The sequence below is a fragment of the Lissotriton helveticus genome, chromosome 3_1 (genome assembly GCF_964261635.1).
Source record: "Lissotriton helveticus chromosome 3_1, aLisHel1.1, whole genome shotgun sequence".
Taxonomy (NCBI): Eukaryota; Metazoa; Chordata; class Amphibia; order Caudata; family Salamandridae; genus Lissotriton; species Lissotriton helveticus.
Genome location: NC_136061.1, coordinates 705,692,139 through 705,764,227, shown reverse-complemented (window position 1 = coordinate 705,764,227; position 72,089 = coordinate 705,692,139).

The window sequence follows — 72,089 nt, the reverse complement described above, 5'->3', positions numbered from 1 at the left end:
ATGATCATGATCTATTTATATGGTTACCGCACAGGGGAGAGGTTTGGCGCCGCGGCCAGGGCGACTGATGCTGGAATCTGGGGATCACAGTTTGATCCCATGCGCCGGCAGCAGATTAGCCCAGCACCGTGTGACTCTGGGCAATAGCTTTCTCAATCTTCCCGACGGCCCCCAGCGCCTGGAGACCCTTAAGGGTGATTGTTCATGCTTTACAAATGTGGTGTATTATTACAAATGTGGTTGTCCAGTCTGATATTTTGTTTACAGTTCATAGTCCTGAGCAGGAATGTTTGGTGAGAGAAGTGGTCAGGAAGTTCTTCTTGGTTGGATTTAGTTACTAGCAACTCATATCTGAGTGACATTGTGAGGTGTAAACCAGCATGCATAGAATATAGCAAATTGGGACCTGTAGTGCTATACTAGAGTGCAGTTCTCCAAGTGGTCAACCGTAGGAAACTGGGTTTCTGTTGCACTACCCCCCACCCGCACCCCCACATTTTGCCTGGCTTTTGATCCAGGTGTACTGGGTCCCTGCTGTCCAGGTTCCCAGTACCTGTGTTCTTTCCCTACAGTCATGGCTTAAGGTCAATAACAGCTATAAACGACCTTCCCTTTTTGTCCACAGTTGAACATAAATGTGTCCGCCTGCTCTATGTCACCACTCGATGAGTGCAGTCTATGGAAGTGCACAGTTGCTGTACAGCAACTGCACCCAGCTGCACATGTAGGCCCACCTTAAGAAGCACAGACATGACAATTTTAAGTTCTAAAACAGTCAACCTCTCTTGCCACACCCACACCACCTCTCACCTCAGGGAACTACAGTGGCTCTCAATCAATAAACGAATCAGATTCTAACTGCTAACACACATACACAAAGCACTACACAAAACCAGTCCTGCATACCTGAATATCAACATACACTTCTACACACCTCCCAGAAACCACCACTCAGCCAGACTCTCACTACAAAACTGTAGGCCTTGCATTCTCCCATGTAACCTCCAAAGCATGGAACAACGTTCCTTTCCACGCCGGAGCCTCCTCTTTAATTCTTGAGTTCGGCAAGAAGCTGAAAACCAGGCTCTTAATGTCTTTGCTGTTTTTCTTTACATCCTGGTATCTATAGTTCACCATTCATAATGGAAAATAAATCACAAATATCAGATTTAAATTAAAAAAGGTATAAATGGATTGTTCACTTGCCTGACCTGGTTTACCTTAAGTAGTCTCTTTGGCTTTCACTGTGGTTCTAAATCTAAATCTAGCCATATCAACAGGGCTGGACTGGGACGGAAAATAGGTCCAGGCATCAAGAATAAAAGTGGCTCCCATCTGCCAAGCAGATAGCCAAAAAACATTGGTCCATATTTACGAAGCGGGACAGTTTTGATCTTCTGAAGACACATCAGAAGAACAAAACGCCTACCAAACATTAAAACAGGTCCAAAAGCAGAGAAAAAACACTGACCTGTCAGGCCCGCCCTTCTCCACTGCCAGATTGCCCTAAAGCCAAATTGACCCTGCACACCAATGCCAGTCAGTCAGAATAGTTCAGCAAAAAGTGTGCAGCTAGGAGAGTGCTGACCTCGCCCACCCTGATTGAAATCAGCCAATAGAGAATTAGGGGCCGATTATGATGGCGGACGGACCTGAGTCCGTCCGCCACCATAGAGTAGGAAGGACCGTCCGCAGGGGCTGCGGCGGTCCCTCCATGCAGATTAGGATGTGACCGCCAGGGTGGCGGTCACATCCTCAATCTTTAACATTGCAGCGGGTGCAGCTTCAAGCTGCACCCGCCGCAATGTTAAAAATGCATACATTGCATTTGTATGCAGCAAGCGGCAGGCACCGCGCGGTGCCTGCCGATTACTGCATACAAATGCAGGGGGGTACCATAGGTACCCCCCATGTGCACCCCCCACACCCCCCTTCACCCATGGGGCCCGCAACGGGCCCCCGCAGTGAAGCTCCGTATGCTTTTCCACGGCAGAAAACCAGCCGTGGAAAAGCATTTCTTTTCGGGCATCCTAATTTGGCTGACGGTGTCTGAGAGACACCGTCACCATATTAGTGCTTTTCCACCGCGGTTGTAAGCCAACCGCGGCGGAAAAGCTGCGGACAGAAACCAGGACCCACCAGCCATCCTAATGTGGCGGTGGGTCTTTGGTGAGTCCGCAGAGGATTTTCCGCATCCTCCGGGCCGGCGGTGGCTTCCGCCGGCCCCGAGGATGCGGAAAATCCTCCATCATAATCGGGCCCAAAGTGTCTCTTCCTGCTTGCGAGTGTGGGGCGCCAGGGGGATGGCTCATGTGTCATTATTGCTGCACCTTTACTGTAGTAATAGTGAAACTCTTGAAATACACTTCTGTAGCGCTCACAATTATCAATACTGCTGCCTGCAGCAGTCCTTTCATGCAACATGTACGGCTGTATGGCCTTTCACAATCGGGGCAATCAAGAAGGTACATTTTTATTCTAAGAACAGGTTATCTATAAGAGCTTTGGTTTCGAACTGTGGGAAATGCTAAAATTCAGCATTGCAAAGAGGTCCATGAACTCTGAAAGTGGAGACGCTAAAGATTGTAGGAAATGAACTTCCAACACTCATCTTAATGCCTTTTTATGCTTTGTTTGACAAGCTGTATTGCTTTAACAAAGTTTAGTTTCGGAATTTGTACACTTATACAGCAGCATGCCAAGAAAAAAACTCCTTTCCGCTGGGCTGTTTTAAATCTGTCACTTGAAACAACCAGGAGGTTTGTGAAAAGCCGATTTGAAATTATTTTCACTAAACAAACTACCTTATTCTTCCCTCTTCGGCACGGATCAGGTGTATTAAGGGCATACTAATGTGCAAAACACAAGCAAGCAGTGTAATGATCCTAACAAACCTCTTACAACCGGCATGTGCCTGTTTATTCATTTCAAAATGCTTCTACAGCTCGCGCTGTTTCATAAATGTTGCTGAAATATTCCCCCTTTTTTTTAATTAATCTGTGTTTCACTTATTCACTTTGTTATTTTAAAATGTTTGTTTACCCATTTTCACCAGGATTTATAAATTATGGCTTTTTATTCAACTGGATGTTCAATTGACCCCAGCCACTAAACAAAAGCACTTTGCCATGCACTGCACTAAGCTGGGGCCCAGCAAATCTGGTCACTGCAAAGAGGCCCATTATCATTCTGTATGTGCTAATTAGGCCGACATACAGAATGATAATCGGCCAGATAGTAATCTGTGTCTGGTTGGTGAGGGGGCGCTGCTGGCCCTTAAGATCACAGCAGGGGCGTGAGTTGGCCCCTGTTATGAGTTACAGAACTCTCGGATGCTTGCAGGGGGGTAGCGCAGATCACTCTGATCCCCGAAATTACGGACAAAAGGCGTCCGTGAAAGAATCCTTAACGGACAAGAGGCCCAAATAACGGACTGATCGTGAAATTTACGGACGGTTGGTCACCCTACCTACATATCCCCCTGCCATCACCCCCCTTTGGTAGAGAATACACCGCACATTTCTTTTGGAACATTTTTGGGTAAGGGTTCGTGAAATCCCGGCCATATTTATTATACACAGAAAACACAAAAACGTGAAATATCATTTTTCAAACTTAATACGCAGAAAGACTAAATACACTCCAATACATTTAATGGAATCATTGAAGGTCTTAGGACTTGCAGATTTATGGGAGTCGGCAACTGACCTTGGCACCTTCAAAAAAGTGGTGTCAAAAGTCACCAAAATGGTCTCATCAATTGAGGACAAAGCCACCCTAGCTAAAAGAGCTCACGGATGGGTCGTGTTGAATGGCTACAGCGCTCTAAAACCACAAGAGTATCTAACGACGGGCCTCACACAGAAGACAAAAAACAAGTTCCTTAATATGCGCATGGGCAGGATTCCTATAGCTCCGCACCTGGCTCCATGGACAAGGGAGAATCCTGCTAATCAATGCCGCCTCTGTCTTTCTGCGAAAGAGGACCTCATACACATTATCTGCATTTGCACAAACCTACAGGACATAAGGCGCTCCTTGTTTCGGGCTCTATGGAATCAGAAGGGCATAAGGAGCTGCAGGCAGGCCGTGATGCTCTGTTTTAATCCTGATGAAACTCAGCTAAACTGCAGAACAACAAAATATTTTGATATAGTGGCCACAAGATTGAACGAAAAATCCAGAGGGTCTTCTCAAGCAGAAGAAAAACAATAATAGAGCAAACACCCCTGGCTATCACGGTCTTCGAATTTTGAAAACTAACAAGGCCACGAAAACCCCACTGATTCTTATGTAACCAAAGCTGAGACTTTTATACTTTTAACACTTGAGCTATTGCACCTTACTTGTTTTAAGAAAATATTGACCTTTTAAAATTTGTATTTTTCAAAATTGTGAGTTTTTATTAACTGTACAATAAAAGAAACCTTAAACCTTAAACCACTCCAATACAGTATAATTTACAAACTTTTATGGCTACCCTTAACAAAGACTCTACCTCAGGCACCCCCTACACCCAGACATGCACCGGGGCTGCACGGGAAACCGGCGACTGATGCAATCTTATCTAATAGACTTCCTTCCTGCGTCACAGGACAGGGAAACTGTGAGAAAACAAAAGACAAAAGTTATTGACCTCCGTATTAAGCATAGAGCATTTGCAACCTAACATAGTGCTTGTAGCATTCCAAGGACCATCTTCCAATCCTCTGCACCATCTGCCCTGGGAGTCCCTTAGCTGTCGCCTCCGTGGCCACTCCAATCCTGAATGAATGAGAGCTGAAATCCTTAGGGTCAATTCCTGCCAGCTTGTGCACCAGACCAAGCACCCTTGAGAACTGAAACCTCATCAAATGGGTGGCATCGGAGTGCACTAGCGGAGTGCACTGCAGTGGGCTTCCCACACCCTTTGGTCTATGTAACAAGAATACTTCTAGTTTGCTCATGGGACAGCAGGTGTTACCTGGTGCTCTGTGTATGTTGATTTGGTCCCCCCTGCCAACCTGGTCTGTCTTGGAGTGTGGTACCGCGTTATGCAGTGAATCCACAGAAATCTACATGGGAGCAATCTGCAACCCTTCCTGCCAATCTTTCTTGTTCTTGGGCACCAGTTCACCCACCCTGAATGCTCTGTAAATGGCCAACGTAAATGCTGACCTGCAGTGGTAAGCCTCTTTGAAATAAGTAGGACATTCAGTAGGACAGAAATTAAGTAGGACATTCAACACCGCTGCAAGCGTGCCTTAACCAATGGGGTGCTTGGCAAATGACTGTATCTTCTGCAAATGCTGCCTTCCCCACAAAGCCCTCTAATTTATTAAACATCATGGCTGGGTCTTGGTGGCCCTCATCTTAGAAAAGAAAGAAATTGCTGCCATGTGGTGTTGCTTGCATGCTGCAGAGCACCCCCTATTCCTTAATGCTCCTAAAAACGAAAAGATAGAGGAATATTCAGACCACACTCTCTCCTATCCATCCCCTAGGAAGCTACAATATGCACTGAATGCCCGCTCATAGGCCTGCCTCTTCTTGTGTCCTAAACTGGCTGCCATGAGATCCAGTAGGTTTGGGCACCAAGTTGCCACATTTGGTCTGAAAAAGGCTTTGTAACTTCTGCTGCTCATGGGTGGTGGGACCTGAAAACCTGCATCTTGATACGAGACAGAGCATCAACAGCATTATTCAGCAACCCCTGGCACAATGCTTGGCCCTAAACAACACATTCATTTTTCATGCATTGAGGCACTATCTACAACCTCAGTGTCATTCTACATCTAGCCGCTTGCTGGTTAATGCACTCAACCACAGTCATGTTGTCGGACCAGAATATGACTGACTGATTGCATAACTGGTCCGGCATTACGGATAATGCCACCATGATAGGAAAAACTCCAAGAAACCTGTCTTGGCAGTCAGGCCCGACTCCACCCAGGCAGAAGGCCAGCGCTGTGCACACCTTGCCGGACCCAAGATGGCACCAAACCCCTCGCTACCCATCTCCTCACAGGATTTGGCAGGCCTGGCCTACACCACTGTGCCATTGAAATCACGTAGAAATGCTTGAAAAATATGAATATCCTGACACACCTCACTTGACAACCTGGTTTGGCGGTGCTTGTTGGACCTTTCGGCCTTAGGGTGGTCTTCCCCTGAATTTTTGCCCTTTTCCCCTCCCATTTTTATCTTACATTTTGTTGGTGTAGAACCGTAAGTATCCAACTACCGGGCCTTGGTGGCGGGGGGACCGCCCAAGTCTACCATACCCTCCCTATGTAGCAAAAGGAGACACGGGGGCCTTCGTCTGCAGGAGGAACCAGGTTTATTTAATATAGCCCGGGCTATAGAACAGGGTCGCAAGGTCGTAAGCGACAAGACAGAGGAGACTGCTGCTTACAGGCCTTATATACATATTTTCTCACCCTAAGAAACCAATTCGGATGGGGCTGGGTGCCTCCGAGTCAGAACAAAGTTATGCCATTCTTTGTTCAGGCAGGACGGTGCTGCAACAGATGGTGCAATAGATTACGGACAGATCGTGCAAGACAGGAGATGTACGTGAAAAATAGAGAGACCTTACAAATCAGGATATGTATGAAAGAACAAGTTCTGGGACGGTGTCATAACCAAGTCTTTGTTCCCCTTTTCAGGAATCGGCTTAGCCTCAAGGAGAGGGGAGGGCGATGTGTATGTGACAAATAAAGACACCAGCAGAAAGTCAAGCCAGACTCTTTTGTCACGAGATGGCAACTCAAACATGGAGTCATGAAGAACAAATGGACGCCTGAAAAGGACACATTTCTTCAGACCCTCCTTTTGCCATTGAGTGGCAAAACCATTATGAAATGTCTATATTCATGAGATCATCTGTTTCTTGTTGGAGCATCATCTTCATATTGATGTCGTGAATTTTTGAAGGTGGAGGCTTAAGAGCTTGAACACACTTTGCACAGAGCATTGGCAGTCACTGAACACAAAAACAACAGGAGTCTAGGACAGCTACTCCCAAGGCAAGGAAGATGAGGACCCTCCATCCTCATTGGGAAAGAAGGCCCCAGATGCAGCCTGAGAGGGACCAGTTGCCTTCATCCTGATGAATTTCAGAGGAAAGGCGATGCAGATGTTGGATAGCATCGTAAACTGTAGGTGTGTTATCTGGAATATACACACAGCAGCTGGAGCCGATCAATTTACACACACCACCACGATCAGCGAGGATGATGTCAAGGACCATACGATTTTGAAGTGTTACAAGGCAGTTTGCCTGTAGCTCTGCAGCGATGTTGGAGAGGGCACCAGCTGTTTCTGTGATGGTGGCCTCAAGGACCCCGGTCAGTTCTCGTACAGCTCGACTGTTTGCCATGGGGCCCCAGAATGGAAGGAAACCCTTAAAGAAGTCTACGGCTTCCTGGCCTACTGTATCCTCAGCCGATATGACACCCCTACGTGAGCGGTGCAAAGCACCCTTCATCAACAGGTAGTAACCTCCATGGGTAGAATACGTTGGTGGAAGGAGGAAGGCCAGATAGCATGTACCAGACCAGTTACGGGGGAGCAAAGTGTAGGCTGCTGTGCCACAGATAAAATAAGCGTTGGGGGACGCCACCAACTTTGGAATAGACGTAGAGTTTAAAGTTTTAATAATATCACAAATACTAGTACCAACTTTCTTAGGTCCCAGGCCATGGATGCAAACACGGCCCGCACATCTATAACATTCAGAGTGTTTCATACATCAGACAGTAACCTTCTGGCGCTGAATTTGGTAAATGTTCGTCGAGAAGTTGAGTTGAATACCACCATCTCACCGAGTTCATCCGTTGGTAATAGCAATGTTGATGAGTTGGTTGGGCAAAAAGGGGTATTGGTATTGCCAGACCTGTTCCACCAGAAGTCATCCCAAAATGTTCCAAGTGCATAATTGGCAGTGCCATTGACAGTATATGCCTCCTGCATCAACATCCACCATGCAAGACAGGACCCAGAGACGGAAAAAGGATAAGGAAAGAATGGGACAAGTTGTATCATAGAATGCGACATCAGCCCAAATACCCAACTGTTGGAAGTATTTATGATCAGCTGATGATGATGTAACATTTGGACGAAGATGTTATTGAAAAATTATGCACAGCGGGGTAATTGGTGGGTTGGTAACGTGAAATACTGATGCTCCGCAGGAGTCGGGGTAAGAGTTCGTGGGGTAACAGGATAGTAGAACAGTAACATCCAACCAATGATAGACAAGATGAGGGCCATGAAGCACTTGCTATGTAGGAGACTGACATATTGTTTCTGGACTTGGGTGTATTGAACGGCTGCCATTGTACTAAGCCAGGGACCACTAGTGGCTGTCTGTGATTGGTGGTTGCTTCACTGGATGCAGGTGCCAGGAGCACTAGGGGCGTACCTTAGTCTGACACGCCAGCACGGTCTCAGCCGGGAGATCACAGCTCTACAGCCTACAGGTACCCAGGCGAAGTCAAGGACAAGCCTTCCTTCTGGAACGCAAGTTATATCGTGTAGAAGTAGGAACAGTATGGTCGGGGAATAATTGTTCCTGATGCTGAGCAGAGTTAGGGAAGTGTTCCACCTTTCCCTTCAGTATACTGTCGTTCTCTGCTTCCATAGATGTTAATTGCAATATTGCATCGCTGAATGGAACGAAGGTTGGGACTATTTCTGTCTCTGATTCTCCTCGTCCTTCTCTCACCCACTGATCATAGGGGAGAGGCAGAGGCACTTGTTAACAGTGTGTTGCATGTATCCAGTTCTTCCAACCTTCAACTTTCACGGCTGTGCGGGTGACCAGTAACACCTGACGGGGCTGTGTCCAGCGGGGCTCGAGGCTCTTAGTACATTGAAAGTTGCGAATCAGAACCCAGTTGCCAGGTTGGATAACGTGTCCTGGGCCCTTGCTTTTATCAGGTATGGCCTCATGCACCTGGTGGTAAAGAGTACGAAAGGTGTTAGTCAAACTGTACAGATAATCAGTCAACACAGGGTATTCAACATCACAGTTTCTGTGGCCGTGGAACACCCCACATATTGGCAGGTCTCCCGAACACAATCTCATGGGGAGATAGTCCTATCCTGGTATGGCCCGTTGTCCTGACTGACAGCAGAGCCAGGGGCAGAGCATCAACCCAAGTGACACCCGTCTCGGCTACAATTTTGGCCACTTTAGTCTTTAGGATGCCATTGTATACCTCCACAAGATCTGCTGACTGGGGGTGGTTAACTGCATGGAATTTTTGTTTCGTACCCAATGCTGAACAGACATACTCCATTATTTGAGCCGTAAAGTCTGTTCCATTGTCACTCCAGATCAAACGGGGCAAACCAAATTGTGGGAAGTATTCTTTCAATAGTATTTTGGCAGTAGTGATAGCTGTGCAGTCTTTGACAGGGTAGGCCACTACCCATCGGCTGAAGGTACAGACCACCACTAGGACATATTTCAAATTGTTACATCTGTCCATCTGGATGTAATCCATCTGGAGGGCTTCAAAAGAAAAGGTAGGAGGAGAGAATCCTCCTTCAGGAGTTACTGTACCTTTACACGGGTTGTACATAAGGCAAATCATGTATGTTTTGACCAAACTCTCAGCATACGCTTGTATCTTTGAGTTGTACCAGGTAGGTTCCAACAGTTTACATATACCTTTTGCACTAATGTGAGCAGGGCCATGGGCCATTGTAACTACTGGTAGAACATGACTGTCAGGCAACATCCATTGCCTTTCAATCGTAATGCGGACCCAGCAACCATCAATTCCCTTTTCCGCCAAATGCTCCTTCCACATCCTCAGCTCCTCAGGGGTAGCATGGGACTAAATATCAATCACACTTTGTACTGTGTCTTCAACCATGCCCCCTCCGTCACCCACCTAGCAGGACCTCCCACATACATTCCTTCCTTATTCTTAAGAGCTGTCTGTCTGGCTGTCTGGTCAGCCAGGGCATTGCCTTTTCCAACATCATCTGTCACTTTCTTATGCTCTTTACGTTTTATAATGGCCACCTTTCTGGGAAATGTCAGGGAGTCTAACAATCGGTGAATTAGGGGGCCATGATGAATCTTCTTCCCATGTGAAGTAAGGAAATTCCTTTCTTTCCACAGTCTTCCAAAATTGTGAGCTACCCCAAAGGCATACTGACTGTCAGTGTAGATGTTAACCGTTATTCCTTTGCTTAACTCACAGGCTCTAGTGAGGGCCACTAATTCTGCAGCCTGGGCAGAGCACTGCGGAATCTGAGCTGTTACCACTACTTGCTCTAATGTTGTTAGGGTGTAGGCGGCTGATGTGTTACCATCTAGCCCTCTGAGACATGATCCGTCCACATACGGTGTACCTTCTGGGTCTGCCATTGAGGTATCCTGTAAGTCAACCCGTCCCTTCGTCTCTTCCACTGTCCTCAATAAACAGTCAAGTGGATCTAAAGGGGCATCCTGAGTATCCAGTGGGAGTAATGTGGCGGGATTCAGTACAGTGCATCTCTTGATGTTAATGTGGCTGGAAAAGAGTGTCAATTCATATCCTGTGAGTCGTGCGCTAGTGAGGTACTGTGTCTTGGTGTTATTAAGGAGGGTATCCACAGAATGGGGAACCATCAGAGTCAAGGGGGAGTTCATGACGATCCCCGCACTCTGACGGACCAGGAGTGCGGCCGCAGCTGTCTCCCTTAGGCATCCTGGGAGAGCCCTCACAATATGATCTAAGGTAGCTGAAAAATAGGCTCATGACCGATGGTGACCTCCGAACATCTGGGTCGGTACAGCGCATGCACAACCGTCTGTCTCATGTACAAAAAGACAAAATTGTTTGTTATAATCAGGAGTACCGAGGACTGGAGCAGTACACAGAGCTCTTTTTAAATCCTGGAAGGTCTCTGTATGCTCTCTAGTCCATGGAAAGGAACTGTCCGATATGTCTTTGGTGCTAAGAGCAAGAAGAGGATTGAACATGGTCGAAATATTGGGGATCCACTGTCTACAGTATGAGGTTAGGCCTATGAAGGCGCGCACCTGCTTCTGTGTCCGCGGAGCCGCCATAGCATCGATAACGGCAACGCAATCAGCAGTAAGCTGCCTTTCCTCTTTCGAAAGGAGATGACCTAAATAGCTCACCTTCTCTTGACAAAACTGAAACTTATTCAAAGAAACCTTGTGATTATGCTGGGCAAGGTGGTGTAACAAACGGAGAGTAGCCTCTTTACATGTCGGGCAGAATTTGCAGCAATGAGGAGGTCATCAACATACTGCAGCACTGTGGAATTATCGGGAAGCTCCAAGGAATCTAGGTGACTTTTGAGAGCTTGACTATAGATACTGGGGCTCTCAGTGAATCCTTGAGGGGCGCGCGGCAAAATCTAAAGCTCTGCCCACCAAGGGAGAAACCAAAAAGATGTCTGCTATCTGGATGGATAGGAATACTGAAGAAATCATTCTTTAAGTCTATGACAGAAAATGTGTGGCGTCAGAAGGAACCATCGTCAAAAGGGCTGTATTGTCGGGGACAACAGGGTATTGTGAAATCTTAATTTTCTTAAGGGCTCTTAGATCAATCACAAATCTGTATATTTTAGGGGAGGTAACGTCTCCAGTCGTCTTTTTAAGAACGGGAATAATAGGACTATTACAGATATTGCCACGTGTCTCCTCCATGACGCCTTTGTCCATTAATTCAGATATTATAGTTAAAAGGGCCACTTCTCCTTCCGCGGGCAGTCGATACTGTCAAAGGCGGGGAAGGATGGCGCCGGGCTGAATACGTACCACATGAGGGCGTATATTGAGACAGCTGACATACGTTTCTGATGATATCCAGAGGGAGGAAGGTAAAGACTGCAACTCTGGTGGGAGGGGACCGGGCAGATACATATAGGAGGCTGTAGTGGGGGAAACTGTTAGGGATACACCTTTGGGACTACATGATATGGTCGCCTACAGAGCTTTCAGTAAATCCAGGCCTAATAAGTTTTCTCTGCAACCTGCAGTGAGGACCAAGGGAGCGTCAACATGTGCGGGGCCAATATTGAGAGGGAGGCGTTCAGAGACAGGGCTGGTCACGGGCGTTCCGGCAAAACCCATGGAGGCATTCATGTTGCCAGAAAGGGGTGACTCCGGGACTGACAGACGCGCAATAGAAGACCTGGTGGCCCCAGTATCCAAAAGAAAATTCTGACCGTTCCCCACAACTGACATTTGAACATACAGGTCCCTTTGATCCACTGGAATTTGCACTCTAATAATACCCCTTTCCTGGCTGTCCTATGCTTGATAGAACCCTGTCTCATCAACTTCGTCATAATCATCCTTGTAATAAGTGGGTGTTGCTTCGTATCCATCAAACCTATTGGACGGGCGTTGCCGGACAGGAGCGTCATCCCTGGACCTACGTTCTTTGTCCTGCGGACGGGGCGGACCATGGTCCCTAGTCGGCCTCACCTCCCTAGGAGCGCGAGGCCAAGTCTTCCCTGTTCGGATGTTTTCAGCTAATACAGGACACTCATCTATTCAATGGCCATACCCTTTACAATAAGCACACTGATCTGTTTGGAGGGCTCCCGTGCATTGAGGGCCTGAGGGGGTAGACTGGCGAGCCCTTGGAGGGGGTTGGGGCTATGGTCTGAAATTCCTGTGGTCATCGGTACCTCGGGGAGGATAAGCCTGTGCAGAAGTACTTTGGTTTTAAGATCTTTATTTCTTTTGACCTCTTTCTCCTTATCCTCGTTTTCCCTATTCTCATGGTATTGGGCCATGGTCAAGATGCCAGTCATTGTCTGAGCCGACCATGTACTTTCAACTTTCTTAAGTCTAGCGGAAATTTCAAGAAGTAGATTTCTGACAAATGTATCGACAAACACAGGACCTGATCCTGGGACACGAGGATCCAAGCCGCTGTCCCTTATACTCTGTCTCAAAACGGGTGAAGAAGTCAGCCACACTTTCATCCTTCCGCTGCCTACAGGCATTTATCTCATCCCAGTTAATGACTGTTTCTGGCAAAAGTGTTTTCATAAGCATTATTATTTTACCAGGCAAACTCAGGATGGCAGCTTCTGGCTTAGTCCCTCCTAACCTCGCGTTTTCCAAAGCCTCCAGATCAGCCCATTTACCTCCCAACTCCACTTCATGGTATGTCGAATCTTGTCCCAAATTTCAGTAGGGACAACAGTACCAAAAAGTAAATCTATATCCTCAAGAACGAGGGCACCTGCAGATATTATTTGCCCTAATTCTTTGTAAAAGGCAGCCGGATTCTTCCAGGGATCCGGCAATTGTCCCTTTAACTGCATCACTTCTGACCTTTTCCAAGGAACATGAACCCCAAGCCTGTGCCAGTGTGCTTTGACAGCCCCTCGGCCATTATTTTGGGCATAAGTGAGTGCGTTAACAAAGACAGGGGCCGCCTCTCTCATTGGCATAGCTGTCTCTAGAGGGGTGTTGGGGAAAGAGGTCATGTCAAAGTAAGCTATCAAAGCAGACATAGCGCCAAACATCCCCTCTCCCTGAACATCGCCTCTTTTTATTTGTTCCCTGAGGTCCACTAATCCGGCGGGTATCTGTATAAATGATTTCTTGAATCTCTGCCCAACCAAGGCACACATGTATTCAACCCAGGTGGTCTGTTCCATAATCGTCCACTGGGAAAAGGCGGACCATATTTCTTTAAATGGATAAATATTCCCGCTACTTGTCCAACATTCACTCTGTTGCTTTTGCAGGTCATCTTCTCGAAGGGACGAAAAGCTGACTGCAGAGCACAAGGAGGCCAGTCGGGGGGGAATTCAATAATCTATATAAACCCTGCTTAACCATAGACCACAGGGAAGAAGGGAAGGGGCGGGCAGGGGTAAAGCTGCATAGATTGGGCGGAGGGGACTTGTTGTCATTCCCGTGGCGAGGACAGGGGTAGTGTGTGCAGTCGGTGTCATTGGCATCAAAATAGGGGGGGTCGGTGTGACAGGGCCAGTAGGAAGGGCAGTGGGGGCAGGAGTGTGCAGCACGGCTGGTGTAGTTGCATGCGGGGCATGGGGTCTCAGCGCAGGGTACATGGGGGCATAAGCAAGAGGACTTTCCAACATGGTATCAAGCAGGGAATCGCCCTCTTCTCCCCTTCCATAAAGCCTTTTCCTTTCTCTTCACAGGCCGGGTAGCGCTTCTGCACCCGCGCCCTATGTTCCCTATCAGCTATCTCTACAGATTTTTCCATTCAGTCCTGTAAGAGCTCCCTGGCATGGTCAGCCATTGACATCCGCTACCGCTTCCTTTCTGGTGCCTTTTCCTTCTTTGCTCTCTGCTCAATTTCCTTCCTCCACAACCTGACAGACTCTAACATCGATGGATGAACCTTCCATTTAAATAGCTGGTCCTCTAGGTTTGCAAGAACCTGTGGATCAAAGGACCCATGAGGGGGCCATTGCAATTTGGGAACGGCTTGTTTGGTATATTTAGTCCAAAGGGATGAAAACGTTCTGGCAGATGGTCCATGTTTTGCTTGCATAGTGTGACCAGGCATCCCTTATGGAGGAAGCGGACAGGCCGCCTCCAGCTGGGAGTCCTGCGCACACATAAAACAACATAATTTCTTAAACTTACTACTGGCCGGCATGTTTGTAAACAGATAACAGACAACAGCGGGTCTGAAAACTCACCTCGCTGGCTTGGCTTTTGCAAAAGTCAATAACAGCAGAACCATACAGACTCGGTGGGTGATCAGCCCGCCCTTACCTGACAGGGGTAGTTCTCTTCTGCAGACGCAGGGCCGTGTCCTGTTCCAGAAATCACTGTTAGGGGACCCCAGCGAGGACGTAGTCACGTGGCCCAGACCGGGCGGGGAGGAACAGTGGGCGGGCGGAATCCCTCGGGTAGGGTACCTCCGTCGGGATCTCTCCGTGCTCCTCCTCACATCCACCAAGCCTAACCTTCGTGCTCGTGGGGTTCCTATTCGGGCGCCATTTGTAGAACCGAAAGTACCCACCTATGGGGTCTCCCTTGCGGGGGGACCGCCCAAGTCTACCATACCCTCCTTATGTAGCAAAAGGAGACACGGGAGCCTTCGTCTGCAGGAGGAACCAGATTTATTTAATATAGCCCGGGCTATAGAACAGGGTCCCAAGCTCATCAGCGACAAGACAGAGGAGGCTGCTGCTTCACTCAGCAGCTTATAGGCCTTATATACATATTTCCCCACCCTAAGAAACCAATTCGGATGGGGCTGGGCACCTCCGAGTCAGAACGAAGTTACGCCATTCTTGAAAAGGGTGCCCTTCAAGCGAAGCGCCAAGAAGGCAGAGCTTCAGAAAGCCTCGAGAGCATGGGTAACAGACAACCCAGAAGGAGATGGGGACGGGCAGGGACCAGAGCACGACGCCACAGGAAATCTTGACCTACTGCACTTGGTGGAAAATGGCAATTTGTTACCAAGTACAAAGGCCTATGAGGTGTCCCTTAGAGCCAAGAGGGTCCCAGAGAGTCACTGGGGGGGAGGGGGGAGGGGGGTTCCGTACAAGTACATACCTCCAGAAGTTAGGGACACACTTCTTAGCCTAGAAAAGGAAGACCAGACCAACTATTCTGTGATGAAAGCAGCATTGCTTAAAAGGTTAGGTCTTACCCCTGAGAGGTATAGGCAGAGGTTTAGGAATAGCCACAAACTTCCTACACAGAACTGGGTAGATTTCCTGGACTACGCTAGTAAAGCTTTGGAGGGCTGGGTGCGGGGCAGCAATGTGCATGACCATGAAGGGTTATATACTTGTTCTTAAGAGAGCACCTTCTAAAGAAATGTTTTTCAGAGCTGCGCCAACACCCTGTTGACTGCAAGTTGACCAATCCTAGGAAGCTTGCAGAGGAGGCGGACACCTGGGTCAGTACCAGAGTGTCCAACAAGGGTTCTGGGGGGACTCCCAAAGAGGTGGCCAGGGCTCCCACCAGAAGAAAGAGGGGGGAGATAAAAAGAAAGAGTTCTCCAAAGGCCCCCAAAACAATTCACAAGGGAAAGGGTCTGGGTCCCAGCCCCAATCTGGCCACCAGAAACCCACTTATCCTGACAAAGGTCTGCAGCCCAGAATTGTCCGGTGCTATGAGTGTGGTGAAATTGGACACTACAAGGGCCATCCCAAGTGTCGCAAGAGAGCACCACAGCCCACTGGAGGTAAGAACCTCGGGGTGGCTAGTGTAGCGCTTGGAGAGGAGCTGTCCCTAGATAATGGGAGTGAGGGGGCAGGGCTTGTCCTAGTGTCTCTGGGAGACAGTGAGGTGGTTCCTAAGGTCCACGTGCCCTCCAATACTACACTACAAGTATAGGCAGTGGGTCACCCTCAATGTTCAGGGGGTGGAGGTCCTGAGGGACACAGGTGCCAGCATTAGTATGGTAAGGAGTCAGGTGGTGTCCCCAGAGCAAATATTTCCCGATGCATTCCATCCAGTTGTGATGGCTGACAACAGGGAGGGTCACTTTCCCGTAGCACAGGTTCCATTTCAGTGGGGAGAGGTTTCAGGTCTTCTGAGAGTTGCTGTGAGCCCTGCCATGCCAGTGGACTGTCTGCTAGGGAATGACCTTGAGCATACTGCCTGGAAGAAGGTAGAGCTCAAAGAGCATGTGGAGATGCTGGGATAACCAGAGTGGATATGTGCTACCACAAGGTCCATGGCTGCCCGGAAAGGGAGTCAACCAGGGCTAGAGCCTGGAACAATGGCCCAGTCAGCTGTGAAAAAGGGAGGAGCCCGAGGGCGTGGGAAATCTGCCCAGTGGCGGTCACCCCGTGAGATGCATGGGTCACCTGAGGAGGTCGCACCGGGCGGAGTCCACGGAGGGGGACGTTGCTCCGTTGGGGGACCTCCCTACCCCTGCAAAGTGGCAGGTGGAAGGATGGCCCACCAGGGAGGAGTTTTGCCGGGCACAGAAGGAGTGCCCCACCCTTGACGGCATGAGGTAACAGGCCGAAGCCCCAGCAGCAGGCAATGCCTCCGCGAAGTATCATATTTACTGGGAGGATGGACTTCTTTACAGTGAGCCCAAGGCTTCTGTGCATGGGTCATGAAGGGCCTTAGTGGTCCCCCAATTCTTTAGGGCCTTTCTTTTGGAATTGGCTCATGAGATCCAATTGGCAGGACACTTGGGCCAAGACAAGACCTTTGCTAGGCTCGTCCCCCATTTTTATTGGCTGCAGATGAGGATCTCCTCAGATACATTCTACAGGACCTGTCTGACCTGCCAAGCCAGTGCCAAAACAGGGGCTAAGCTGAATGCTCCCCTGGAACCATTACCTGTCGTTAGCACCCCTTTTGAGAGGGTGGGCATCGACATTGTTGGGCCTATCGATCCACCAACTTCGTCTAGTCACAGGTTTATCCTGGTCCTGGTGGACCACGCCACCCGGTACCCAGAGGCCATTCCTCTGAGAACCATCACTGCACCTGCAGTGGCCCGGGCCCTGATGGGGATTTTTACCAGAGTGGGTTTCCCCAAAGAGGTTGTGTCCGACAGGCGCACCAATTTTATGTCTGCCTACATGCAAGCCATGTGGAAGAAGTGTGGGGTTACTTATAAGTTCTCCACCCCTTACCACCCACAGACCAATGGTCTTGTGGAGAGATTTGACAAGACCCTAAAGGACCTGATCAGGAGTCTGCCTGAGGGCCTGAGGAAAAAGTGAGACATCCTCTTGCCCTGTCTGTTGTTTTCCTACAGGGAGATACTGCAGAAGGGTGTGGGCTTCAGCCCCTTCGAGCATTTGTACGGTCACCCTTTTAGGGGACCTCTCAGTTTAGTGAAGGATGGGTGGGAGAAGACTCCAAGGAGGCTTCCCCAAGATCTAGTGAGCTACATGCTGGCCTTCTGCAGCCAAATGGCTAAGTTGTGAAAGCAAGCTTCTGAAACTTAAAGGCAGGCCAGGCGGTGATGAAGGAATGGTATGACCAGAACTTTCACCCTGTGGAGCTAGATCCTGGACAGCAGGTATGGGTCATGGAGCCTGGAGAGGTCAGTACCGTCCAGGACCACTGGACGGGCCCTTATGAGATACTGAGGAAGAAGGGTAAGGCCACTTACCTAGTGGACCTTAAGACCCCCAGGCAGCCCCACAGGGTACTACACGCCAACCGCCTCAAACCCTACCATGAGAGGTCTGAGTTCACCTTACAGATGGTGACTGACGGGGCTGAGCAAGAGGAAAGTGAACTTCTCCCGGACCTCTTTGCTTCCAAAGAGAAGGACAAATTGGTGGAGGGAGTGGTCCTCTCCCCATCCTTAACTCCTGAGCAACAGAGGGACTGCCGCCAGGTCCTTGGTGTTTTACCTTATCCCTGGGATTACCCACCTGTGTACCCATGATGTGGACACAGGAGACAGCCTCCCTGTCAAGTCCAAGTCTTCCAGGCTGTCAGATAATGTGAAGGCCAGCATCCAGAGTCAAGTCACTAAGATGCTGGAGTTGGGGGTGATAGAGCCCTCCAACAGCCCTTGGTCCAGTCCGGTGGTTCTGGTCCCAAAAGCTGCCCCACCGGGCACCACACCAGAAATTAGATTCTGTGTAGATTACAGAGGACTGAACTCTGTGATGACGTACCATAAAATATCATAAAGGCTATACTTACCAATAGCCCAATACCAATTACCAAATAACCAGTCAGTTGGCAGTGCAGAAAGTTCAATCGTTTATTATACAAAATACTCTATAGAGGAGCCTCTCCCATCCTCACCCCTCATGGTGCATGGAGAAGACTGCTGGCTGACACTCAAAACGACACATATATACTTTAGGCTGATACATGAAGTCACCGTACATGGAGAGACACTACTTGGCTCTTGGCCCTGGGCCGCAGGTTGTATTGAGCATGGCCAGGCTTTTCCTGATCAGAGAACAAAACAGAGGAAGGTACATTATCTGCAATAGGAATATCATGGACTCGTTGATCAACAACAGGAGTAACAGAATCCGGGCAATTGCTGACTCAGATGCCAAAACCCCTTCCGAGCCCGGTACTCCCTCTCCGTGTCCTTCTCTGATTTCCAGAGTGTCAGAAAAGGGGACAAAGCAAGGGGCTCGTTCACTCTCCTGGGACAAGATTCCTTCCTTATCTCACTGGTCATGAGGAAGTGGGAGGGGCACATTCTTCAGGTGCGAGACATGTATCCAATGTCGCTTGCATCCACCTTCACCGCTGTTTGAGTAGCCAGGAGAATTTGGTAGGGCTTTGACCAGCGAGGGTCCAAACTGGATTTCCGGGACCCTCCGGCAGGGGCTGCAACACTGCTGATAACTGTTGATGAATGGAACAGAGATTTTTAGTCAAAGTGTACAAATAATCCGTCATCATAGGGTAATCAATATCAAGGAAAGATTTGGGTCTCGGGACACCCCAAACATTGGCTGGTCACCCAAAGATCACCTCATACGGGGATAGACCAGACCGAGAATAGGTAGTAAATCGTACGGACATCAAAGCTAATGCTAGGGCATCTGGCAATTTGAGCCCAGTACCTTCTTGAATCTTGGCCATTTTTAATTTCAAAATTCCATTGTATTTCTCAACCAATCCTGCAGATTGGGAGTGTCGGGCTGCATGAAACATCTGCTTAATCTGCAACCCATTACAAACATGACTGATAAGCTCTGCATTAAAGTGTCCCCCATTATCTGTCCAGATCACCCAGGGTAATCCGTGGCACGGGAAAAACTCTTTTATCAAAGCTTTTGCTGTTGCCAAAGCAGTGTTTTCCTTGGTCGGATAGGCCTCCACCCATTTACTAAAGGCACATACCACAACCAAAACATATTTCAGATTATTAACACAGTCCAACTGGATATAATCCAAAAGGCAAGGATGGTGGTGCATAGTCAAAAGGCAAGGATGGTGGTGCAAAGTTTTCACTGAGGACTGGTTCCTTCCCCCCAGGATTGTGTCGCAAACAATTCATGCAATATTGGACCAAATGGGCAGCAGTTTTGGAAATATTAGGATTATTCCACACAGGGTCCAAGAGTGCGCAGATGCCTTTCGTCCCAATGTGTGCTGGGCCATGGTCACTTTTGCGTTCACCAATGCATTAGGTAATAACCATCTCTGTTTTTCAGTCAAATCAACCCAGCAATCGTTTTCGTCTAATCTCCCCACTTCCCTTTCCCAACGAGCCAATTCAGCAGGGGTAGCTTCCTTTTGTATTTCTCGGACACTTTCCATAGTGTTATCAAATATTCCGGTCTCCGCCACCCACCTAGCAGAAGTGATCAAACACATGGATGACATTTTGGATTTAGCAGTTTCTTTTGCTACCTGATCTGCAAAAGCATTCCCTTCACCTCCCTAATACGTCTTTGTTTTGCTTCCTTCTGCCACATATCCAAAGAGTCGAACATCGTTTGTCGACTGCGTTTAGAAAATAATTGATCCTGCAGGTAATTTTTTTTTTTTTCATCAAAAGACCCGGTTAAAGGCTACTGTAATTCTAGATTATCTTTGGTATACTTGTGCCATAATGTATTAAACAAAAAAAGCGAAAGACCATGTTTAACATACATAGCATAACTTGGGCTACCCTCAGGTGGGGCAGGTTGACTTTGATCCAATCGTGCGCCCTTTTGGCGACAACAGCATCCAAAACACAGTTTACTAAAACACAACATACTTATTCACTAACAATCCAATCTCATTCAAAGAAACGATCTTTCAAACATGGCCATGTTCATACATTCTCACATCCTATTCACCAATCAAAAACTTCAAACAAGACAATATAAACAAAAAACATGTTCAAAAGGAAAAATGTTCAAAGCGACATGTCTTTTTTCAATACCAAAAGAACGGTGCCCGTCGACTCCCGTTCATGGAGAACCAATCAGTGTAGATTTCAGACCAACAGATACCAAAGTCAGGCAGTCCAGAGACTACCAAGAGACCGTTAGACAGGGATTAACCACAGACCGACCTACGGATTATCCTGCAATCTTCCCGGTTCACCCTCAGGACTATTCTGACTAAGACCGATGCCTTAGCGTCGCTCCAGATATGTACCGATGGCTACCCAGGTACAACCACAGGCTTTTCCGAGAGCAGTCCGGCCGGGTGCACACCGCACGTGTCACACCAAGACGCCAGATCGGTATCTCTATTATATCACCAAACAAGTCTGTTTTAGCGTCTACCCGTGCAGCCTCAATGCTGCCCCGTCAGACCCTCAAAGTTCCCCGTGGCTCACCAACCACCGAATCGAATACAGGCAACTGTTTCCAAAGGCACTGCTCAACAGCACATTCCAACAGACACCAAAAACAATTCACCCACCTGGTGCACACAGGTATGATTGCGTATTCTCCACTGCCAACTCCTGAAGACCAACACGGTCAGCTCCTGGGTTTAGCCCGTACGACTCCGGCGAGGGGTCACTAGCAGCTGGGGCTCCCTGATCGCGAGAGCAGAGTAAATCAGAATCTCCAGTCAGTCCACCCACTTGACCAGAGCTCCCCTCTCTTTGACCTTTCTACCCGGTTACGAGAGGACGATCCCAACGCGGAGTCCCACCAGAGTCGCCAACAGACGTACAATAAAATAATGTGAAGGCCAGCATCCAGAGTCAAGTCACTAAGATGCTGGAGTTGGGGGTGATAGAGCCCTCCAACAGCCCTTGGTCCAGTCCGGTGGTTCTGGTCCCAAAAGCTGCCCCACCGGGCACCACACCAGAAATTAGATTCTGTGTAGATTACAGAGGACTGAACTCTGTGATGACGTACCATAAAATATCATAAAGGCTATACTTACCAATAGCCCAATACCAATTACCAAATAACCAGTCAGTTGGCAGTGCAGAAAGTTCAATCGTTTATTATACAAAATACTCTATAGAGGAGCCTCTCCCATCCTCACCCCTCATGGTGCATGGAGAAAACTGCTGGCTGACACTCAAAACGACACATGTATACTTTAGGCTGGTACATGAAGTCACCGTACATGGAAAAACACTACTTGGATCTTGGCCCTAGGAAAGGACCATATATGGCACACATGCTTTAGTTATTATTGGGAAGGTCAGGAGGGGTGACTCCTTTTTTTCTTGGTGCCTAGGAGTACAGGCACGGTGCCTTCAGGAATGCGCTTATCGCACCCACAGCCAGATGCAACCTTGAGTTCGAGCACAGGGAGAGAATAGCGTGTATTCAGCTGTCTCCAGCAAATCAACTAAGCTTAAGGCCTGACAACCGTTGGAAGGTAACACGTGAACACTGTTCGTGTCTAACGAAGACAAGAAAATATGGCCCTTTGTACAGTTTTCGGCCTACTCGATGCAAGCAGAACACACAAACAGCATATACCCTTACTAACTACCAAAAGAAGTTATAGATTAAGTACTATGCATACCTCTAAACTAGGAATATATAGATACATCATGCTAACACAATATATATGTACAACCCATACCACTAACATAAGGGAAATCAGCGTTTTATCCCTCAGTGACCAAGACGGATGCTCATCCCATCCCTAGGGCGGATGAGCTCATTGACCGGCTGGGGGCTGCCTGGTACCTGAGTACATTTGACATCATGTCAGGGTTCTGGCAGATCGCCCTAACGGATGGAGCCAAGGAGTGGTCCACCTTTTCCACCCCAGAGGGCCACTACCAGTTTAGAGTGATGCACTTTGGACTGAAAAACGCTCCTACCACCTTCCAGAGGCTGGTGAACCGGCTCCTCTCCGGTTTAGAGGCCTTCTCTGCTGCTTACCTGGACGATATAGCTGTCTTCAGTTGCAGCTGGGAGGACCATCTGGGTCACCTCCAGGTAGTGCTTCAGGCTCTGCAGCAGGCAGGCCTGACTATTCAAAGCCAGCAAATGCCAGATAGGGCAGGGGTCGGTAGTCTACCTAGGACATTTGGTGGGCGGGGGCAAGGTGAAGCCCTACAGGCCAAGATAGAAACCATCATGGCCTGGGAGCCTCTCAAACACAGACTGAGGTCAGGGCATTCCTGGGCCTCACAGGGTACTACCGCAGATTTGTCAAGGGTTATGGCACCATTGTGGCCCCCTTGACTGAGCTAATCTTTAAGAAACACCCTAGAAAAGTGATTTGGACAGAGCCTTCCCAAAAAGCCTTTGACTCTCTAAAGCAGGCCATGTGCACAGCTCCTGTGCTCAGGGCCCCTGACTTCTCCAAAGAGTTCATTGTCCAAATGGACGCCTCAGAGCAAGGCATAGGGGCAGTACTTTCACAATTCAATGAGGAGGGCCTGGACCAACCAGTGGCTTTCATCTCCAGGAGGCTACTCCCCCAGGAACAGCGGTGGAGTGCGATAGAGAGAGAAGCTTTTGCTGTGGTCTGGGCTGTAAAGAAGCTGAGGCCATACTTGTTTGGCTCCTAATTCCTGATTCAGACTGACCACCGGCCCCTCAGGTGGCTCATGCAAATGAGGGGCGTGAATCCCAAATTGCTGAGGTGGTCCATTTCTCTATAGGGTGGAACACAGGCCCGGAGTAGACCACGCCAATGCTGATGGTCTCTCTGGGTTCTTCCGCTTTAGTGATGACAACTCCCTAGAGATTGGGTCGTTCTCCCCACTTTCAGTTGGGGGGGGGACATGTGTTGGACCTATCAGCCTTAGGGTGGTCTTCCCTACATTTTTGCCCTTTTGCCTCCCATTTTTACCTTACATTTTGTTGGACTTAGGACTCTGGGCGCCTCACCACTGCTAAACAGTGCTGAGGTGCAGGTGCTCTCCCCTAAAACAATGTGATGCTGGCATATCTGCCACAAGCCCCTGCTACCACAGTAAGGCTTAACCCTACATAGGCTAACATTGGAAACGCCCCTTATGGGATAATTTCTGACAGGGACCTAATAAGTCTGTCATGTTTGGTCTTGTTGGACTCGGGGCGGGAAACCCTTTCCAATGATACATGTGGTTTGGGCACTGCTACGTTAAGTATCCCTTTTTTAGAAAGTGGACCTTTTCCTGCCTACACTTAGATTGGGCACTGTAGATTCCCCCCTTCCCTCTGCATACTGATAGCTGCCTGGGTTGGGAGGTGGGAGTGGTGATTCACACCTTCTCCACTTGGATGGGCTGTGATGGGCTGCCCACTGTAGCCTTAACGGCCCTGTCTCTCGTCACTGTGACAGCCAGGTCAGGGAAGGCAGGGAACATCCCAGAACTCCCTGGACTCTTCCAGAAGCCCCTGCCCCCAGACCCTTCTAGAGATGTCCACCACCTTCCAGTAACCGGGCTGTATAATATTTAAGGGAGGGTCCTGTCCTCACCTCTTTGTTACACTGCTGGACTACGGGGAATCTCTGCTGGAGTAAGGCCTGCTGCGCCAGGAGGATTGCCACTTGTGAGGAGTCTGACTGCTCCCAGGAACTGCTGCCCCTACTTGTAGAGCTTCCCATTGCCTGCTGACCATGCCCTGCTAGGGAGGACTGGAAATACCTCCCCCAGAGTGTCTCCACCATCTACCTAAGAAACTACCTTTCTTGGAACAACATCGTTTTAAGGACGGCCTTTTTGGGGGACAGCAACTCTCCTAAGGAGTTGTCTCTGCACCTCTGTGCCTGCAAACAGCATCACTGGCCCTGGGACCTTTGAAAACTGCCTTTGATGCCTGGGGTGTGTGGGATCATTTTATTTAGCACCCCCAAAGTCACAGCCGCTGGCCAGGACCGTACTGTGCTACGTAGTGCTGGGAGAGTAACTGAAGCGCTGAGATACTGAAAATCACCACCGACGCCCGAGTCCCCTGAGGCACTGTGAAGCGTTGTGGAAATGAAGCTCTGTGCCCCTGAAATCACCGCCATGGGCCAGAGTCAGGACGCTGTGGAAACCACCCCCAAAGTCACCGCCAGCGGCCTGGGCTAAGGGCATTATTTAAATTACCCCCGGGGTGCTGAGAGCGAGTGCCTGCACGCCACTGAGGATCGGACTCAACCAGCATCTACCATCGTGAGGAATTGTCCCCGAGTAAAAGCGCATCAGAGATGCTTTTTAAAAGTCCCCGGGAATCACCACTGCGGGCCCGGGAGCCTCGGGAATCCTGTGCGCAGCTCCTCTAATGTCAGTGAGGAGCTGCGCTGGGATTGGTCACGGTCGGACGTGTTACCCGGCAACAAGGGGATCGACCCAATGTGAGGCCGCGCTTAGAGTACGGAAGAGCTGCCTGCTCGCAACCGGGATTATTTACAACAAGGGGTGGTGATGGACCGGGTGACACCAGCAATAGCCTCGGACCGGATTCCCCTACCAGGTAACGCTTGGGGGTTGTGCACACCGGGAGGCTGTGGGCGGCCTGGTTGAAAGAGCCTGCTGGGGATCGCTACCTTCAAGCCCTGTGCAGAGACCTAAGCGCCTTGCAAGTCAGCACTCTCCTTAACGCCACCTCGCTGGGGACCTGTACTCTTGCTAGCCGGCTGCGGGGACTGTCTTCCTGGGGTAACGGACTGCACGTGAGAGGGGTGTGGTACTGGGGCCCCCAAACTTTGACACTTTTTGGCGCTAAATGAATAAAAGCACTCTGCCACAACACGATCAGTGTTTAAAGAGTGTCACACCCCCCGAACCTCTCGACCTGGGCATTCTGCACAGCCTAACAGGGGCACGCCTTCCTGACATGGCGATCCAGGCTTAAATCCCCCATACCTGGGGGAACTATTTGCTTTAGAGGTTCTTCCCCTGAAAACCATCTGTGCTATTGTCAGGGACTGGTCTATTCTACTATATGGGACTAAGGAATTGTTCTTGCCTTAATGGTTCCCAGCTAAAAGACAGTCCCTACCAGAATACCTGTGAGAGTCAACCCAAAAGACGTTTTCTTTTTCTTCTTGACTGACACGTTTTGGATTGTTTATGTGGAGTCTTACCATTTGTTTGCTCTTGCACAATCTTTAGATAAAGATACCTCTATTTTTATTTAAACCTGGTGTAGTGTCTTTTTCTTTTGTGCGTGTTTTGCTGTGAACTGTTGGTGTGTTGCACAAATACTTTACACATTGCCTCTTAAGTTAACCCTTCCTGCTTTGCGCCAAGCTACCCTGTCGGAAGCGGTGGTCCCTACTTGGACTAGGGTGTGTACCCCGGCCAACTAGAGACCCCGGTTCTAACAGTGCTTCTCCTTCAAACCTGAACAAACTCCTAAGTGTCTTTAGACAACAACACTAAATGAAAATTGAGAGCACAAAACACACGGGAAATCCTATTTATATAGAAATATATGTATTTTTTATATATAGCAGAAATTTAAAAGGATTACATAAATATGAAATGAATCAGCAATATGTCATGAAAAGATGTAAAATCAAATTAATCAAACAATTCATGACAGACATTATCTCCCAACATAATCAAAAAGCAACAGATCTCCTAAAGAGAATAAAAGTCACTAAGGAACAATACATTTCTCTGGAATTGAAGAAAAGGTCGACGTTTCGGTCTTTGTGGCATCAGTCTGTTAGACCATCATCAGGACAGTTGCTTTTTGCAAAAAAAGACTCTTCGGTACTTAGTCAAACGAGTATAAAGCTTATGCATAAAGTATGCAAGCTTGCCTGAACATGAATCTGTAGTCATTGATAAACAGAGGTGGGCGAGCCAATAAGTTAACAGGGCGAGCCAAGCCCAAGCTGAGAGTCTTACTGGGCTCCAATGTACAGCATATACAAATATAAAAAACACTCTTCAAAGTCCCTTTAACACGCAGAAGCGTATAAAGTTAAAGTCTGCATAAATCATACACAAGGAAGGTGCTCCTATAGCGCACACCCTAAACTCACACATATCTAAGTGCTTTTAAGTGAAATAAGGAAAAAGGAAGCACGGTGAATTAAAACAATTGGGTATCTCTTTCTAGCTCCTATTTTACATCAAAGATTAAAAAAAAAAAAATCTTGATGCCACTTGTAGAATATAGGTCGCAGGCAGAAACCGCATTAAAGCTCTGCTTGTTTTGAGCCTGAGAGTCCAAGTGGACAGGCATTTGGCTTGAGCTTTCAGTTGCTTGTCCACCTCTACTGGCAAAGCCAGTAGGTCTCACCTTTGGAACCAATGGCAATAGTTTCTAGCCATCCTGCAAAGCCTCCCTCGTGCCGTGAAGCATGGCTAAAGGAAATTAACTTACAAAAGGCACTATGATACAGTGATTTTGTTACTATTTAGACATACACACAACACATGCCTGCACCTAGAAAATAGCTAGGGTTTTTTTAAATTGAATCACCGGTGGGGCTGGTGGGGGTAAGCAACTAGAAGTGATGTGATGGGAAGCAACACAGGGAGCCGAAGTGGGGAGAAAGTAACACATCGAAAAGGAGGTGGGGAGTGTAGCAATGCAGAGGGGACCAAAGCAACACAGAGGGTGGGTGTCGGGAGGAGGAGGCACAGGACGGGAGAAGGAGGGAAACGATAGGGAAAGCAACATGGAGGAAGGGAGTGGGAAGAAAGGGCTAGAGTGCAATGTGGAACAGGTGGGGAAAAAGCACACTGGTAAGCAAACACTGGGAGAAGTACGAGGATGGGAAGGAGAGAGAAGGAGGATGCAGCAACAGAGGAGAAGAAGACATTGGTTAGAGAGCAACATGCAGATGGCAGAAGTACATGGATTAGAGAAAGAAGCACAGAGTGTGGGGAGGGCAAGCGATGCACAGGAGACAGCTTGAAAACACATGGACGCTCATGGAGTGCTTACGAGAAAAAAGCAAGTCCTGGAAAGTAGGCAGTGGAAGGACACAAATTTGCAATCTTACCCTAGCGGGACAGACAAGAGAAGGACAAGGTAATCCATTGAAAATGTATCACGCATATGTGAGGGACAGGAAAGTCTACCAATGGAAAGCAGTGGACAGGCTCATAACCTTTGTGTTTTCATAGTAAGCCCACAATATGCCTGACAGCAAACACTGCATGTGCTGCCTAGTAGCTTCGACTTAAAAATAAGGTAACAAAGGAACGACTGAATTCTGATTTATGGTAAAAAGAATATTCTATCAGTCATTCTGCTCAATGCACAAGAAAGATATGCAGTTTTATGAAGTTCTGTTGGATAGTTCTAGGCCTCAACATTGAGCCTTTTGCAGACATCTATGTGTGTCTTTCAGCAATTTTGAATTCCAGGAGGGTGATCTTGTTCATTTTATCAGTCTCAGAGGCATGAAAGGCTATCACTGAGTTCAAATCAACAATTTGCAGTGCCACAAACACTGCATAATCTGCTGTAGTAGATAAAAAAATATTATAATAATAAAAATATTAAATTGTTTAGTTGCTAAGTATTTATTGGTTGTAGACTAAAACGCTTCAAAAAGTCTTAAAAGTGCCAAAACACATCAGTTAATGTGCCTCTATTGAAAAAAGACCTCATCACTGTACAAGAATAATGCATGGCTGTGTTGTGGAGGAATAGTAGCCAGCCAGAATTCATCATTTTTTTTCCTCGTAATTGTGTTGAAGACTTTAATCATTACGTCCTTTGATGCCTCTTGAACATGTTGTTTTACATAAACGACAGTGACCAAATAATTACATTTGTATAACCAAGAGCCCTGTGGTGGGCAGTGTGGATAAATACCTAGTTCATTTTTCTCTAGAAAGGTATATGTGCATTCAGTATTGGTGACAATTCACAAAAAAAGTTGGAAATCTACACACAGAGATTTAATTCTGCGTCCAAGTGTAGTTCTGCAATTCATGAATTCCAAACTGAATCCACATGGAAATCGGCACAGTTAAGTGTTCCAAAGAGAAACCTTGGAAAATCATTTGATTTACAAATTGCGATCTCATTCCCTATGTATGGTGTGGGGAGCTCTACAGAGGTGTAATGGAATCAACTGTGCAAATGCATTTTTTTCCATGGGGAAAATATTTTTTCCAGTGGAGCAAAGTCTTTCCCCGCATCAATTTTGGGAAAAGGATTTGCAGAAGCCCTTGAATGGAGTAGAAATAAACCGTTCCAGGACGTTTATTGAAATGTCAAACGTTTGTGAATGCTCACAAACATTTTTTGGGCCATTCACAAACACCCAACGCTGGCCACAACTTGGAAATCCCAGGAATATTTCAAATTCCACCTTGTTAAAGTGATTTAAAGATTCAGAGATCTTCACACTCACGGTGGAACTCTTCGAACCCACAAAAAGGTCTATGGCTGCCAGGAATTCCTTTGAGAAATCTTGTGAGGCATCAGTTAGGTAAATATGATCATAAATTTACATTTATAGTCACATTTATTTTTGTGGGTAGGTACCATTGTGTTTTTCTATGAATGTGCTTATTTAATTGTCCATTCACTGTGTATATGTTTAGTTGCAGTTTTTAAAATTTATGTTGTGTTGGTATTGTATGAATATACATATCTTTAGCCTAATTTATAGAACTTGCAATAGTGATGACTTTCTGGAGTACTGCATGCTTCTTGTCTTTTGTACAAAGACAATGAATGACTTTGTTCTTTCAACACACGCTCACATTATGCATAACTCGAATACATGCAACATTTTCAGAAATAAAGGAGGCAATTTTACAATTTCAGTTTGTTAATGTGGATGATAAATCGCTGTGCATGGAGGAGGAGTGATGGCAGCAAGAGGAGGAGTTTGCTGACTGCTGCATCACTGCAGGTTAAACTGCTGATAGCAGTGATTGGCCTTGCTGTTCCTCTGTGGTACTGGACTGACGTATTGGACACTTTAACACTGCCAGATGGGCTGGTTGGAAAGAGCCAGTGTGTGAGCTGAATATTGTGTCCCATCACAACCCACAGGACCAAAAAATGGTCCACACAGTTGCCCTTCCAAGCTGGTCATTCTAGCAGCCAGAGTGCCTGACAGTCCAGACCAACTTTGCCCTTAGTCCTTTTAACCAGCAGTGATTACCAGGGCAATAGATGTTACAAATATAAAGGTTAAAGGACGGAGCGTCAAGTTCACAAAGTAAAAGGTCAACCATCCATGTTGTAGTCCTTGTTCTTTTTATTTTTCAAATGAGTAACACAAAATTCATGTTCCATCAGAAAAAGTTATTCAATCCAAAGTCCACAATCCAATCTCACTCCCGAGGTCAATGATTTCTTACAGATGAATGATCAAACTCAACAACAGCCTACGCGTTTTGTCCTCCTAGGACATCATCAGGGCTAATCAGTATAAGCATCTAAAATACGCAGGTAGCTGAGTCACACTCCGTAAGAGCAAGTTATATTCATCATCTCTGTCCCAAAGCTGCGGGGCCTATTAAAATCTGTTAAATGCATGAACTGGCCCTGTCGAAGTTTTCTTTGAATGAATTTCAAAAATCTTATCTCCTCTGCGTCAATAGGTCCTGATAAACCGCTGTGCCAAAGTAAATTCATGTCAACCTTTCTGGAGTGAGATATGTATGATGAAGATAATTAAATTGGGTGTATTTAATTCTGGCATTTGTGGATGTTATCTTTGGGAACCCTATGCATTGTTTCCAATGCTTGTCTGTTATTGAGGTTGATAATGCCATTTCCCAGTGTTCTCTGAGTGGAGCTAAGCGGGGTGCAGTGTCTGGTCTTAAATAGCTGTCTATCACTGTGATGTTGTGGACTCGACGGGTGTATAACCCCATGTCCTAAATATCTGGTGTGTGAGCAATGCATATAATAAGAATGAGCCTGGGGATATGCCGTAATCATCTACTAGGGTTTAAAATTCCCTGAGTGTTGAGTCAACAAACAAATTGCCCCAGGTCGTTAGCAAGGCTGCACTCCAGTATGTCAGTTCCAGTCGCATACTTCTTGTGATAGAGCCAGGAAGCACCCTAGTGGCAGGTCGGGGACGTAGGGGGGGTTGTTTGCTTTGTCCGTAAGTGACGTGTCCAGCAGCTGCAAGACATGTGCATTAATATGCTTCTTCGGAATAGCTGTTCTGAGCCAATCAGCCACTCCAGGACTGTGGAATGGCATAGGATTGGATGCCCAGCTTCCCAGTTCAGCTGTGTTGCGGCCTGCCAGCCACCGCATAGGCTATTGGAGCTGTGTGGCTGCATAGTAATGTTCATAGTTGGGGGCTCCACAGTTTACCTAGGAACAGGAAGGGAAGAGCTGCAAAGATGTACAGCAGCCTGGGAAGTAGCAACATTTTGCATATGGTCCCAATGGGGGAAAGTGGTCGGTCAGTCCAGAACATCAGAGAGGATCAGGCACTGGTAATTACCCTGCCCAGATTGCTATCAATTAGGTCAGTCTGTGAGTGATATATTTGTATTCATAAGTACTTGAAGGAGTCGCAAGACAAGGCAAGTAGGGCTTGTGGTAGGTCGCTCTTTGTTCTGGAGGGCGGGGCATCATTAGAAACAAGAGAGATTTTCCCCAGTTCACTTCTTTTTTTTTTGTGTTCAAAATATTTTATTGAAGTTTTCATTTTTTCATTTCATCATAATAAACAATAAACAAGACATACAGAAAAATATAAGAAATTCGCAGTTCCAAGTGTGAGAACAAGTTATGCAATGAAAAAACTAAAAAAAGGGGGGGAGGGGAAGGGGGAAAATATATAATATCAGAAAATTAATAGGCAATAAATCAAGCTACTATATACAGTAACCAAATAAGAACTAATCTCGTAACATAGAAAAAGTCGATAATTGAAATTAAAGCGATAAATAAATATCAATAGTCCAAAATAAATGATATGAAGATGAATTGTGACAAACCCCAGATAAAGATAATTGTGCACATCTTCTTGTAAATATAACCCAGGGCCACCATGCATGAACTGATAACTTTGAAACATCCTTCCAACAAAAGGTAATGGATTTTAAAGTCGCTGAAATTAGGAAATTAAAAAGTTTACCTTCAAGTACATTTACATCATGAGACAAGAGTACAGATTTGCAAATTAACAGATTATAAAATAAATCCTCTTGAATATGAAGAATCTTCCTAATAACGTCCCAAATATCAGACCAGAATTTAGATAGTAAAGGACAAGTAAAAAGCATATGCTGCAATGAACCAGAGTGTAAATTACAATGCCAACATGAGTCAGATTGAAGTAATTTAGCTTTAAATAGTCGGATAGTAGGAAGATTTATTTGACATGGTCAGTAAAGGGGGAAGTGGAAAGGGCTTTACAATACATTTTTCAATAAGGAACCAAGTGGGAGGGCTATATGTAGAAGAGTGGTTAAACCAAACAGCACTTTGTTTCATAATAAAAGCTATATGATATAAAAGAAAGTCTGGAATGCCAAAACCAGCATTACTTTTTAACATCTTCAATTTATTATAATTAATGCGTTTTGCTTGTTTATTCCAAAGAAAGTTGGAAAGAAGTGTATCAATATCTTTATAAAATTTCAATGGAAATTGAATGGGGATCATAGATAATGTGTAAAAGATTTTAGGGGCAATATTCATTTTAATGCATTCCATTCGTCCCCACCATGAAAGATGTAATGAAGACCATGTAGACGATTTGTCCTTAATATAATATAAAACAAAATCACTATTCAAACTCATTTTTGATTTAATAGAGGAAGAAAATAAAGTTCCCAAATATTTCAACTTATTTTTCTGCCAAATAATTTCACGCATGGGAATCATATCAGGAGTACAATATGCATTTAAGGAAAAAATTCAGTTTTATTGGAGTTCAATTTATATCCGGAGACCAAAGAATATTTAGAGATTATGTCTAGTAATGAAGGAAAAGAGGACATGAGATCACTAATAAACAAAAGCACATCGTCTGCATATGCCAACGTTTTAACCACTATATCCTTAACTTTAATTCCTTTAATAGAATCGCAGTGTCGGATAGAAGCAAGAAAGGGTTCAATACCTAATAAAAACAACAGAGGAGAAAGGGGACATCCCTGGCGTGTACCTATATAAAGGGGAAATTGAGTGGAGACTTGGCCATTAATAAATATTCTAGCAGTAGGGGTAGAATATAGGGCTGAAACCATACGGATATAATTATCACCAAAATTAAAAGAAATTAAGGCACGAAATAAAAAATGCCAGTGAAGCTTATCAAAGGCTTTTTCAGCATCCAAAGCCATAACACCTGATGGACTGGATAATGTTTGTGCTTGTTCAATGACATGTAATAACATCCTTGAATTATTAGCTGAGTATCTATTTTTCATAAACCCTGATTGGTCAGAATGTATGATAGAGTGTAATATTGGGGATACACGTGTAGCCAATATTTTTGCATAGAATTTACAATCTTGAATAATTAAAGAGATAGGACGATAATTAGAAACAAGGGAGGGATCTTTATCTGGTTTAGGAAGAACAACAATTAAAGCTTCTGAAAAAGAACCAGACATATTTCCTGAAGAGTTAAATAAAGTAAATAACTGAAGTAAAAAGGGCGAGAGATGAGATTGAAATTCTTTATAAAATTCAGCTGGTAAACCATCAGGACCTGAAGATTTATTTTGTTTAAGGGATTTTATAGCAGATAAAATTTCGTCAATTGTAATGGGTAAATCTAATCCAGTTTTATCTGATTGAGAAAGTTTGGGTAGATCACAGGAAGAAAGGAAAGAGTCAACTAAGGAATCATCGTTAAAATCAGGTTTATTATATAATGTAGAGTAAAATTCTAAAAATTCATTAACAATATCTACATGTGAAATTGCAATTTTACCAGTGGGATTACGAATGGAGGCTATTTGTGTTTTGTCTTTTTTAATACAAAGGTAATTAGCTAAAAGCCTACCATATTTATTAGCGTTAAAACTAAATTTAGCTTTTGCTCTGGAAAGTTGAACCCCAGCTCTTTTACTAAGGATAGTATTGAATTCGTAACGTAACTTTTGCAATGTATCTCTATATTTTAAATCATTGGAGGTGATAAAAAGTCTTTCATATTTTGCTATTTGTCTTTCCAACCGTACAATGTTAGCATTACAAGTTTTGTTTTCATGAGCCATAATAGAAATCGTTGCCCCTCTAATATAAGCTTTAAAAGCATCCCAACGAATAATCAAAGAAGTTGAGCCTTCAGGGTTCAATTGAAAGTAATCTGATATAGCAGATAAAAGTTTAGGTTTATTCCGTTCGTTGAGAGCAATGCTAGAATTCATTCTCCATCTAGATTGTTTAGGTAGTGTTGTCTGGAGATTTAAAATACATGAAGTCATGGCATGGTCAGAGATATCAATATTTCCAATTAAGGGGTTTGTAATAGAGGCAATAAGTTGGCGTGTAACTAAAATATAATCAATTCTAGAGTGCAAATTGTGTGGATGAGAAAAGAAAGTAACATTTTTATCTGTAGGAAAATGGAGGCGCCAAATATCGACTAACTTTGAATTTTGAAGAAATTGCTTAAAAGCAAAATAAACTTTAGAGGTGTGAAATTTTGTTTGAGACAATCTATCTAGTAAGGGGTCAGAGATGACATTAAAATCGCCTGCAACAATCAAAGGAACATTTCCAATTTGAATAATCTCAGTAGTAAGAGTAGACCAACACGTAGGTTCATCTGCCGTGGGACCATAGACATTTATCAAATAGATAATAGTATCATGAACTTTAACTTTAACAATTAAGTACCTCCCTTCAGCATCGGTAACTTTGCTCAATATTTGGCAATGAGACTTTTTTGCAATTAGTATTGCTACACCATTTTTTTACCAACAGCAGGAGAGGAAACTATACAATCAACCCATTTCTTTTTCATATACTCTAATATCATCAACATGAGTCTCTTGAAGAAAACAGAAATCAGCTTTGGAACGACCTAAATAATCTAAAATCTTAGTACGTTTAACTGGATGACGCAAACCTTTCACATTTAAGGAAATTACTTTGACATTAGCCATAGTGAAGAGTGAGAGAAGAGAAAAAGAAGAAGAGGATGAGAGAAAAAAAGAACAAATACAAGAGTGTAATTAGCTCTAAAGATTACAAAATGTGTAGGACAGGAGAAAAAATAAAACAAAAGACAAAACATAAACAAAACAGTACACATAAATAAGAGCAGTGAAACGCACACACGATCTACAAGCATGACCGTAACCGTTGGAGCCCCAAGGTAAAATCAAAAATCAAAAACCTGTCAATAGACAATGAATTGCGAAGAATTCAAGAGTCAGGATGAGGATCATGAGTGTCCATTGGACGTTGAAGTTGTTGATCAAGAAAATGACGAAGATTTTCAGGTCGCTGAAAAGATTTGGAGAATGAGTCCTTCCAAATGCGCATCGTTGAAGGATCAAAGAGACCATATTTATAACCAAGACTTCTCAGTTGAGGGCGAAGAGTAGTGAATTCCTTACGTATTGCAACAGTTTCCTTTGCAAAATCTTGATGAATAAAGATTTTGTGGCCATCAATGAGGGAATGTCTCTTGCTGCCTTCCTGATCATTACCAAATGATGATGACGAAATACTTTAAGTATCATTTGCCTAGGGTTGGTATGTTGTGGGTTACGATGGGATGGAATTCGATGGGCCTTATCAATTTCGAATTTTTCATGGAATTTGAGATTTAAAAGGCCAGAAAGCAAGGACTCGAAATATAATCGACAATTATTTCCCTCAACTTCTTCTGGTAAATTAAAAATTCGAAGGTTATAATGTGTAGTAATCTAATTCATTTTAATACATCCTCTCAGACAGCTGCTCAGCAAGGATGAAAGAGTTGTGTGTGTAGAATATTAGAATACCTGATGACAGAGTAAATGGAATGTGGAGAGTGCTTGTCTGTGAGAGAGAACGACAGTTGGAGAGAATAGGCTGAGCAGCAGTCATGCAGCTCCTGGTGGGATTCCCTTTTTCAACTAAGATACCTTCATAAGATCTTCTATGGAGCAACTATGGATTACAAATAAACCTCTACATGATAATACCACTTGACTACACCTTGTCATCTATCCAGATTAACTACAACATTTTGGCGACGCTTGGAAACAAACCATGTGAAATTCATTGGAGGTGAGAGAAATCGTGACATTTTAATAGAAACATATTATTTACTTGTGACTAAAGATAGACTGACAAATTAAGTAAATTACAAGATAAGAAAAGAATGCCCTTGAAGATCCCACCAGTGTCCATTAAACACACGGACAGCCTACTAAGGGCAAATCAACCTTCTTGTAAATATGGAATTTAAGAATTTATAGACAACATTACAGTCACATATGGAAGTTACTGTCAACATTTTTGAGTGAGCGTTACGATGTTCTCCAACTTTAACCTAGACTACAAAGACTTTAAAAAATTGATTACCAGCAATATTGTCTGTTGTGTATCAAAGTACTTGCCATCTACTGGAGTCCTTTGTGAGATAACATCAGTTACGCTCGTGAATTTATTTTTCTTTGGAAGCATAAAAACTCAGTCAGCGTAAAATTTCCACACTACCAGCTGTGCATTTTTAATAAGACCTCGAGTAGGAATGATTTTGTCTTCTCTTATTTCACCCAAAACAATTTGGACTTATTTAAGTCATTTGCGCACAGTTTGAGCCTCTTGAGTTGATGACTCTTTATTTCATTTGAACCTCAACCTAGTTTTACGTGTGGCATTTAAGACTGAACAGTCTTCATGTTTGTACTTTAAAAATTTAAATTGCACTCGAGCAGCGTGAAAGCAATCAGCTGCCGAATGGAAAGAAAATTCACATGGAAATGATTTCTTTTAGAACTGAGTCACATACCACGGAGAGCATATTTTAACTTTGTTTATTTATGCCTGTTGGATCTTAGAGACTGCCGTTTACTTCAAAATTCAAAAGACTTTGCTCGCGCTCACCTTGTGATGCAGCCAGCTCTTCATGACGCTCCGAGTCAGTGCAGCTCTTCATGACGTTCCTTCGTCATTCTATTCTCTGGCTCTGCTGACTGACGTTTTGATGCACAGGTGTGCAGGAAGCCATCCTGTACGGCGTAAAATACGTGACTCCATCTTAGATATCTAATCTTTCCCTTCAATTCACTGCCTGTGGAACTTGTCGGATATGCCAGCAGCGAAGTTTGTGTGGCTTTACTTTTACAGTACATGATACTCTGGGTCTAACGTATAAAATGTGCAAAGAAGTATCCCCGAAAAGGAGACGACGGTGACATTCTTATTTGTTTTAATTTATTGTTTTTACAATAGTTAGCATGTTGAACTGTATTTACACTATTCTTTACTCACGTAGTAATAGGATGTTTTACCTATTTTAATGTGTATTAGTGAGATTTTAAGGGCACTATGTTTCTTTCTTAAATGTTAAGGTAACTCTGTATAGAAGCTGGTCTTCATGCACTCTTTCAATACTTCAGTGTGGGTGGTGTGCACACCTTCTCGCTGTTTTTGCCCTATAATGTACATTTTATTGTGCCTTTGTTACACATGCATCATCCTTTATACATCCAACAGTGTGAGTTTTATTTCTTTACTTTAAACAGTGTACACATATTATGCTATACTTTGTAGGTGGTGAATCCTAAACCTTACGTTAAACAATGAGCTGTGGATATATAATGTTGTTTAATTAGTGGGCGGTGTTCAACCCATATTTAAAAACACAGCGGTGTGTCTATTACTCTTTAGGCTGTACTTGGAATACAGCAGTGTAGGTTTTATTCCTTTTTACTGTGTTTTGGAATTTGCTTGTTTTTCACGTCCTTTAGTTTGAATACCTTGAGTATAGTATTCAGAGGACAGTGTACCCATTTTGTAGCGTAGCTTACGCCTGAGCTCTTTAGTCGTGAAAGAGTACTTCATGGAGTTTATGTTTTTTAAGAATGTTTTGCATACATTCTTCAGGTTTACACCCGTGATGTCGTGGTGTGTGTTGTATTTTGAGCTAGTTGAACAATAACTGTAGTGTGGAGTTTATACTTCATGAATTTCATGAGTATCCTCTACTTTCTTTGTCCTGCACTATGCTCCAGCGCCTATTAATTTAAGGTGCGTTGTGAGGGGGTTTAACTCCCAGATATTCTTCAGGTTCACACCCGTGTTGTCGTGGTGTATGTTGTATTTTAAGCTAGATGAACAATGACTGTAGTGTGGAGTTTATACTTCATGAATTTTATGTGTATCCTCTACTTTCTTTGTTCTGCACTTGCTTGAGCACCCGTTTAAGGTGCGTTGTGAGAGGTGTTTACCTCCTGGTTAGCAGTGCACTTTTGTGTACTGCATCATTGATGTTTGTGAAGTGCCTCAGTTGCATTTTGGATTTAGATGCATCAGTTGCATATTGGATTTAGATATCATCCATGATATTGGAGATGTTTGTGACATTGATGGTGCTGTGAGATATTTTAATATCATTTTTATGCACTTTGGTCTTTGTTCCATCCATGGATTCATATTTATTTTAACAATTTATGTTATTGGTGGAGGTGTGTGTGACATTGATTATACACACTATGCCTCCTTTGTGCGATGTACGGAAACATAGTTGGGCCAGTACTTTTAGTACCTACTTTATTAATCTGTTTCCAACTATGCTTTTAACTCGCATCTTGTTTCTTTTTCTTTTCTTTATTTTCTTGCTTGTACTCGTTGCTGGAAAGTTTATTTATGCACATGTTCATTTGTTTTTCCCTAAGAGAGGAGAAGTGATGTACTATCTTGCATACAATGCTTTCTCATACTATGCTTTCTGGCATTCTGTACTCTAAGCTATGCTAATTCTTATTTAGCTCAAACAACTTCTAAAATCTCATCTATCTTACCTTCTGTACTTAAAGCTTTGCAAATTCTCTCTTAGCTTTTCCTACATTTACATTTTCATCTATATCTTTAGATGTATAATGCACTATGTATCTTGTTCACCAATTATCGTTGTATTGATACAATATTGCAATCATTATTGTTTGTTCTCTATAAGAGAAGAGGATATGTAGTAATCTAATTCATCTTAATACATCCTCTCAGACAACTGCTCAGCAAGGATGAAAGAGTTGTGTGTGTAGAATATTAGAATACCTGATGACAGAGTAAATGGAATGTGGAGAGTGCTTGTCTGTGAGAGAGAACGACAGTTGGAGAGAATAGGCTGAGCAGCAGTCATGCAGCTCCTGGTGGGATTCACTTTTTCAACTAAGATACCTTCATAAGATCTTCTATGGAGCAACTATGGATTACAAATAAACCTCTACATGATAATACCACTTGACTACACCTTGTCATCTATCCAGATTAACTACAACATAATGCCTATTTCGATTTTCCATATTCAGAAGGTGTGAGCTCATAGGAGATATTTTTGCCACAAGTGGGGTGAAGGCATCCACTTTGGCTTTATCATCTTGTATTTTGATTGAATTATCCGAAATTTTCATCTATAAACATGCCATTTCTTTACGCACGTTTTTAATTTCTGTCGCAATAGTGTCTGTATTAGCCCGGAGTGCTTGAATTTCCTCTAAAATCAGAGATAAGGAAGGCTCTGAAGACTCCACCAATTTCGATTTTAATGGAGGTGGTCAAATCTGCTGCTTCCTCTTATTAGGAGTTTTATTATCCATGTTAACAGAATAATAGTCAAAAAGATGTAAATCTTAAAAAAAATCTGTCAGAAAATATGAAAAGAAGTAGTAAATAGTTCCAAAAGACTGGTGCAGCAGCTGAACTATATGGTGGGAGTGGCTAGGCCCAAGCCAGGCCCTCTCCTAGATTACACTCCGCCCCCCTGACAGAGAGTTCAGGCTGAAGCTGGAAGCAGAACAGGGAGCAAGAACCAGGAGGCTAAAAAACCCACCGGCCGTTCATAAAAGTGGCTGAAACTTCCTCCAGGTGCAGGTAAGGGCTTCTAACACACAGTGACCCCAAGAAAACGGTGCCACTGACAGGAAATCGTCGTTTTTAGCTAAAAACGGGAGCAAAACGCGACGGAGCTCTTCAGGCGGCAGCCATCTTGGTCGCGCGCTCGCGCGCCTCCCCACTCCCCAGTTTACTTCTAAACCAGAAATTCGAACATAGTAATCTAGCAGTTCCATGAGGCCTTGTAATACTGTCTGATGGCCCTGGAGATATATCAGTGCATCGTCAGCATAGAGTGAAGCGATGTGTAATTGCCTGTGTGCTTTGATACATCAGTCAATTACCCAGCTACATAATGCACAGGCCAGTGGCTCCATCGCCAATGTAAAAATATTCAGTGATAGGGGGACCCCTTCCTTGTTCCACGCTAAATATTAAAGGAGTCTGAGGTTGTGCGGTCTGTCTTGACTTGCGCCTGCGGTGCGCCATATGAGAGCTTGATCCATTGAACGGAACTGGGGGCATATCTCGTAACCCTCCAATGCTGGCCTCAAGTATTCCCATTTTCTATGTCTAGGAAAGCGATCCATGTTGGATTCCCTGCTGTGCGTGCCCATTTCAACAATAAGAAGAGCCGTCATAGATTGAGGCTGGTGTTTCTGCTGGGAATTAAACTGTTCTGGTCAGAATGCACTAGTAGTTGTATTATTTCCAATAATCTATTCGCCAACACCCTGTCCAGTATTTTGTAATCTGTGTTCAGGTTGGACAGAGGGTAGTACTATCCAATCTAAAGTGGGTTCCTTCCCGGCTTTAAGAGCACGACTATCATGGCCTCTCAAAGTGATGGTGGCAATATTCCTCAGTGGTAAGCTTCCGTATACACCCGGTGTAGATGAGAGACCTATTGCGTACTGAAGGACGCATAAAATTCAAGAGGCCATCCATCAGGTCCAGGGTTTTTTCCTCTTGCTAGTTGCTGAATGGCTTCTGCTATCTCGGTTTCCGAGATGGGGTATACCTGGGTCTCATAATGAGTCTGCGAGATCTGGGGGAGTGTTATTTTTTCTAAAAAGAGCTGCAACTCTGACGGATCGTACGATGGAAGAGCACTGTATAGGGAGGCATAATATTGGCAGAAGGCTGTGTTAATCTTGATCTGTGTGTTAACTAAGCGACCCATGAAGTATAAATGGCTGTAATTGGTGCTTGAGATGTTTTGTCTTCAGCAACCATGCCAAAGTCCTGCTTGCCTTGTCCCCCTTGGTATGTCTTCTGGCCACGTAAGACCTCCTTGAATGCATCTCATTACATTACTAATGATGATAATAATAATAATAATAATGTAATTTCTGGAGCCCATAGCTACCTCATCTGAGGTGTCCCAGCGCTAGGTAACGATTTCCACACACCTTCATACAGTTATCAAACCCCCCCCACAACCTGAACTAAAAAAAATTTTTTTAGGTTTTTCCTGAACAGTTCTTTTAACTGAGCCAGACGAATTGCTAAGGGGAGAGCATTCCACAATTTCAGTGCCAAGTAGTCAAATGACTTTCCGCCCATGCATACTTTCCTAAATCTGGGAACTATAGCCAACATTTCCCCTGCTGAACTGAGGTTCCTCAGGGGTACGTAGGATCTGACAAACGGTTGTAAATACTGTGGACTTTTGTCTTTCATGGCTTTATATAAAAAACATAAGGCTTTAAAAGTGGATCTCTGTCTTACTGGGAGCCAATGAAGCTGCTTGAGTGCCGCCTCCAGGGACGCATGTTTTGGCTAATTCAAAATAAGACTTGCTCCTGCATTCTGCACTCTTTGTCATCAATTGACCCTACTCTGTGTGCTCCAAGGTATAAAACATTACAGTAGTCCAGCCTTGACACAATCAAGGCCTGAATCAGTCTACCTGGATGTGCCTGGCAAGAGGTACAGTTTATTTCTAGCATTTTAAGAACTCCGAAACATTTTCCGCCACTGCAGATATTTGGTTGTCAAAAGATAAAAATAAAATGTCATCCACCAAGATTGGCGAGATTCTTGACCTTTGGTTTGGCTTCCGGTACATGACCCAGCTCTTTAGGCCTCTAATCAGTTAACTAGATGTTCTACTGGTTCCCCAGCGTCAGAACCTATATTTTTCTCACATTAAGATTAAGGTAATATGAGTCCTTTCATTTAGCTACCTCAACAAGGGAGAGACGTAGAGACTCGGCCACAGCATTATGATGAGCTGTATGTCATCAGTATATGACATGATCAAGAGCGAAAAACTCTCAACTATGTCTGCCAAAGGATGCTTGTATGCATTAAACATGGTAGGACTCAAAGAAGAGCCCTGCGGCAGCCCTTGCTTCTGCAGTAGCACTCTTGACGGATGGACCTTCTGTGCCACCTGGAAAGTGTGTCTCTGCAAAAAAGAAGCAACTCATCCCAAAGCTTTATCTCTTACCCACATTTCCAGAGTCTCTCTGACAAGATGTTTTGGCACACAGTATCAAACATAGTACTAAGATCCAACATCAACAATTCCACAGATTCACCAGTGTCCAAGATTTGGTGAACTGACCCTGTCGCCAACGGTAATGCTGACTCTTTACTATATGAGGGGCGGAATCCAGATTGGGTTCTGTATACAAAGTCACAGCTCTTCATAAACATGATAGCTGTTTATCAACGTCTTTCTCCATGATTTTAGAAAATAGTGGAAATATCGAAACCGAACGATAATTTTCTGGCTTGGTGGAGTCCAGCAATGGCGGTTTTGAAAGTGGAACCACCACAGCATGTTTCCATCTCCCCGGGACCTGTGCAGAGTACAAAGAGTTATTGATCAGATCACCTACGTCTGGGTGGATCAACTCCAAGCCTCATTCAAGAATAGATGGAAAAGCTGGAGCTAATGGGGAACCTGACTTCACTGACTCATATATTGAAGTTAGCTGTTCCGCATCAAGAAGCCTAAAACGTAGCAGCCTAAAGCTGTCCTATGACTCATTGAACCAAGCTTTCAAGCAAAAACCATCTCTAGCTTCTATAGGAAACAAGTCATAAATATTGGATACCCTTTCCAGGAAAAATTGCGTCAGAGCATTGCATCCTTCCTCTGAAGGAATAGTAGAAGCTGAGACTGCACGTAGCTATGAAAGTGACTTCACCACCATAAGTAGCTCATGGGAGGAATTTTGGGCCTCTTGGATTTTATTGATGTAGAATTTGCAGCTAGCCTTTTCAATGCAACCATGATAGCGTTTTATTGCTGCAAAGAGTTCCTTTCACAGGCAAGGTCATACTCCCTGCACCAAAGGCGCTCTAGTTGTTTGTACTTTGTCTTTAAAACTAGTAGGTCGTCATTGAACCATTCAGCCAATTTCAATGTCTGTAAAAGGCCCAGTTTCCAAGAGGAGCCATAAGATCTAATGATCTAATAATCCAGTTTTCCACTTGGGCATCCACTGCCTTGGCACAGCTATCCAACCTAGGACTGCTGGCTGCCAGAGCACCACAGAACGCGAAGAGGTAATTTTGGCCCAGCACCTAACCTGTGCCACTGATGTCTCTGGATCATTTTTAGGCACACCCACATACGAGAACAGAAAAGGAAAGGCATAGTGGTCAGACCATACAAGTGGTATGGGCTGCTTGGCCACTATATCAGCTCAATTTTAGAAGTAAGAATCCAATGTGTGCCCCAAACTGTGTGTGGGGGACTTTACAAATGGAAAACGCTGCAGATTTTCCATGTCTGTGGCCACAGCTATAGCTGTGGGACACTATGTATCATCAAAATGTAAATTCAGATTTCCACCCACTATATAATTTGAGTATCAAAGTGCCAGAGGGGACCAAACATCGCTAGATTAGCAACAAACTTGGTGGCAGGATATGGGAGGCGATAGATCAGGGCTCCCAAGATTGAACAGTACCCAGTCAATGCCAGAGCAAAGAAGGCAGCTTCACTTCCCTCAATGTTGAGCTCAGAGAAAGTGTATTCCTACCACACCTGAATTTGAGGGTGGAGAGGGGTGGTCAAGAGCTCCATATACAAAGTATGGTGAGAGATGAGAGGGCGGTTTAACTCCTGAAGTGCCTGACAAACATGCATTTTTAAAGCGTCGCTGAGTTTGGTATCTGACAAGAAGGAAATGTAAATCTAGCATAATGGGGTTCAGTAGCTGCAATAGAACAACGATAACAGAAACTGCAAAACAGTTGGGTATTTGTAGAAAGACATGGCAAACGGGATCAGTCCAGAAAAAACTCACTTTGAAATGGCTCTACACCCATAGATGTGTTTAGTTAACATAGACCATGAGCAAAAAAGCTCTAAGTGAAACATGCCACTTTGACCTGGGCATAAGCAGGCAAGCACTCAAATGGTTTCACTCATTCATGACAGCTAGATCTCAGTCAGTCTACCATCCTCAATCTTGCTCACCTGACCATTCTATTGATTCTGGAGTCCGTTAGGGATCCAATCTGATTCCTAGCATTTTTAGCATCTACGTTGCCTCTCTTGCTGAATTACTTCATTCATTTGGTTTTGAATGATATTCAAATAATCCTTTCCATATCTAATAATGTCTTGAATACCCATACTAAATTCGATCTCGTATGTCATATGTGGTTACTTGATTCAAATTTCCTGCCGAGCAAAAAGTATATATATTGTTTACACGCTCAAACACCAAAGTCACAATGTTCATAAATTGTCCGTTAGCCAGTTAGACACCAGAATCCTGGTATAGTTTAATCCGTGTTTATTTTCAATTCTACTTCACACGATTCAATTATTCTATCATCAGATTCACAATATTCACTGTAGTCAGATCAGCCTTATGAGCAGGTCAGCCGACACGTGTTTCGTTGTAAAAACAACTTCATCAGGGCTTTCTATTATTCTCGGTATCAGTTCAGTAGCGTAGTCCTTCAGTTTCTATTAGATTTATTTATACGTTTTTTTCAGCAGGTTCGATCAAGCCGCTGTGGTTCACTAATATCTCTTTTGAACGCGGTATCAGTTTCTGTATTTCAACTCATATGAAAATCTTAGTCTCCTTTCTCATGTATCTCTCGTATCTTTTTTGTTTATTCTCTTATTTATATGTCAAAATCTTGTAAGAGTGTCTATCTTCTCTTACATCTTCCTGTGTTCTAAGTTACTTGACTGATAGCTAACTGCTTCAAACTGAATTCATAAAAAAACAGAAAGGCTCATGTTTTGCAGTTTCACATACTCCTGATCTCCCTCGTGGTAGCCATCCAATTTGAGACCAGCACCTACACCTGTCTCCTCAGCCAGAAATCTTTGGTTTCTGATTGACGAAGATCTTTTAGTGGTTCAGCAAGATACTCAATTTACTGCCACCTATTTTCCCCCTCTTAAAGTGTTATCAAAAATATTCAACTATCTCCCACTTTTAAGCCCTTATAGAATTTTGTATTGACTTTAGGAGTAAATGTACTTTGGTATCTTAACCTTTCTCCTGCACAGGCATCAAGACCTACAAATCTCTGCTGTATATATTATTTTGAACCTTCCTAGTAATTCCCACATAACTGCTGATCTTCTTGATCTGTATTGGCTTCAGCCGCGATCTGTGCAGGTAACATCGGTGGGCCGCATGAGGGGGATTGCGATGGACAAAGCAGAGGGAAAATGAATGATTTATTTAATTTTCCCTGGGCATCATCCCTCGAAATCGCTCCCACCCGGCCCCACCGCTGCTACCTGCACGGACCGCGGCTGATTAGCTTCCAATTCGGAACGGGTCCACTTATTGAGAGCGTATGGGTGGACGCTTCTTTTCCAATTACGCAACTAAAAAGTGGAATTTACTGCCTCTGTCTTTACGACAGCTCTCTGATTTCTGCCTCTTCAAAAATGTTTGAATATGTGTCTATTTCAGCAGCCAAAATTTGGCCCTCTAGTGCTCTGCGGAGTATCTTTTTTCTCAAGTTCTGGGATGCACTGGTTTCAATAACAGTTGCAATATATAAATATTACAACATAATACAATCATACTAAAGATCTCAATACACTTTTATATATTAATGCTCTGGCAGTACGTATTAAGTTCACAACCGTGGCCAGTGTAGGTAAGAGCGGTAGGGCTGCTGGGCCAGTGGGGGAGGGATTTCAACATTCGACCACGAGGGAAAATTAAACAAATAATTAATTTTCCCTTGTGGTCGTATTTTGAAACCCCCCACGGGCCCCACCACTCTTACCTGAACGGACCATGGCTGTAATTTCAGTTGTGGAACCACGTAGTGCAATGATACCCAGTGATTCTGTTTCTCGCTCTTGCCCACCAAAAGAATTCCTGCAGTGGTTCCCATTGTTTCTTGAAGTCTTTTTTCTTACCCTGGGCAGATTTTGCTAATTTTTCCATTACTAGCCTCCACCATAAGTTATCAATTCTATTTTGGGTCTATTGCTAGGCCCCAAAATACCAATATAAATTGTATTACTGCTAAAAGTATTTATGAAATAACATTTTCTATCCTCCCGTGTAATGGGTACATTTCTTAGGATGGTCTGTCAAGAAGTATCACTTCTGAGCATTCTGCCAGTCAGGAACCTATGCTCTCCTTCTTGGTTTGCAGCACTCTGGACCAAAGATATTTCACATGAGACCAAGACCAAAGAATATGTGTCAATGAATCAATTCCCCCATGTTCCCTCTAGCACGATGTTCTCTCAGATACCCCATGATCCCCAGACTTGCTGCCGTGTAATGCCATGTGTAGAATATTTTCTGCATTGTTTCCCTCCCTCCTATGTGTTGCAAAGTTGTTCATTCTCATAAGGAGTGAATTCCATTGTTTTTCATTCAGTGTTATTTTCAATTCCTTCTCACATGCTGTTTTGGAAGGGTAACTTCTACTTTGTTATTGTTTTGGTAAGTAAGTTATAAATAGGGGTGGGCGATTAATTCTGTTCCCCCGGCAGAGTTTGTGAAGTTTTGCTGACTCCGCGTTCCGCTTGTAAAGCAGAGTTCTGTCAAAACTCCACCAACTGCTGTGTGGCTCACCAACATTAAATTGGCACGTGGGAATTGGCATCCCTTAGTGTGATTTTCAGGTGCAAGAACGGCAACCGGTGAGATTTTATCAACATGAGCGGTCGTAACTGTGTGGGAAAGCTGCCACTCAAGTAGAAAACTGGACTGACTCTTAGTTCCAGTTTAAAGTGACCAGTGCATTGACCAGTGACAACAAAGAAGCAGCACCCTACGGCACACCACGGGGGGAACAAGCTCCCGGTCCCAAAAATCAATGCGAGTAGTGCGATATACCGATTTCCGCCCGCTTGATGAACTCTGCGGAATCTCGCAGAGTTTTTATGTAACTCCATGGAATTCTGTGGAGTGAAGCTCCACATCCTCTGCCTACCCTTAGTTATATTTGCATGCAATAGAATGTTTCACACCGAAGCCGAGCTTTCACGGGTAGGATCTCTTGTCGCTCCCAGCATAATTATAGGCAGTTTTAGCCATTGTCATATTTGTAAATATCAGATGCACTCTTCCTTCTGCAATCGGATCTCCATCCTTTTATCATCTCCCAACAAATTGGATTGTGCCACTCTGTAGAAACTTGGGCACTAGAAAGTAAATGGGGCATTTACATTATTGGCCTCCGATACAATTGAAAAGGGTTTTTTGGTATAGCTAGATACCTAAAGGCTTTATGGCTAAGACACACTAAGGGCCTAATTATGGGTTTGGCAGCCCAAGGATTGCCAAACTCACTGTGGCACAATGGTGGCGGTCTGGCCTCCGCTGAACCGGCAGTCCGACTACTGTATTATAACTTGGGTGGTTGGACCAGCATGGCACCGCTGGTGGTGCTGCGGTCTGAAGGCCGCAATATGCTTGGTGGTGCCATTATGACTTTCCTCACTGTCAGCGGTCTCATGGAGGTTCTTACTCCATGAAACCGCTGGCGGTGAGGAAAAAAAGGAGGCCCTGCCCTGTGCATGGGAGTACATGCTGGCGGGCACATGTGTGTCCCCCTGTGTGCATGCACCCCAGTTCTTGCACAGCATGGGCTGCAGAATCCATACCATGCATGAATTGCCTTTGGCACTACCATTGGGGTGTCCATTTTCAGAGGCACTGCAACTCGTAATCTGGCAGGCAGTGGTCTCATGACTTTGGCGGTTTGGGAGCGGGGCGCCAGCGTGGTGGCCCAGTCCCATACCACCAAAGTCATAATCGGGCCCTAAGTGTATACAAGGTAATTATTGCTTTGTCAGTTCACCAGCATGAACTTGAATCTAGAAATCTTGCAGATTCGATTGTCAAGATTGGATGCAAGTATGGAGAGGGAGCTTTTCTAAGTTCTTACATTAATGCACTGGTCACTTTAAACTGGAACTAAGAGTCTGTCCATTACGGTAGTTTCGAAGTTCAATGCTTGGTTGGCCAAGCTTTTTCGCTATATTGCACACTGTCACTTTGATGCTTTTGATGTACTTATGGCTTGGTTACTTTGATACAAATACATACTGAGCACTTTACCGCAGCATGCAAGATCATTGCTATGGATGATAGAGTCCAATATTGTGCTGTTAATTCTCTTGGATTTCCTAGAATCCTTGTTGCTACCATGATATACCTGCTGTTTGCTCTTTTGTCTTGAACTATCAATTGGCAATAGGTTTTACTGTGTAGTAGTTTTATTCTGATAAACATGCTTTGTTGATATTGTAATTTGATGTTTCATTCACAATACTATTAAAATATTTTTTATCCCAACTTTTATGAATTTCAAATGTTCTATGTGACATATTGTTATGTACTTTTATTATCCCAGTGATTGATGAAGTTTTTTGATGATGACAAAAAAGTAAGCCAAGGCACAAGACAGAGGGACACAGAGTGATGTCTTCAAGGGAGAAGAAGTTGTATTTCAGGTGTAGAATTTCTTTTCCACATGATGTTACATGTCTCGCTATTGGACAGGTCTGCAAAGGCTGTGGGAAGGAAAACCATTTTGGTTTGCAAGGCAAAGAAAAAGATAAGTATGCATGGCGAGAAGACAAAATAGCCACCTGAGAGCTCAGGAAGCTAAGCTTGAAGCACGGCAACAACACAAATCGACCACACCAATTGAGGCAAATTGACACCAAATGAAGTCGATCATCATCTAAGTCACTGTCAAAGAGTTGTTCAGTATCTATAGCAAGTGAAATTGAAGAAGATGGTTCTGCATACCTTTTATTATTGACAGTGGTGTGTCGATCAGCAGAAATCCTGAGGAGAAATACAATGAATTATCTCCATTGCCATGACTTTAGCCATCAAAAACTAAAGTGTATACATGGCTGCATCAACGCCATTAAAAAGTCATAGTTCATTTGAAGCACTGATGAAGCGTAAGAAAAAGAAAGGACGAGCACCCCTTCATGTACTTCAAGGTATGGCGTCAATTGCCTGTTCGCTCAGTTTCAGCACAGTTGCTGAGATGGGACTGATATCAGTGAACTGTAATATACATTTTCATCATGAAATAGTAAGTCGATTCCCTTCATTGTTTCATGGGTTAGGAAAACTCAGGACTATGAAAGTACAATTACACATTAATGAGGACCTCCATCCTATTGTTCAAAAACACAAATGACCTGCATTTCATTTACAGGAAGCTGTTGAAAAAGTACTTAAATCATTGCTCAAACACAATATAATAGAGCGTTCCACTGGTCAGATGCCCTGGGTATCTCCTACAGCAGTGTTTCCCAAACTGGGGTCCGCGGACCCCCAGGGGTCCGTGACACATTCCCAGGGGGTCCGTAGGCAACAGTTTTAAAAGCACAAAAACATTTGTATAATTAGAAGCTTTCCAGCAACAATAAAAGGGTCAAGAGAATGCCAGTGATTAATGTACCTGCTGGAGGAGGAGAGTTTTCTTCAATGGCAGATTTGATTTAAATAATGTAGCACAGAGGGTTAATGTGCCTACTGCAAAGAACGTGTAACATGCATCTTAAAAAGCAGCATTTTATGTGCCTAGGTTTGTGGTTACTGCTTTTGTCACAGAGATTCCTTGCGCACTTCATACGTGACAATCGTAATGTAGCAGAGGGACCTATAAACTGTCAAAGAAATGCTTGCAAACTGCATGGTACCAGTTAGTAACTTATATTTTGTCCCAGTTATTCATTATCCTGATGCTGCTAAAAAGATATTTTTGGGTGGAAATACATTTTTAATGTTAAAATCAACGCTAGCCACTGTGTTATGCTCTGAATCCTGAGTTTGTGCTTTTCCAGACAAGCACTCTTTAAACATTTTATATGCACACTGATTTACATGTATGATTCAATGTCTCTATATGTGTGTGATGTAAAGTGCTCTGACATCCTACAATGGTATGAGAGATGCTACAAAACAAATGAAATACATGTGACAGAGGGGCTATTACTTCAATATAAAATACTAAGGGCCAGATGTTCGATCTGTTTTTATATGCGAGAACGGGTTCGCAAACCCGTTTGCGCATGCAAAAACCTATTGGGCCATGTACACAGCCTATTTCGCGAGTCGCAATTTGTTTGCGACTCTCTAAATAGGTTTGGCAACTTGCTATTTGGAAGGGGCATTCCCTTCCAAATAGCGAGTCTCAAAACCATGTACAAATGTTTTGCGGTCGCAAAACAGTCACAATTACCACCTACTTCAAGTAGATGGTAATGCATTCGCAAATGGGAAGGGGTCCCCAGGGGACCCCTTCCCCTTTGCAAATGCATGCAAAATAATTTTTTAAGTTCAGGCAGTGGTCCCAGGGACCTCTGCCTGCCCTTAGAAAATGAAACGAAAACGTTTCATTTTCTTTTTTTTTTAAATGCATGGTAAATAGGCTGCATTTTTTTTTTAATTGCTTTATTAAAAAGCAGTCCGAGACATGGTGGCCTGCAGAGCCCAGGAGGCCACCATCGCTGGGAGGGCTGGCATTCCCAATGGGCTCGCAAATTGCGAGAGGCTCATTAATATTAATGAACCTCGCAATTTGCGACCCCATTGGGAATCCCAAACAGTGTTAAACACACTGTTGTACATTTCATTTAGCGACTCGCAATTTGCCACTCGCAATGTGTCGCCAATTGCGAGGCGCTAAATGAAATGGTTGTACATCTGGCCCCAAAATCCTTAGTACTTTGAGTATTTGTTTTGTGTGCACACGTGTGTATTATTTTCGAATTACTGTTTTATTGTTTGAAATTTAACCCATACAAATTGCTTGGGGGTCCCCGGCTTCCAGTGGTGACTCAATGGGGGTCCTCAGGAGTCAAAAGTTTGGGAACCACTGTCCTACAGTGAAAGTGTTAAAAAAAGACAGTGAAGGAGCTGCACGCATTAGCATTGACATGCGTCAATGACAACCAGGTCCACATACTGTCAACATGATAACACAATTGAATGGTGCAAAGGTTTTCTCTCGCCTTGACTTGAATAAAGGATATTATTGGTTGGAACTCAAGGAGAGTTGTAGGTACTTTTTAACCTTTTCTACACATATTGATCTGTTCTGAAACAAAAGACACTAAGGGGGTTATTCTGGTAGCGGCTGGACCGCATCCAACGGCTCGTACGATGTGGTCCAACCACCATCTGTTGCTGTACTCCGACTGATGAATTATAATGCTTGTGTTCGGAGGGAGTAGGCAGAGGGACAGTTCGATGAGCTCAAGGAGCCCTCAGACGATCGAGAGGGCCTGTAATCCCCTACAATAGGAGCAGTGCCTGTTCAGGCACCCCATTGGGATTACAATGTCCCTTTCAGCCTACCCTGTTATGTCGATTCGCCTGACATGAAAAGGCAGGTGCAAAGCGACTTTGGGGGCCCCTTGCAGGGCCCTATTCCCTCCTGGCCCTCTGCTATGTGTGTTTTCTTTTGTGACATGTGCTGTAGCTCACAGCACAAGCTGCAATAGAAAATATACACTTTGACTCTGCCATGAGGATGGTTGCAATGTTATAAGAGCATCAGAACCACCGACTCCCTGTCGGGAGGTCCCACTTCCACTACAGTGCTGGTCGGCGAGAGTCCGACCGTCATCGTAATGATGCCCTACATTTTGGTGTGTCATCAGCTGCAGAGCTGTTTCAGGATGACAATCGACATACCATACAGTCTTTCATGAATGGCTTCCAGAGCTACACAAAAGGAGCATGACAAAGCTCTCATGCATGTGTGTCGTTTACTTTCAGATGCAGGTTTAACTTTGAATGCTGACAAATGTGAGTTCCATAAGACAAAGTAAAAAGGCTTTGACCATATCTATTCTGATGTGGGCATGACATGTAATCCAGCTAAAGTGCAAGCGTTGTCAACTGCCTGTCCTCCACAAAATGTTTTCATGCTACGTCCATTCCTTGGTATGGGCAGCTACTGATCTAGATATATATGAGACTTTGCCACTTTAAGCGCTCCGTTGAGAGACTTGATGAAGATGTTTTATTTTATTTGACACACGAATGTGAGCAAAGCTTTAAAAAGATTAAACAAGTTATTGAGAATGCTATTGAAATGGCATACTTTAATCCAAAGTTTCATACAGAGGTTGTTGTTGACTTGAGCCGAATCAGGTTAGGTCCAATCCTTGCACAGCTCCCTTGGACACCCAAATGCTCGAAGACATATTGCGGCATATGCAAGTAGAAGCCTGTCCCAAACTGAATGTGCTTATTTGCAACCTGAGAAAGAAAGTTTAGCAGTGGTGTAGGCTTATGAACATTTCCACCTATTTATATATTGAACCCCTTTCACGCTTGTTGCGGATAATCATGTGTTGTTGTCCATCTTTGGCAATCCAATTACAATCACAAGAATACAACTACATAATTGTACACCTTGCAGGGAAAGATCAAAACTCTACCCGCTACTTTAAAATGCCAAAACAGTCCCATGGTAGCCCTTCTAAGACACCTAAGACACCTAAAGCCTACATAAATTTCATTGTGAAATTCAGCACACTAGCTGCCATTTCATTGGAATAAATTGTCCCTGCCACGATTCAAGATAATGACATGTTAAAACTGAAAACATTATTGCACATCAGACTTGAAACCAGCACACTTGACCTCTTAACAGTGACAGTGAGTACAAAAAGTTTTAAAATGTAAAAAATGAATTAACCTGAGAGGTTAGAGAATTGGTATTCCAGAGAGTCTTCGATAACAGATTATTGAAATGGCCCATGAAGAGCTTTGTGAAATTGTTGCCACAAAACTAGCTCTCCGAGACTGAGTCTGGTTTCCACATCTTAAAGAGAAAGTTGTAAGAGAGTTGAAGTAATTTAATCAATGTAACTGCTTTTCATCAAAAACCACTCAACACACCTTAAACATGTCAGAGTTGCCACTGTATGCATGGAAAAAGAATTGCAGTTGACTTCTTCGGTCCTCTTGACAATGGACATAACTTGATAGTGATTATTGATGAATACTCCAGTTTTCCATTGATTGAAGGGCTCTCATCTCCCACTCAAAAAAGAGTCATCAAGAGATCAGACGGCATTTTCATGACATAGGGAGTTCCTGTGATCCTAAAGTCTGACAGTGGCCCACCTTTTAACAGTCGAGAATTCAGAGACTTTCACAGTCATCTTATTGTGAAGCATCGGAAGAGCACACCTCTTTGGCCACAAGCCAATGGTATTACTGAACTATTCATGAGTACACTCAAAAAAGTTGTTCAGCATACTGTATTGTAAAAGCTTGACCGTAAAACTGTCTTCAATTCTACTGTTCAAGTTTGCCATTTGACCCTTCACAAAAAACATAGATAATTTCATGAAAGAGTCGTTGGAACAGTATATAATCAAAACTGAGTCCGTACTAAATGACTTTTTAAAAAAAAGTAGAATTCAAGAGAAAAACACTAATTAGAGCAAGCAATTTCACGATCCCTTCTTCCGAATTGTATTACAACATCTACAAGTAATGGAGAGGAAGCAACTGAATCATAGGGAAATTTCTTCATAAGACTCCTTACTTTAACTGGTGAAAGGGTAAATAATGCAGCCACACAGGAACAAGCCACTCATCCTAATCAAGCTAGAGTTGGGGCTAATCAAAAGCTGATGCTCATGTAAAAAGTCTCAGAATCTACCAGTGATATGGATTGTACTGGTACAAAACCCCTGCAATTGCCACCTGATTGCACCCCATACATGATTATACTAGAAAAATTTCCCCGTTATGACCTGGTTAAATTGAAGGTGATGAAGCATAAACCCGAAAGTCTGCGCATTTGTTGCAATCGAAGACAGTATTTTATGGTGATTTGAATAATAATATCTTCTATTCCCAGAGTGGGAATTGGATTGGCAAATCTACTAAGACCTCAAAATGGGACTGTGTAGTAATTCATTTCTTAGACCTGGAGCTTGTAAACAAATGGCTAAATTATGTGGCCAAAAATCATAAGGGAATTCGAGCTCATCCACTTTTTTTTATAAACCTACACTCCTCCGGGCAGCTATTTACTCAAATATCCAAAAAGCCCAAATTCCTTTTCCATATATTCAGCACCACTATAATGTTCCCATAAGAAACAGCTTTGAGCCATTGAGTGACCTGTGTATGATTGATTGACTACAACTACGGGATAAGTTGATCACGCAAGATGGAGAGACAGTAGTTTTGTTCTTTCCTGATCCACATACACAGGAAGCCGAATCTGCCATGGTTTTCATGAAGTCAAATGCAGGACTAGAATCCTCTATGCTAAAAATGAGCTTACGTTTGATCTCCTGGAATATAGCAGGTGCACTTTCGAAGATAAAAAAAATCACAACGACTTTGGTTTGTGACCACTTTTGACATTAGCTGTTGCCAAGAAACTTATATGTTAGAGTCATTACACATTGATGGTTATTATGCTCTGGCACAACCAGCCATCACGTTATCGGTTGGAAGAGGGGCGGTATGTACTTTGTTATCTGTTCAATCCAAAGTTGTTCAAACTTTGTTAGTATGGTCCTCTCCTTTCTTCCTGGTATCTCTGTTATCCTTCCCCATGGAGCCTCCGTATTTATTGATAAATGCTTACTATAATATTTTTAATCAGTGCATGTGCAATGTAATAGATGATTTTGATAGTTTCCATAGATGTTCAATACAGCCTGCACAGTTGCTCATAAACACCTGAAGGCCATCCTCAAATATAACCCTTATTCAGCACTTGATGTGAGAAACGATAGGTATCAATACAAAATCACATTACAGGAGAGGAAAAAGTGAGATCAGAAGCAAAGCTTTTGAAGATCTCTTAGCCGCAGCAAGGGTAAGGGACAATACTTGGGGGAAGTAGTCAATCATTCATTCTTCTCAGACATAGATGTCCTGAAGGTCGAATCTCTGATCCTGGCAGCCCAGTGAGTATATCATTTTACTAAAATCTTTCCACCACGCTGTGAGCCAGCGGAAATATTTTTTCAAGAAAACTAATCACACGTTTGGTTGAGGGAAAACTAATAGGTCCTACTTCAGCACACTGAAAAATGACCCGGCACGAGAAAATATTTCGTATTATGAGGTAATATGTGAAAAGGTCCTAGAAAATCAGTCTTTTATTTTTCCCATGCTCTACTTGTTGAGGCAACAACTGATTCAACTACCCCTGCAGTGACCTGTGTTTTATCACTGGAATTGCTTCTTACTCACCTTTCACACAATCATCAATTTCACCGCACATTATTGGCATCCAAAAATAATTTCTTATCTTTCTTTTGGTAATGGTTGAACCTAAGTGGTCAGTATAGGCTGTAGACACTGTCCTTTGTTGAAAACATGCAGGTGGAACTAGCTTGTTTCCCTGTACTACTTTTCCACCTTCAATGAATAGCTCTTCTTACACCTTGATCTGCTGACAAGTTGTTTTCTTTAGGCAAATCCTTCCTATTTTAAGACATAACTTCTTTCGGAATGTTATAATTGTCTACTGCATTTACGCATTTCTTTTCTTCAAAACATATGTTGCTATCAGTAATGCAAGCAACAAAACATTCCTCAATTTCCATTTCCCAATCTTGCTCTTCATCATCTTCAATAGGTATTCTAGACAGACAGTCTGCTCTACAATTTCCCCCCAGAAATATACTGTACTGTAAATGTGTACTCCAAGAGTTTGGCAGACAATTTTGCTATACGAGCTGTTGTACGTTTCACTTTCTTTCCTTCCAAAATGTCAACCAATGGCTGGTGATCCATTTTTAATATAAACGGCCTACCCCAGAGATATTGTTCAAATTTTTCTACACTCCACATACATGCCAGAAGTTCTTTTTCAGTAACAGAATATTTGTGCTCTAGCAGATACAAGGTTCATGAAGCAAATCCTTTGGTGGTGTCGCATTTGCCTTCATGTTGATATAATACAGCCCCTAAGCTGTATTCACAAATGTCCACTGTCAAAACCGTCTGTCTACCTTTGAAAAATGGTTGCAAAGCTGGAGCTTTGATGATATTCTCTTTTATATTCAGAAATCCTCTTCACATTCATTAGACCACAGACGGCTGGAATGCCAGAAACCGGTCCTCGGAAGCTTGTTTCCGGTCCAGGGAAGGCATGGCTTGGCAGTTCGGGCTGGACTCTTCCCATGAGGCACAGGGTCAGACTGATTTGCATATAGCTATGTCTGAACTGGGGTGGCAGAGTGGGCTAAAGAACGGTGATGGTCAAACCCAGATCTTTTGACTGGGTGTGAGTGTTTGATTGGTTCAGATGCTCCGTCCATCACCACCCCCTTTTGTACCGCTTTGGCCGCCATAAGTATGGCAGGGTATGGTCAGACATGAGTCCCTTGCTCACTTTGCCACTGGATTCAAGCAAGCCGGGCTGAAGATGGCTGGAATGCCAGAAACCGGTCCTCGGAAGCTTGTTTCCGGTCCAGGGAAGGCATCGCTTGGCAGTTCGGGCTGGACTGTTCCCATGAGGCACAGGGTCAGACTGATTTGCATATAGCCATGTCTGAACTGGGGTGGCAGAGTGGGCTAAAGAACGGTGATGGATCAAACCCAGATCTTTTGACTGGGTGTGAGTGTTTGATTGGTTCAGATGCTCCGTCCATCACCACCCCCTTTTGTACCGCTTTGGCCGCCATAAGTGTGGCAGGGTATGCTCAGCCTTGCTCACTTTGCCACTGGATTCAAGCAAGCCGGGCTGAAGACGGCTGGAATGCCAGAAACCGGTCCTCGGAAGCTTGTTTCCGGTCCAGGGAAGGCATGGCTTGGCAGGTCGGGCTGGACTGTTCCCATGAGGCACAGGGTCAGACTGATTTGCATATAGCCATGTCTGAACTGGGGTGGCAGAGTGGGCTAAAGAACGCTGATGGATCAAACCCAGATCTTTTGACTGGGTGTGAGTGTTTGATTGGTTCAGATGCTCCGTCCATCACCACCCCCTTTTGTACCGCTTTGGCCGCCATAAGTGTGGCAGGGTATGCTTAGACGTGAGTCCCTTGCTCACTTTGCCACTGGATTCAAGCAAGCTGGGCTGAAGACGTCTGGAATGCCAGAAACCGGTCCTCGGAAGCATGTTTCCAGTCCAGGGAAGGCATGGCTTGGCAGTTCGGGCGGGCCTGTTCCCATGAGGCACAGGGTCAGACTGATTTGCATATAGCCATGTCTGAACTGGGGTGGCAGAGTGGTCTAAAGAATGGTGATGGATCAAACCCAGATCTTTTGACTGGGTGTGAGTGTTTGATTGGTTCAGATGCTCCGTCCATCACCACCCCCTTTTGTACCACACAAAAGCAGCTCCTTTCTTTAAAAGTGCTCTAAAACTCTAGGTAGTTTTTGCAAAATCTTTGAAAACTGTGGTGTAGAATTCACACATGCCTATGAAGGAAATTGGCTGTTCTTTAGTTTACGGAGCTAGAGTTTCTACAATGCTCCTAACCAACCAAGGCATGGGTTTAACACCTTGTTCTGAAACAAAGTGTCTTAAATATTCTATTACTCTACTTTTGAAAATACACTTGTCAATCCTTAATGTTTCTCCCCTTTTTTGTATGATGCTGAAAACCTCATTGAGAGCCTGATCATGTTCTATGTCATTCTTGGAAAAAATTAGACTATCATCTTGAAATATCAATACATGCAGGTTGTTCTGGAACATTTCTGACATTATTCTTTGAAAAACGGCTGCCACCGAAGCTAACCCAAAGGGTAATCTACAAAATTGAAAAGCTCCATCAAGGGTAATGAATGCTGTAAAGTGACGTGACTGAACATCCAATTTTACGAGCTGGAACACCTTATTTTGATTATCAAATTCTAAATCCTTGGGAGTGGAAAATCAAGAAGGCTTCATTCACATCAAGTCAACACACAATCTTAATTCCCCACTTTTCTTCTTCGGGAGAACTATAGGAGAAAGCCACCTTCCACCTTCTCAATAATGCCCTTTTCACATAAATCTTTTAATACTTTTGTCAAAGCTGTCCTAACACGGAGAGGAACATTGTACAATTTGTGCTTAATGGGTACTGCATTTTGCTTTACTCTATTGGTGTGCTTGAAATCTGTAATTCTATCTAGACAGGCTTGAAAAAGCTTTTCAAATTCTGTTCCCTATTCTATTTAATACTGTCAGTACTTATAAGTGAATTGACATCTCCTCTATCTATAAAACAGGTTTGTCCCAACCAGACTAGACATTTAGAGTAAATTCTGCTTGGTGCACCCACCTAAGAACATTAATTCCTTTTTTCGCTACAAACACCTTACCCTCAATAACTCCAATGGAAGCCCACAAATATCCAAGTAGATTTAATTTGCTCCCTTGAAAGGCTACTGTTAAGACATTAGTAGGGTGCCACCTTTTTTTGTCCCAGAATTGAAAGAATTTGTCTTGCAAAACAATAGTAATATGTGTCCCTGTGTCCACCAAAAGTTTGATTTTAACTTCTTCAATTAAAACATTCATGTCAGGATTGACAATAACTTTATGGTTCTGATCCTTCGTGTCTTTAACTCCTAGCACATATTCCATGTTGCTATTAACTTTATCATAGTCATGATCCTCACTTTCACTGAACACACATCTAATGCTCCCCAATACACTCTAAAACAATTCCCCATCCCTCCATATTGTTCACTCTGTTGATTAATGGCAGGGCAAGTTTTGAAAGAGGAGATATGTGACGGAGAACCATATCTGTAACAGCTGATGTTTTGGTTGAAAATTTTGGTTTGACTAAAGGATTTGCCTTACCAGTGAAATTCTGGTTCTTATTGTCACTAATCGTATTTCAGAACACCTTTTTAGCTACTACACCAGAGATAGTAGTGTTAGATATGGACATTTCCAACTTCTTAGCATCTTCCAATGAGCATTCAATGCTTTTCGCATTGTCAACAACTTTGTCTAAGGATGGGTCTTTACAAGTTAATAATCTTTCGTGGATTTGTTTTACTATGATACCTAGCAACCAGTGGATCCCTTATTAACTGTTAAATAACATTTACAAGCTCACATTTTGCAGCCAAAACTTTTATCGCTGCACAGAAAGCATCTATGCTTTCAGTAGGTTTTTGTATCCTCATGAAGAATTTATACTTTTTTACTACAATGTTCTTAGTCTTATTGAAATATTTGTCTAACTTGGCTATTGTTATTTCAAACTCATCTGGATTTTCGCCTTCTGGAGGTTTGTATGCTGGTAAGTGATCAAACATATTTTTTCCCCCAACCCCCAAAAAATAATACCTCAAGCTTTTTTTCCTTTCAGTTCTGAATGTCTGACCATCAATAGCTCCTAAATATGCTCTAAAAGACCCCATCCACAATTTCCATTCCAGTGGTGGATCCGAAGGTTTCTAACGAAAAGGTGCAGGAGAAGAAACACATGTCAAATGATTTGCACTGAAGAAAGGCAGTGGGCAAACCACTGCCAAAATAAACGCTACCGTTGTAAATACCTGTAAAAAAAAATATGGTTAACACTCTCAAAAAAAGAAAATTGATCAGAGTCAAGCAGTTATGATGAATAGAGTGCTTATGACTGCAGGTATATTTATGAAGAAAACACCATTATATCAGCACAGAATAGTGCGTAACTCCATGTGTAGAATAAAACAAGGCTTCAGATCATCCATTTTTCAGTATTAGCATATAACCAGAAGGTGACAGTGCAAAACAAGCTTCCTCAGAGAGCAGAAAGAACCTTTGTCCTATATTTATTTTGGCGATTATTATTCTTGTTTTAAAGCCCTTCTTCACTTTTGAATGTGGCCAGACCAATGAAGAACAGAAAAACAGCAGCCTCCTTTCATCAAAACGAGCAGGAAATGCTTTAGGTCCCTTCAAGCTCTCCCGAGATGAAGAGGTTGACACCCGCACTGGACTCACGCTATGTTAAATGTAGAATGCGGCACGAGGAGCAGCGTGCAAACCCGGCTGACAAAAATGCCCCATAGAACAGGGGGCAAACAGTGCTGTCAAGTGCGGCTGCAGATTAAATAAAGCCTCAGTGCACGTGTACCATTGGCATGCAAGCTTTAATCGCAGTATGAAAATTGAATTATTCTGTCTTTTTTGCACCTTTTTTTAAAATTTAAAGTGCTGATTAATGTTTTTGAAACTGGAACTCCACACAACTTGGCAATAGCTTATCTTTTGAAGACATTTTAAGACTGCGGTAGCCCACACGCATGCAAAAAGAAATTAGATAATGCTAGCGCGCTCCCTGTGCTACAGAACATTTTCTGTCCACTCAATGAACTTCAATATCCAAAGGAAAATATTTAGCCAAAAGCTTAAGCCAGATGCTGGAAATTTTCCTTAAATTGCTGCACTGTACTTATGGTACAGTTTCTCTCAAGACCTTTAGTCTGTTGCCATTGTAAAGATGCTTACCACAATCTTCAAGTAGGAGCATTAACGTTTTTATTGGGGAGACACAGATATACGGCTGGTAATTTAGGGGCACAGAAATCGACTCCCAAGGAATGGAATGAAACACACATACCTCGTACAGTGTTGGTTATGAATAATGTGTCGCAACTTCGCCTCCATGTCTTGAATAGAATCAAATCCTCATCTCTCATTGTGAGGGAGAGTTAACTTTGGAGAGGACTTAATTGCAAAGTTCCTAACAGCTCCCTCCGTACAATATAGAAGGCAATGACCTGACAGAACTTGAGCATGAGCAACTCTTAATTTATACCTCTAGAAGCAATTCAAATAAATTTACAAACGCTGTTGTTTAACTGGAAAATATTTACAGTACAAACGTGCTGGTTGTTGCTGCTGCCTATGCTGGTACTGCCCTACTGCCACTGCTGGTGCTACTAGCGCCACCTCTGGTGCTGCTGCTTCCAGGACCACCGCCACAGTTTGTACATCTACCACTGCTGCTGGTGGTACGACCCTCTTTTACTTCCTCAATGGGGGCCAGTTCTTCTCCTTCTCCATGCTCACTGAGGAGATGATGACTGAAAGAGATGACAACTTCTTCAGCATTGCAGAAACTGGAGGTGGGGCTGACACTGGCATGTCGAGCAGGTCAAACAGTGATGTAGACAAGATGTTCTCATTTGCCTCCTCTGAACTAATCCTCACTCTATGTGTATCTGTTGCTGCTTGTCCTGTGATCTTTTTCTAATCATTTTGCTCACGTAAGGAAGCAGGAGTGGCAGTGTTGCTGTTGCCTCTTTACCATTACAAGGGGGTCAGGCCCAACATCCAGGACCCAGGTAGGGCCATTTTTAAATGCAAAAACTAGGGGGGGACCTGGTATCCTACTTAATTATGCACTCGATTTATCACAACAACCACACTACATTCACCTGAATAAATAACCCAATCACTAAAGGAATGGAGTGTAGTTGTTGTGATAAATCAAGTGCATAATTAAGTAGGATACCAGGTCCCCCACTAGTTTTTGTCTTTAACATTACAGGCACAGGATCATCTATCAGGTTTGCTAAAAATATGTTGATAAAAACTAAGGGGACTGGAAGAGAGGCTTGTGTTTGGTAGAGTGCTGCTGATGGCTGAAGTGGGTATGGTATCTCTTCCTCCAAGGGGAGCTGATCTTGCTGCTTGAAGACAACGGATTTGCATCTATTTGAGTATTTACAAAGAAACAGAAAAGTATAAACGCAGGGGATAGAGAATATAAAAGTGTCTGTGTCAAAAAATGGAGGAAAGATGAAGGTAATTGGAAAGGAAGAGTGAAGAAGAGTGGTTCTGCTGGCTATTGTTGTCTGAGGGTCTGTGATAAGGCATCTGGTTTGTAGATGAGGATCCTGTCTCCTAAGTCTGAAGCTGCTATTTTAATGGGACAGGGATTTTTACAATGAAATACAAGAGTCAGACCGCAAGCTGACTATTAAATACAGACTGATTGGATATAATTGAATTGCATGTCTCTGACGCCATGGGAACCGATGAATGGCATGCGCTTATTGGTACGTGAAAAGCAGGCATGTATTGAGAGGTATCCATAAACAAGGAGGCATGTACTAGATGGTTTTATTAACAGAATGTGAAATGCTTGTAATAGTTAAAGGAGTTCACATTTCAACCATACTGGTCAGTGGCCACAGCAGAAGAATAATAATTCAGGTTTAATCAATCAGCAGATGCTTAATAGCAAAAAATGACAAAGTTGCACCATTTTTCTCATTCTCTTGGCCTGGAAATAGAAAAAGTTTCCACTCGGACCAACAGTGACTCCTATCCTGGGAATAGGTAGGTGGATGTGGGCTGAGGGACAGGAGTAGCAACACAAAGTGGGGGAATTAAAGCAAGACTCACCAAGCTAGGATCCACAGGCTAACAAAAGGGGAAACATTGAGGTACAACTCACCCTCACATACCCTTTGGGATAGGGAAATGGAAGGTGAGGTCAGAGACTGGAATGACAAATTAAGTGGTCAAGCTCCACACAAAAAAGGGAAAAACAAGCACACCAGCCTGAGCCAGGAACCAAATAATACCAAAGGGAAATATAGAAGTATGTACAAGTCATCGCAAAGCAGTAGAAGTGTCTCCAATCCCTCATATATGGAGAACCCAGCTTAGTATATTCGGATCACCTAAGGGAAAGGCCACATGCGAAAGCAAATCCCTACACAAAACCCAGGATATTCACTCAGACCACCAGTGACCTCTTCCCAAGGAATATGTTGGTGGATGTGTGGTCAGAGACAGATCAAAGTGGAAAGATAGAGGTACAAGTCACCCACACACTCTCAAGAAGGGTTTGGGAATTTGGAGGTAGGGACAGGGATGGCAAATCAGGTGGCCAAGCCACACACAAAATGGGGGGAAAAGCACACTTACCTGAGCCAGGAACCAAATATTACCAAAAGAAAAGAATGAAGTAGGTACAAGTCACCACATAGCACCAGAAGAGGGCCTAATCACTCAGAAGTAGAGAACCCATTCCAGTATAGCTGGATCACAAGATTTAAAAAAAAAAAAGATTGCAGGAAAATATAAACTTTTATTTGCACATTAAACTACTACGGTGCTGAATCACCAACAATCTCATTAACATCATGGGGGCCCTATGTGCCTGGCTAGGCCACAGACCAGCCCTGGGGTCTGAGCCTCCTCCTTCTGACATCCCTAGCACCTCTCCAATTTAAGCACAAATGCTTTATAAAAGGCAGGGTGAGACCAGATGGGTGTCCTTTGGAACGTCCTTGTGGTGGCATACCAGATAGGAATAAATTGCACAATCAGATGGCTGGGCTACCCCAGAAATGCATGTAACAGCTCATTTGAAGCTTCCAGTCCAATCAGTTCTCCAGGAGGTCACATATATTTGCATGAATATCCCCCTTTGGCCCCCAGTTTACATGTAAGGCAAGAATGGCTAGTGGACCTCCTCTGTATTAGTAATTATGCCTGGGTGGTGAACTTTGCTCCGTTCGCGGAGTTTGCAGAGTTTCCTGCACTCTGCGGAGCTCGCGGAGTGCAGAAAACTCTGCTTCGCGATGTGCAGTGGAGTTTTTTCCCCACTCGCGAATGGTTGGTTTGCAATCAGTGCGAGATGCCGCTCGGGTAGAATTTCTACTCAAGCGGCAGAAATACCAGCACAAACTGCAGTTCGCACTGCACTCCGCCACTCGCAGAACTTTGCAGTTTTTTTGTAACTTCGCAGAGTTCCACGTAGCAAAACTCCACAAACTAAGCCCAGGCCTATTTGTAATGCTAGGATGTGGGTAATCGCTGTTCATCTGATTGCTCTTCCCAGATGTTGCAAGGTACCAAGCAGCCCCATATCAGCAGCCAGATAGCCAGTCTTTGTTCTCGGTGGGGTGGCAAGCTCTTTCAGGGCCACAGGCAGAAGCTTTGGTGGGCCCCTGGGTCCTAGGGTCCATGTGTTGACTGTGTGTGTCACAGATAGACCAGGAGAGGCTTCCATAGGATCGGGAAGAACTTTGCCTCAGTGAAAACCATGACAGACCCTTGGTCAGAGTTCCTGTGGGCAATGTGAGAGGGCCCCCAGGACATTGGGTTGAAGCGCTGGCCTGCTGAGTCTTTGAGTGCCCATGGCGACCTTCCACAGGCCTAGAGATGGCACCCCTGCTATTCTGGGGTAAAAATCTCTGACTGGGCCGCAGATATGAGCTTTGGCAGGCCCTGGGAGAGCGCCCTTGGGAACTGGGTTCCATGAGTAAGGCCGCCCTTTTTCGGAGTGTCTAGGACAGGACGGGAAAGGACTCCCCTACTTTGCTGTGATGAAAAGCTCTAAGCGGAGTCCACATAGGTGCTCAGTTGGGCCTCCCTTGCCTGGCTGGGCCTCAGACTAGGCCCAGAGTCTGAGCCACAGCATGGTGACTTCCTTTGCGCCCTTCCAGTTTAAGCAGAAATGCTTTCCAAAATTCCTGGTACAACAAGATAACAATCCTATGGGCCCGGTCATTTGATGGCACACCCACTAGGAGTGAATAGCGCAACCAGATGGACAGGCTGCCCTGGAAGTCCTACTGAGTAAATATTTGAAGCTTCAAGCCCAGTCAGGACTCCAGAACGTTGAATGCATTCAATGGAATGTCACCCTCTGTCTTGCAGTGTGCACACATTACAAGAAGATTAGTGACCTTCCATCAGATTAGTGAGGACAAGGAGCTTGGGCCCTGTCAATGATCTGGCAATTCTCCATGGGTGCTGTGAGGGCCCTGGCCAGCATGCCCTAAACTTCCATGTGCCTGGGCCTCCAGCTGCTTTACACCTGTGCCTGATGAACCCAGGAACGGCCTGTGCAGGTAAGAGCAATGGGGCCGTGGAACCAGGTGGTGGGATTTAGACAGACAATGACAAGGAATAATGTATTATTTATTTAATTTTCCCTCATGGTAATCTATTGAATAGCCCCAAACCCTACTGACCCACTGCTCTTACCTGCACGGACAGCTCCTGGATGAACTGTCTAGGAGCATGGCATCCCAGAGAACAGCAGGGTTTCTGAAAGAAAATCTTCCTGGGCAGGGTGGCCTGCTCGGGGATGCCCATAAGTCCTAAAGAGGGCTCCTTTGAAGCTTCAAGCTGAGCCAGGACCCTAGGAGGTTGGATACATTTGCTTGAATAGTTCCCCTTTGTCACTCTATGACACATTACACTGCATGCATGCATTACAGTAAATACTATTGCCCTTCCACCGGATTAGTAGGGACAAGGCGATTGAGACCTGTTGGTGACCTGTTTGTTCTCCGTTGGCATTTTGAAGGCCCTAGCCAGCTCGCCATGGGCCCGTTTCTTTCCTCTAACCCTCCATGAAGAATGAGGAACCTGTCCTGGAGCCGGCCTTCCGGGACAGCTGGAAGGGACCTGAAGTAAACATACCAGACAGAACGGCCTACTTGGCAGCGGTCTACCCAGCACCTCACTGCATACACTTGGGACTATTTAGCCCATTTAGGGAAGGACTCCTTAGCCAGCCTCAGATCTTGTTTTAGGCAAAGACAAAGAGTTGCACCCTGCCTGGGAATATCTGACTTTCGAAGAAGCCCACCTCACATGGCCCTCACTTCCAAGCAGAGCGAATACCAAACTGCCCCAGCTGCTTTCCCCCAAGTGGTCTGACCAGAGTTGATGGTGGTTGAGTACAACTTACCTGGATGCAGCTTAGTGGCTCACCCCAGTATACCATACCATTGCAGTTTCTCTGCCCAATTAATTCTGCAGCACCTCAGAATGATTGTTCTGTGGGTTCATGATGGTGGTGAGGACAGAACTCCTGCATCTCACTCAGGCTGCAACTTGCCCGGCGTATCCATTCCATCATCGCAGAGAAGTAGTGCCACCTGTGCTTATGGCTCACCCTCTTCAAGCAGTCCCTGCAGGTAGTAGGGCCTCACCACCCAAGTAGGCTCCACGGAGTGTGAATGTCGGTCTTGGACAGGCATGCGGATCCTCTGTCTGCAGGCACAGTCTCCCGGTAGATCCTGCCAGTAGCAGATGCTTGCCTCAAAGATTAAGAATGCATATACTGTGAGTCCCCCACTTTCAAGATTCAAAAATCAATTCTGTCTGTTACACAAAAACAATCAATGTGCATAAATAAGTTGCTTATTTGTGTACTTGTGCAAAAAAGCTCTCAGCACACATCTGTAAGATTATCCACTTAACAGAGACATACATTATACAATAAGACATAACAATAGCGAAATACAATGTCAATTATTTAAATTATAGCATCCGGCATGTTAACTACAGATTTAGTACTTGCTTTGGTATGCTTTAGCTTCAGTTCATAAAGCCCCACCAGGTAGTCGTTGCTGATCAGATGACCCCTAAGTCCAATAATGAAAGGGTTTTTGTTTTTTTAGTGGAGGAGTATCCTATAGTAATGTCACACTTCTCAAAGTAGAATGCATGCTGACATTGTGTTTCGACCTCTGGACGTGGGAAGCAATTATAGAGTGAGGACTTCCTCCCGGTGATTCCCTATGTTCATTGAAATGTACAGGTGTAATTCATTGAAATTAATTTCCAGGAAATTCTGTATCTATAATTGTTATTATAAAAAACAAAGTGAGTACTGATATTGACATGCATTGTGTCCCCACCTTTCGTGGTTATGTGGATTCACATCTCATCTATTTAGGTGGTTTCAGGTTTTAAGTACTGATAATAGAAAGAAGAATATCATGTAAATAGCAGTTTTATTAGACAACATACGATGCAGGCTATAGAACAGTATGCCAGAACATACAAAATACCTGTTTAAATCTGATCTGTAAAATGAGGGGCACATCTGGCCCCATAGCTGGTGGAGAGATGCCACAGCAACATTGGTGACAGACATTCAGTTCAACAACAACCGACTTACAGTGATCCCATGGTACATTAACCTATCAAAAGATAGCACCATGAATGATGTGCATGTTCTCTGTGCATAATCACTATGATTTTTTTTTTGTAAACATTTTCTTACTAAGAAAGAACAGACATCAGCAACAGCATTACAATACAGAGGGAGCAATGCCATAGGCATCCATGGTACAGTAGGTATTATTACAAAATACAGTCATGTATGGTGGAAGGTCTAGGGTGACGGGGGATCATCCCACGCAGGGGCCAGAGGGGGCTGACAAATCTCTCCAAGATAGTGTAAAAAGATCGTCTGACTCGGTATGAATTAATTAAATATATTTATTTGTTGGATCTGACACATTAGCTACTAATATTGTATATGTCCTAAGCTGAACTAAACTAACTTGTATATCCTTGAAACCCAACCGACTACTCTAGAACTTCCATCATATCAGACTTCTAAATTACATCATAGTGACACTGTCATTACACATCATTACATTCTCCCCATCCCCCCTGAAATAGATAAGATATAAATGAAATGAAATAAAACATGCAAGAAAATAAAAAAAATCAACAATGTTCAATTCATCTTTCAGGTTTTCTTGATGTTCTTTCAGACCTTCTGGGTATCCATTCATTCTGTTGATCACTTTGATGAGCAATTTTTTGTTCAACACCAGGTGTGATTTTCCTGAAAAAAGATTTGTTTCTTGTTATTATTCTATCATCATTTTCTGCATTCATTGCCGTGCCTTGAATTGTTTTAATTTCTAGGACAGGATGAAATCTGGTTTGAGACTTCCTCACTTGTTGTTGCCTAACTAATACAAGATCACCAACTTGATAGTCTTGATTTTGACATCTTCTTCCTTTTTCAGCATATTTCATTTTTTCTTTTGCCTCTTTATCTTTTTGTACCACTTCTCCATGTACTTTTGGAGGGACTAATGGCAGCTGTGGCAAACGAGTTTGTCTTGACTGTCCAAACATTAGATCTGAAGGGCATTTTCCAGTTGATACATGTGGAGTATTTCAATAGTCTCTTAAGACGTGACACAAAGCTTGATTTATTGAAATTTGAGAAAGTTTTGCTCTTTGTACAGCCTTTTTAATTGTTGCCATCAGTCTTTCTACCATTCCATTAGCTTTGGGCCACATTGGAGTTATTTTCCTGTGCATTATTCCTAAGTAATTCATAAACTTTTTTAATTCATTCCCATTAAATGGGGGTTTATTATCTGTTTTTAATACATTTGGAATCCCCCAAGTCGAGAATATTTCATCTAATACTGGAAATACCGTTGATGTAGATGTGGACGAAATTAACTTTACAATAGGAAAACGGGAATATTCATCTATTATTGCTAGTAAATAATGTCCAGAATCTAATGGTCCATAAAAATCTGCTGCTTTATTGGACCATACAGCATTAGGTAGTTTAGACATACATAGCTCTTTAATTCCTCTTTCTTTAACAGTGCATTGGCATTCGTAGCAAGACTGAACAGCTTCTTCTACTTGTTTATCTAATCCTAGGAACCACAATTTTTCTCTGAGAAAATTTTTTGTTGCTGAGATACCTCGATGGCTTTCATGAGCTAAATCAATTACACAACATTGCAGACTTAGCGGTTTTACAATTTTGTTTCCTTTAAGTAAAATTCATGAGGTAGTTACAGACAATTCTGCATTTATATTTTTAAATGCTAATATATCATTTTTTCTGACATTTGACTGAAATTGACTTCCATTAGTTATCAATTTCCATTTATATTCATGTATGATTTCTTTTACTTTTTGTAGTGCTTTGACTTTTTGTGTTTCATCAATCAACTCATTTTCTTTAATAATTCCTGGGACTGCTGATCGAACTATGAAATGTATATATTTTTCTACCTCTAGTTGTTGCTCATTGTTTGTCTTGAATGGATGTCTAGATACATAATCTGCTGGATTATATTATTTTCCTGTTTTATGGATAATTTAAAAATCATAATCCATGAGTCTCATTCCCTATCTTTCAATCCTTGGTGGCATTTTAGTTTTTGGATTTCCAAAAATGGAAGTTAGAGCTTGATGATCAGTGACAATTACAAACAATTTTCCATAGATAAAATCATGAAAATGTTTGCATGCCCAAACAACGCCTACACTTTCTTTCTCTGGCTGAGATTATTTCTGTTCTACTTCAGATAGGCTTATACTAGCATGGAAAACTATATATCTTGGTGTTTCTCTTCTAGGTTTATGTTGCACTAGAATTGCAGCTAGAGCAACAGGACTTGCGTCCACTATTAGTTCTGTGGATAGGTGTGGGTCAAATTATTTTAAATTTGTTGCATTTGTTAATTCTAACTTTATTTCTTCAAATGCTTGTTCACAATCGTTATTCCATTGAATTCTTTTTCCTTTCTTTGTTAATTCTCTTAATGGTGAACTTACAGTTGCAAATTATTTTACATATCATGCACAGTAGCTTGCCATTCCATGAAATGATCACAATTCTGTTATATCTTTCGGTCTCTGCATTACATTTAAAGCTGTTATTTTAATAGGTTCCGGTCTCATTCCCTTTTCTGAGAAAACGTGTCCAAAAAATGTTAATTCTTTTTTGTTTATTTCACAAATCTTTTCATTTAAGGTTAAACCAACTTCTTGCAGTTGTTGACACACTTTATCCAACGCATGATCATGTTCTTCTTGTGTTTTTCCAAAAACTAAAATATCATCACTGTAATTCATAGTTTTGTACTGCCCTTATCACGTTTTTTATAATCTCCTGAAAGATTTCTGCTGCAGAACATATTCCAAAATGTAATTGTTTGTATCTGAATAACCCTAAATGCATTGAGAATGTTGTTATATATCTGGATTGACTATCAATTTCTAATTGGTGATATCCTTTACATAAATCAAGTTTTGAGAATACTGTTGCTCCATTTATAGTGCTTAACATGTCATTTAAATGAGGGCCTGGATACCTTTCTCTCTCAATACCTGTATTAGGGATTCTCATTTCCACACATATTCTGATGTCATCAGTGTCTTTTTTTGGAATAATAACAATGGGACTCACCCAGGGTGTTGGGACTGTTGCTCCTTCAATATCTTGCTCAAGCAGTGATTTAATTTCTTTCTCAACTTTTTCTTGCATGTGGATTGGTACGCTTCTGCGTGTTTGTGCCACTGGTTTTATTGCCTCATTTATATGTAAAGTGATTTCTTTTCCTTTGAATTTACTTAGTCCTTTGAATAATTTAGGGTATTTCTTTAGAATTGGGTGGTCTGTCGAAATATTGCAATTCATTGCCAATAGACCTATAAGTTGAGCAGTTACGTTGCTTAGTAAACAAGGACCTGGAACTTCACCTTTTAATACATGTATATCTTCTTTACTCGTTATATTTCCATATTGGAAAATTTCTACAAATTTTCTTATATATAGGACTGGATGTTTGGCACCCCATTGAAAAACAGCAACATTTGACGGGGTTAACGTGGGTTGTTGTTTCATTTTCATATACTCAGTTATGCACATTATATTGCATGTCGCTCCACTATCTAGAACAAATGGAACTTTTTCTGATCCAACCATTAAATCCACAGACATGCTTTTTTAAATATTTTCTCTTTTAATCATATTGAGTTGTTGATAATCATTATTTTCCTGCATCATGTAAAGTTTTTCTGACTGCTCAAACTCTTCGTCAGACTCTCCTTCAATTTCTTACATATGTCTTACATATTTTATGTTTCCAAGTTTTTTTTGTATTCATGTAAGCTTTCTTCCAGTTTTCTTTCCTTATTCCAAATTCTTTATTTTCTTTCTTAAATTTGCATACACTTGCAAAATGATTATATCTTCTGCATTCTTTGCATTGTTGTCCTATTGCTGGACACATTTTTTGATGTGGGAATTGAAATCCACACCTATAGCATAATCTTTTTCCTCTAAGCTGTGTTTCAGATTTTTCTTCTGCATTTGTTTTTTTTTACATTTCTCTAATTTATTCAATTGCTTTAATTCTTCCTTCTTCCATGTTTGTAGCATGTTTTTGAGCTTGCATTTCTGTTTTTGCCATGCGCAATATCTCTTGTAGCTCGTACGCTTTTTCCAAGAGTTTTCTTCAAAATTTTATTGAGTTACACCCTTGTATCACTCTTAACCGTATAGGTTCTTCATTGTTAAATTTATCGGATTCACAAAATGTGACACATTTTTTTAGTCTAGTGACATAGTTATCCATTGTTTCATTTTCTCCTTGACAAGCCATATTAAAATTATCTCTTTCAAAGTCTAGGTTTCTACGAGGATCTAATTTTGCATTTAGACATTTCATAAGCCCTTCATAAGTATTCCTTTCATGTTCTGGGAATGTAGTTATTAAATCTTCAACATCATCTCCTACAAGGTAGGGGTGAACGGATTTTGCGTATTGGCAATCCGCGGATTTGCGTATTCGCGTATTTCGAAAATACGCAAAATCCGCGGATCCTAGCGTATTTTTTTGTTTTTTTGTTTTTGTGTTCGCACGGGTTTCTGCAAGTTCACGAGGGTTTTATTGTACAAAACGCTCGCGAACGTGCAGAAACCCATGCGAACACAATGTGCCTACTCATGGGTATTGCGCTCGTGAAAGTCAAGGATGCAAAGTCTATCCAGCATCACAGCTGATTTTCCACGGTAGATTTGGGAAGAAGGCACACCTGTCCAGCCTCGACGACGCTCACGATTGTTTTTGGGCTAATGAATGAGTCACTGAATTTGAGCATCAACTAGTTCGAGCGACCATGTGTGTGTTACTATGCAATCGCCCCGAAGGGCGCAGGGGTCCCTTGAGTGAGCTGCTGTAGTATTTTACAATGGCGCCAGCAAGCTGCCAGCGCCGTTGTAAAATAGTTACAAAGTTAGCTTGCACAGGAAGCACTTAGATAAAATAAAGCAGCACCTGCTTCGTTTTATCTAGTGGTTCCTGTGCAAGCTAACTTTGTAACTATTTTACAACGGCGCTGGCAGCTTGCTGGCGCCATTGTAAAATAGTTACATGAGTGGGGGTTCAACTTTTGAACCCGTTACGTCCGCGGATTTTTTTTTCCGGATTTTGTGGGAAATCCGCAAA